The following is a 72089-nucleotide window of genomic DNA, read 5'->3' as shown; positions in this document are numbered from 1 at the left end:
TGTACCTAAAAAAGACGGGAAAGTCAGAATGTGCGTGGACTACAGAGATCTGAACCGGGCAAGCCCCAAAGATGATTTCCCTTTACCACACATCGATGTACTGGTTGACAATACCGCACAATGCAAGGTATTCTCCTTTATGGACGGATTCTCAGGGTACAATCAAATCAAGATGGCACCCGAAGACATGGAAAAAACAACCTTCACAACACCCTGGGGAACCTTTTGTTACAAAGTAATGCCCTTTGGTTTAAAGAACGCAGGAGCAACCTATCAACGTGCAATGGTAGCTCTGTTCCATGACATGATTCATCAGGAGATAGAGGTGTATGTCGATGATATGATTGCAAAATCCAACACCGAGGAAGAACATCTGGGTCATTTACACAAGTTGTTTGACAGACTCAAGAAATACAGGTTGCGACTGAACCCAAATAAGTGTACCTTTGGAGTAAGATTCGGCAAACTCTTAGGTTTCATCGTCAGCAGCAAAGGTATTAAGGTTGATCCCCGCCAAGGTCAAAGCCATTCAAGAAATGCCTATACCTCGTACCGAGAAGCAAGTCAGAGGATTCTTGGGACGTCTGAATTACATAGCTCGATTTATTGCCCACATGACTACTACTTGTGTGTCGATCTTCAAACTGTTGAAGAAAGATCAAGTGGAAAGGTGGAATGACAAATGCCAGATATATGCTGACAGAGTACATGTACCTCCAGCTCCATTAAGCGTCCTGACGGCTCCTTGGCCTTTTGCAATGTGGGGTATTGATATGATTGGAGAAATCAAACCTACTGCCTCCAACGGACATCGCTTTATCCTGGTCGCTATTGACTACTTCACAAAGTGGGTAGAAGCAGCTTCATTTGCTTCTGTCACCAAGAATGTGGTGGCCCGGTTCATCAAATACAATCTCATTTGTCGGTATGGCATCCCTGAACGGATTATCACGGACAATGGCACAAATTTAAACAACAGAATGATTACTGAACTTTGCACACAGTTCAAGATCAAGCATCATAATTCCTCTCCATATCGACCAAAGATGAACGGCGCGGTGGAAGCTGCCAACAAGAACATCAAGAAAATCATACAAAAAAAGACAGTAACCTACAAAGACTGGCATGAGATGTTACCTTTTTCTCTTCATGGTTATCGCACATCTGCGCGTACTTCAACAGGGGCAACTCCATTCTCCTTAGTCTATGGTATGGAGGCAGTTCTTCCAATTGAAATTCAGATTCCTTCCCTAAGGATTATGAAAGAAGCCAATCTAGACGAAGACGATTGGATTCAAACACGGTTGGACCAGATAAACTTGATTGATGAGAAAAGGCTCGCAGCTATTTGTCACGGTCAGCTATACCAAAAGCGTATGATCAAAGCCTTCAACAAAAAAGTCAAAAGTCAAGCATACCAAACTGGTGGCTTGGTTGTCAAACGCATCATCTTACCACAAGGTGATCCTAGAGGCAAATGGACTCCCACCTACGAGGGACCATTCATAATCAAGAAAATATTCTCCGGCGGCGCCATGTTGCTTACCACCATGGATGGCAAGGATTTCCCACACCCTGTGAATGCTGACATAGTCAAAAAGTACTTCGTTTAAAAAAAAAAACAGCTCGCTAAGTTGAAAACCTGAAAGGGCAACTTAGGCAAAAAAATGAGCATCTCGGTGGATTGAAAACCCGAAAGGGCGATCCAGGCAAAAATTAGAGACTAAACAAATACTATCCCGGTAGGCTGAAAACCTGAAAAGGCAGCCTAGGCAAAAGTTAGGGAGTAAAGCGTACTACTATGTTCCGTTCAGTTGCCTACTCACCGTCAAGATTCAACACATCAAAGACACCGATCAGTCCAATCACTTTCTTCCAACAAGTGAGGGATGAGATGCTCGAAGACAGATTGGCCATAGCAGAATTGAAACTTGACTGGATTGTTTTCACATAGCTATTTATCTTTATAAATATTTTCCAAAGCTTTATGACAATTTCCTACTTCTAGGATTGTTGTCTCCCTGTGCTAATCAGCCTATCATGGCTCTTTTTCAAAAAAAAACAATGCAGTTTAGGCTCAAAATCACTATTTTCACGTTTTCGGTTTTGAATACGTAAACGTCCCAATCATAATTCTGAATGAACATGTGCATTTGAATATGATTGATGTTTACCAGGAAAAACAGGAATAGCATTCAGGTAATGTCCCAATTATCTGAACATCATCCCATCAGAAGAAAAATCCCCAAGAGAAACACATTTCTCGGCAAATTCCTCAATAAGATTTTCTCTCCAAAAGAAGTCTTATCCCCCAGCAGGGTTGTTCCAGATTACTGTCCTCAGAAGGTGTGATCTCCACACCCGGACTTGGTCAGATAGTGCATCGGAGGATTATGCATCTTCCTCATTCCTACTTAAAAGGGCATCAAAATCAGAACTTCCAACTACCTTTCATTCCCAAGCGGTAGTCAAAGATCCTTCAACAGAGTACCATGGTTCTCAAAGAAGTTCCCCAGCCGAGGGTACTCAAACAAGACAAAAGATCATCAACAATCACAATATAGTCATATCCAGATGACTGGCGGAAATTTATTTTCCCAACTAGAAGCTCGATATACTCATCATACATCATATTCATACATCGTATTCATACATCATACATCATGCATCATGCGCATATTCATACACATATTCATGCACAACATAACATGCATATTCCTCCTTTAGCTCACATTACATGCATCATAAACATTGCATATCACTAACTTGATTTTTTCAGGCAGACGGATATCTTCAACAAAGATGTTCTCAATCACATACAGTGTTCACCTGAATTCCATGAACGGTTCTCTCAGATATAATCAAGCCGAAGATTCATTTTGAAGAGATTTCTCCTTTCAAATCACTTATCAACTCAAAAACAAGCATGACAGATCTAAAGTCGATACCTCAGACAGTTCCAGAACGATCTAACATCGAAGATCTAAAGCTGATACCTCAGACGGTTCCAGAACGATCTAACATCGAAGATCTAAAGCTGATACCTCAGACGGTTCCAGAACGATCTAACATCGAAGATCTAAAGCTGATACCTCAGACGGTTCCAGAACGATCTACCATCGAAGATCTAAAGCTGATACCTCAGACGGTTCCAGAACGATCTAACATCGAAGATCTAAAGCTGATACCTCAGACGGTTCCATAATGATCAACTTTCAAAATCTAAAGCGGAAAAACTTTGGACAAGTTCCGTAACGATCATCCTCCTAGACTTAAAGCGGTAACCTTGGACGGTTCCGAAACAGTCAACACAAAGACTTTCAAATCCTTTATCAAGACATAATCAATGGATTCATTCTGATGAACGAACCATCAAATACAATTGCCGGGTGGCATCTGAAAGCCCATCTCAGGTAATGTTTCAATCTGCCAACAACATTTCACAGACGACATTCAAATGCAACTTCCAACATCTCTTCTGATCAAGGTAAGTGCAAATTTTAAAGGCATCTAAATATTCAATCATCTTCTACCTTCAGATTTCAGACAATCTCTTCAGGTTTAAGAAGATTGAATAGGGGCAACTGTTATACCCCAAGATTTGCCCGCATCTTTTTTCAAGAAAACTCCAATCTAAAAATTAAGAGTCTCATATAATCATGGATTTTTATTTCAATAAATATCCTGACATGTGAAATACTTAGTTTTTAGAATTTTTCTTATACAGTATTTTGGCTTGCAGTTGAATTTATGCTTACGCAAACGCCAAATACTGTTTATTACTTCACACATGCTATTTATTTATTTACAGATAAATAGTACTGACACAATTGGTACAGAGTTAAATCTTTTGCAGGCGCAGAATCAGGAAACTCAGACTGTACTGGTAACAAGTAGATTATTATTATCTTTTCTTTCCCATTAATTTTTGTACTATATTCCATTATTTTCAAAATCTTTTCAAAATCTCTTTTTCAAAAAATCAAATCCTCAACTTTATTCTATACATCTCTTTTTTTCCCAACACTATCATACACTTTCTTTCAAATCTTACTTTCACCCAAATTTTCCTTTTGTACGGAATCACTTCATTCCCCAACGTCTCTATCCTTCTTTCCATTCTATAAATACCTCTCATTTTTCCATAAAAATCTCACATCAAATTCTAACTCATCTCTCAAATTTCTACTTCATATCCATCCTTTCTTCTTCCCCGACAAAATGGCAAAGTGGGGGGAAACGTGTTTTCTTATGGTCATCACCATTGCTACGGTGATCATGTCTTTTTTCTGTCTACATAGCCCGGAACACTGTGGACCTGGGATGCTTGCACTCCCAATAATCTACATGTTATTATTTGTAGCATGGGTTATTAATCGTCATTCTTAAAATTTGCCGTATTTCTTATTTCTTAAATGTACCGTTTATTCGTCGTACTGTTCAATATAGTATGTAATATTTGTACTGTCAGTATTAAATGTTGTACTATTTGTCATAGTGTTGCTTAATTATTCAGATAATATTTTGTGTGTTTTCTGCCAGTCAAATATTCATTTTTCTGTGCATTAAATGATTTTCAGGGTTATTATCGGTAATTTTGCTCGCGTACAGTAAATATTAGTTATTTATTATGTCTATGTTTTTAACAATTCATGTAAATAAACTTTAATTTTTTACATAAAACAAAAAACAACAAAAAGAAAATTAACTTTGACTGTTGATTTTTCACTCTAACTGCTACATTAATACCAGAACAGTCAGTTGACAGTTAAACTGCTGGCAGTACAATTCTCAGTGTTTTGTACCATCAATCAAATCAATCTTTTACAATTCAAAATTCCAAGATTTTTGTCCTAGAAGTCTTCTGAATATCACATGATTAGCAGAGACTCAACACTGCACAAAAATCAGGTACGCTTAACTGTCTCCTACACAAACAGTCCCTGACTAGGGTTTTCTTGTTTTTACAGGAGAAACAAGTTTTTGAGACCTCAAATGGATTTCATGGACATCCATATATCTCAAAGTACCATCACACAAATTTTCAGACTTCAATTCACTCAGACGCACCGTCAGCAGCTCAAACAGTCAACAGACGACCCGTTTGACCAAAAAAGTCAACAGACAGTCAAAAATGAAATTTTTTGTCAACATCCATATTTTGTCAAAAGATTCATCATTTGATCATTGGATGATCATAATTCATCAAGGAAAGATCAAAAATCAACAAAACCCTAAGATTCAAAATTAGGGTTTTCTCCTAAAAAGTCAACTGAACTTTGACTGGCCATAACTCTCTCATCCTTCATCCAAAAAATTCAAACCAAAGCTCATTTTGAAGGAAATTCAATTATCTTTCAAATGCAATTGATCCCATGGTCATTACATTCACCATTTGAAAAATATGAACAAAGACATTACAGGTCATTTTCAAAGTCAACAAAAAGACACTTTTTTCAAAAGGACACACAAGGAGCATCAAAAATCATTTTGACATGAGACCAAAGACATTGGTTAGAGGACTCTTTGAGGTTTCCAAAAAGTGCAAGATCTCCTTCATATGACAAAAATTGAGGGATTTACACCTTGTTGAAGTTGGCTAAATTTTGGGAAAATGCATAAAACCAACATTGCTCAAAAATGTATTTTTTCCAAATGGGGCCAAGTTTTCATGGTTCAAACATGTTTGCCATAATATTATGGGCCTCCCACGACCAAGACAAAGCCCACACCATTTTTATCCATTTTTGGCTTAATTTTATCTTATTTTAAGATTAAAAGAAAAAAGGAAATGGAAGGATAATGGATAGCTTAAATCTTAAGCATGACTCATCCAAGAATCTTCAATTTTCTGCAGAAGATTGAGGTACAAGGCAAGAGCATTGAAGAGAAGCAAGACTTGGTCAACAATTCAAAGGTTTTAATATAAAAAAATCAAGAATTCAACAAAGGCAACTAAAAGCTTCTTGGCTTCAATTCTAAGCACAACATAGCCTATATAAAGGCTATAACACTTCACAAACAAAAGAGCACGAAATCAGAGCCAAAGTCTTGCTTGTAACACACTTGTAACATCTTGAAATATTCAAAGAAATTTAAAATTCGAATTTTAAGTTCAAGCTAGTTTCAATACAAATTAAACACTCAAACACGTTCCTTGAACTTCACTGAACCTATCCAGATCAGTTGCAAGCATTGAAACCTCAAGAACACGAGCCTAGAACTCACGGTTTGTTCAAATCAAAACTCACCAAAATCTCATAACACATGCATATTTAACAAGATGTAGACTCATATTTAAGTTTGGTTTGAGGTCCTAATCATTTCTGGAAACTTAATTGAGGTTTGGACACCTATACGAGGAACCACCATTTTAGGGTTCTTACTTTCAAATTTAGGGCTTTACAGTTAGTGCAAAATCACGAGCTCTAAATAATATCATTAAACTCGCATGAACAAGACGAACTAAATGGTGGCATCGCGCCAAATTTATGTTGTTGTTTGCTTGTATTCGCTATTTCCAACAGGTGTAAAAGGTCAGAGTTTCTACACCACCTGCAAAAGAAAGGTGTAAAAACTCTATCCTGAGGAAGAAGATGATGCGTGGCGTCCTCTGATTGGCTGGAGGGCGCGCGCGTGTTTTTTTAAATTCACTTTGGATTCAGTGTTTTGCAGGTACGTCACGTGTCATGGTCCCTCATGATGGTAACCATCAGATCTGTCCACTCAGCAATCCAGCGCACCAGAATGAAGCACCATATCATGGACTCCATTTAAATATCACATCTGATCATTCATCTTTTTATTTTCTATTTTATTTTAATTTCTTTGTTAAATTAATTAAAAATAGTTTTAAAAATCCAAAAAAATACACAAAAAATATTTTTAAGTTTCTAAAATAATATATTATTTTCTGATATAAAAATATTTTATTTTTCTTCATAATTTAAATATTTTGCATAATTAATTAGTATATATTTATATATTTGCTTTTTAATTACTTCAACCAATCAAAAAATCATAAAAAAAATTGTTCTTTATATTAAATATTGTTTATATATTATAAGCTAATTTTGTACATATTTTGAATAATTTTCTCTTCAAGTTTTAATTATTTGTGTAATTATTTGTATAATTATGTATTAATTAACTTAATAAATTTCAAATCAATTTCAAAAATTCAAAAAAAATTAGTTTTGTTTTAAAATTAATTAGCAAACATTTTGAACATATTTTGAACTTAATTTTTAGGTTTAAAATTTTATTTCCATCTTTTCCTCATTTTAATTAAATTAATCATGCATTAATCATAATTAAAATAAATCATAAAAAATCCAAAAAACATGTCTTTATTTTCTTGCAATTTAAATTCCTAGATCAATGTATAGGTTGTCAAAATTCATGTAAATAGCGTAGTTTACATTTCCCGCACAATCGATGTAATAGCGTAGATTTACTTTCCGCATTTTACATTTCCGCATTTTAAATTCCAGCATATATAAACTGCGTGTATGCCAAAGATAAAATTGAACCGTTAGATCACTAACTCCAAAAGATAAAATACCTGAATCCAAACACAATCACACTTGCACCTCCTAAGGTAATCCCTTATCATTCTTTTCAAAATCAAAGTCAAATTCTACTGTTTCGAGTACAAAATCGAACCTTTTGTTTGTATCCGGTGAAAGGATAGATTTTTAAAGGAAATAGGATAAAGACCTTACAACTCAGGGTAGACCTCCTAATTTGCTTGCTCAAATCAAAACAAACAAAATTCTCATACACTGTTGTTTTTCAAAATAAAACTTTCCAAAAAGACAATACTTTGTATACATCCAAACAAGGATCATTACGAAGTTAACGTTCTTTTTCCAAAACATCTTTTGAAAGATAAAAACACTTTGTATACATCCGCACAAGGATCATTACAAATTCAACTTACAAAGGTATTTCAAACCACATATGAGCATTTTAAAGCAATTGAAAAGTGATCGAAAACAAGTGAGCTAAGCAAACTAAAGAGCCCATGGATAACCATGGATACAAAGGGTGCTAACACCTTCCCTTTGTATAACCTACCCCCTTACCCAGAATTTCTTAAAGGTCTTTTTTCTGTTTCTTTTATAAACCTTTCCTTAATTGGATAAAATAAAAGGTCGGTGGCGACTCTCTGAATTTTCAAAAATGCGAAAGCAGAAACAATAAAAAGAGTCAGTTCACGTATCTCTCCGCGAGAGGTATGGCCGAAAACGGAGGTCCACAGAACTGGCGACTCTGCTGGGGAATTACTTTCAAAAAACAAAATGTTTTCAAAAGGGGTTACCTTAAGAGAATAGATCACTTCGATGTTTTCAATTGTTTGACTTGATTGCTCTATTTTTCAAAGGTTTGTTTGGGTATTTTGCTTGTGTGAAAGATTCTAACCCGAATCTCGAGATACCTTAAGTATATGACAATAGACCAAGGAAACTGTACGGCATGTACCGATACGGTTGATCTGGTAGTCATCGTTAGTGCGATACTTTGGTTTATACTGATGTCCCTTGAAAACGATCAAGGAGTATATTAGGCTTCCGAAATGTCATTAAACACTAATTTGTCTTAGAACCTTTTTAGTTGAACTTGACTTATGGCCTATTAAGTGGCTAGCTTTGAAATTGATCGAAGTTAGTTATCCTCGAGGAATATTTTGATCGGCCGCTCGAGCGCCGTATTGAGATGTTACCTCCAAGGATCATAGAACCCGAATACTATTCTAGGACAGGTTTTAACCAACTCAACTTCAGTGGGGAGGGTATCACCTATCAGCTCCATGCAGGCCTTTAAGCCTAAGGCTATTGTTTGATTTGTTTTTGTGTGCCACATGTTTGACATCATAAGCATCATAAGCATATCATTTTCTCACTAAGCACTTCAAGGATCAAAGAGTTTACCTTTGTTTATTTACAGGTAATGGCTCCCGCCACCAGAGATTACATCCGAATCAACATCTCAACGGTACCATCTGAACTAAAAGACTTAGTATCAGAATTCCCCAGGAATGTTCAATTCACCGAAAGGCATGGTCACCTACTCCATTTGGTTACCTCAAAATTTGAAGAAGACATGATACGGGTCCTGTTCCAGTTCTTTGACCCTGAACATCATTGCTTTACCTTTCCTGATTACCAGTTGGTACCCACTTTGGAAGAATTCTCTGAACTAATTGGATTACCTGTTCGAAATCAATTACCTTTCACTGGTTTGGAAAGGATTCCAAAACCTGAAGTCATTGCTGCTGCTTTACATTTGCGAAAATCAGAAATCGAGTCCAATTGGGAAACAAAGAGTGGAGTTAAGGGTTTGCTTGCTAAGTTCTTAATGGAAAAGGCTCGATTACTACTAGAAAACAAAAGTTATCCAGCTTTTGAGGAGGTTGTGGCCCTTTTGATCTATGGGTTGGTTTTATTCCCTAATCCCGACCAGTTCATAAGTGTACACATCATCAACCTTTTCCTAACCCGTAACCCGGTACCAACATTGCTGGGAGACATTCTACATTCTCTACACACTCGTACCATGAAGAAACGAGGAACTCTTATGTGCTGTATACCACTACTGGCTAGGTGGTTTACATTTCATCTTCCCCGATCAGTGTTGAGAAATGAACAAAGAATGCAATGGTCTCGCAGGATTATGTCTTTGTCTCATTCAGATATCCGGTGGAACAACTTCTTTCAAAGAGACATTACTATCATTGATCATTGTGGAGAGTACCCTAATGTGCCACTCCTTGGCATCAAAGGGGGCATCACTTACAATCCCTCTTTGGCTCTACGCCAATTCGGATATGCAAGGAGCAACGGTCCTCATGACATGATTATCCGTGGCATTGTGTTTGATTACGAGAATGATTCTCATAGACACCGACGAAGGTTCATACATGCATGGGGCAGTGTCTATAGAATAGAAAGCAAAACTTTGGGGCAATGGAATTCTATCCCTATGGAACCTTACCTCAGATGGGTCCGTACTCATGCTCAGAAACTCATCATGCCATATCCCGCCATTCTACCTGTGACTATTGAGCCAGAAGTCGAAGGAGACGAACCCCACGTTATTCTACACCCGGATATGCCAACTGACCTAGAAGAGTTGCAAAAATCTTGGGTTCAACTAAAAGAGGAAAGAGACACCTTCAAAGCACACTGTCAAGACTATGAGAGAAGGATATTGGAGCTCACCGGACAGCTTCAAGAAGAACAGCAGATCAACACATTCCTGGGGGCAAAGAGAAAGCGTCCATGGGAGACCTGAGGGATCATTCATTTCCTTTATTTCTGTTTTGTAAGCCCAAATGAGGCAAAGAAAAAAAAAGCAAAAAAAAAGAAATAAATTGTTTAACTAATGTTTGTTTCTTCTTTGTTTTAACAAATCTAAACTCTAAGATCCTTGAAAACATTGCACACACATTTCATTCATATACATTGCATATACATTTCATTCATATACATTGCATCCATTCATACACATTGCATAACAGGTTCACATGATGGATTTCTCATCTTCTCGCTGTTTATTTCAGTCAGAAGAGATGGAATCTGAAATGAGCATCAAGAATCTCGAAGCACAGAATGCCCAAGTTCAAGTGGCAATTCTAGAACTGGCAAAGGGGCAACAAGAACTAAAAGCCCTGATGATCAAGAAGAAAAAGAAGCCCAAAGGATCTGTAGGCGTGAGTCACCTGAAAAGGAAGATCAAAATCCCAGTCAAAAAGTTCAAAAAGCCACCGATCCCTGAAACAGTCGGTGATGATGAACAAGGAGACAATCACAGCAACCAGGGTTCTGCTAAACCCTCTCTCTCTTCCAATGAAGAAGATGATCATTCTGGGGACGAACCGGATGATGACAAGTACCAACAGCTGGAAGAACGTATGAAAGCTATGGAGATACAAAAAATACCTGGCTTGGATTTCAATGATCTGGGACTCATCTCGGATGTTGTTATCCCTCCAAAATTCAAAGCTCCTGTCTTTGCAAAATATGATGGTGTTTCTTGCCCAAAACTACATATGAGGTCCTATATAAGGAAGATACAACCTCATACAACAGATAACAAATTGTGGATTCACTTCTTCCAAGAAAGTATGTCGGGTACACAACTCGAGTGGTACTACCAGCTGGAAAATACCAAGGTTCATACTTGGGAAGAATTAGCTGCTGCTTTTTACAAACAGTACCAATACAATGCTGATCTTACACCAACCCGTACTCAACTAAGGGGCATGTCCATGGCACCAAAAGAAAGTTTCAAAGGATATGCACAAAAGTGGAGAGATATGGCTGGAAGGGTTCAACCACCCTTATCTGATCGCGAGCTAGTCGACATGTTCATGGGCACTTTAACTGGCCCTTTCTATAGTCATTTGCTGGGAAGCTCATCATCAGGTTTCACTGACCTGATATTGACTGGAGAACGTGTCGAAAGTGGCATTCAAAATGGAAAAATTCAAATAGGCTCCTCCTCTGGTACTACAAAAAGGCCCATCAGCGGGAGAAATGAGGTCAATACAATGCAAATTCAGAAAGGTCGCAAAAATTAGCAGCATCAATCTGTAGGGGCAGTTCTGATCTCCGCATCTGCGCCTCAAAAAGATCAACAACCAAAATATACGCGTCAACCAGATGCGCCAAGAAGAAATTTCACCAGAATCAACATGCCAATCTCTCAGGCATTGCAGCATTTGCTAAAAGCAGATCTGATCACATTAAAAGGTCCTCCAAAGAATGTCAACACTTCCTCTCCGAGTTATCGCCCTGATGCAACATGTGCCTATCATTCAAACTGTCCAGGACATGACGCAGATCACTGCTGGGCCCTGAAAAATAAAATACAAGATATGATAGATGCTGGGGAAATTGAGTTCGATCCTCCAGAAACTCCAAATGTCATCACTGCACCTATGCCAAAGCATGACAAAACTGTTAACGCTATCCTGGACACTGTTTACATCTATGATGTGAACAAATTATCAACTCCACTCTGTGAAGTCAAGGGTAAGCTAATCCAAGCTGGTTACTTTCCAGGATGTGACCCCGATTGCTTTTATTGCTCATACATGCCCAATGGTTGTGAAAATCTGAGAATGGGAATTCAAAAGTGGATGGATCGCCGTATCATTATGTTTAAGAGGCTCCCTTCTATGGACGTGTTATGCGAAGTCTTTGCAAACGGGATAAGAATAGAGGATGTCTCAGTGATCTCCAGTTTACCATTCAAAATCTCTGCCAAGGCTCCGTTCAAAATTTCTGCTACACTCAAAGTGGCATCAGTAGTCATTGCTAGCCCAACTCCATTTCCATACTTCTCAGACAAAGCTGTCCCATGGGGTTACGACACTAATGTTTATGTTCATGGAGTTAAGCAGGGTACCTCGACTGAAGAGGCCGCAAAGTTAACTACTCCAACTGTGGATAATATTGTGGGTACCAGCAAGATCACGAGAAGTGGAAGAATCTTTTCACCAGAAATTTCTCCAAATGTTGCTGCTGGTCCAGTCCGAGTCCCAGTTCCTAATCAAGATGACAGCGCTCGAGGCAAAGAGCCACAAGTTGAACAAGTTCAAACCCCGGTGGAGATCACTGCTGAGGATCCATCAAAGCAAGAAATGGAGGAAATATTGAAAATCATCTGCAAGAGTGATTACAATATTGTTGAGCAACTAGGGCACACCGCTTCAAAAATCTCAATGCTATCTCTGCTAAAATATTCAGAAGCTCATGCCAAAGCTCTGATGAAGTTCCTGAAAGCTGCGCATGTGCCTCAAGAGATCTCAGTCGACCAATTTGAGAATTGTATTGCCAATTTAACCGTGAACAATGGCCTCAGTTTCTCTGATGTGGATCTAACCCCTGCTGGAAAAAATCACAACAAAGCCCTACATATCTCCATTGAATGTAATGGCACCACTCTATCTCATGTGCTAGTAGATAACGGTTCTTCTTTGAACGTGTTACCGAAAACAGTACTAGAAAAGCTTGACTTCGAAGGAATTGTGTTACAACCAAGTGATGTTGTGGTAAGAGCCTTTGACGGGTCAACAAGAACGGTATACGGAAAAGTGAATCTCCCAATCAGAGTGGGTTCTCAGATCTTTGATTCTATCTTTTACGTAATGGAAATTCACCCAGCCTATTCCTGTTTACTTGGACGCCCTTGGATACATGGGGCAAACGCTGTAACTTCTACCCTGCATCAGAAGTTAAAATATCCAGTAAAAGGAAAGATTGTCACAGTCTATGGCGAAGAGGAATATGTGGTTAGTCACCTAAGCAATTCCAAATATGTTGAGTTGGAGGACGAATTCATCGAAACTCCCTGCCAATCTTTTGAGGTGGTCTCTCCAGATGTCTCTACCACCAAGCATATTCCTGCTACTCCAACTACAACTATGACTTCTCTCAAAGATGCCAAAGCTGTGATTGAACAAGGTGATTGCACAGTATGGGGACAGCTTCCCGATATACCCTACAAGTCCGACAAGCTAGGCCTGGGCTATGATAGTGGAAATCAAAAGAATGATCAAAGTCCTCGTTCTGGAGGATTAATGTCACACTTCGTCAGCCAAGAAGTAAACGCCATTGAAGATGAAGGAGTGTTCTTGAACCATATCATTCAGCCATATCCAGATGAAATTCCACCCATTTCCATGGGAATGTGGGATGCTGTGGGAGAACCAAGTGGCGGGTATAATTATCAGTACACCGCACCTCAGAATTCTTATATTGCTATGGAAGACATTACCCCGACTGGATGGGGCGATCAATTTGGAAATGACAAAAGTTTCACAAGTCCCGTCGCTGAGCAATATCAAAATCCACCCAAAGAAGTATGGGATACGCTAGGAGAACCCAGTGGCAAATATGACTATATGGTGAAATATTCCGCTCCTCCGAGCTCACAAATTGCTATGAAGGACATTGTCCCAACTGGATGGGATGAACATTACGATGACAATTTCACTCTTGAAGAAGCCAGGGAAATACCAAATAACGAGGGTTGCTTTCTGTCACAATACACTCCTCACCAGGATGCACAAGTCTCTATTCAAAACATCATCCCGACTGCATGGGACGACCTTATCGAGCATCTTGCTCAGCCAACAGAGATATCTCAGCCTGGGCTCTCGTATCCAGCAGAGTATATCGCTTATTCCGAAAGATCACCAGCTCATTTTCCCACTAATGAAATCAATGCTGTGGAAGATGAAGAAGACAACTGCAAATGGAACAGCTGGATACTCCCTGCTCACAACAATGGATTGAACAACTGGAAAGCTGAGAATGTGATCTCCTTTGACCAGGAGTAAATGTCATTTCCTGTTTTCTTTGTGTATATTGTGCAAAGATAAAAATGGTTCCTGAACCATCGAACCATGAGCTTGAAAGCCGTGTGCCTTACCCGAAGCGCACTGGTCCCTTTATAAGGGCTTATCATATCATGATCATGTGCATTCAATAAAATCATGGGACGCTTGCATATTTAAATTTTGTGATCCTTTTTCTTTCTTTCTTTGCTTTCAAATAGCTATGTCTTTTACACACACTCACATAAATAAAATGCAGATTCACATACACTTTGGATCCAGTCAATAACGATTTTGCTATTGCCCGTCATGACTTTGAAAATCCGATCTACCAAACTGAGGACGAAAGTGAGGAAGATTGTGAAGTACCAAGAGAACTTGCAAGGCTGCTAGAACAAGAAGACAAGGCCATACAGCCTCACGAGGAGCCAATTGAGGTCATCAACTTGGGCAGCAACGAGGAAAAGAAAGAAGTCAAAATAGGGGCTGATTTAGAACACAGCATCAAGCAAAGACTGATTCAAATGCTGCGAGATTACGTCGAGATATTCGCCTGGTCCTATGAAGATATGCCAGGCCTTGACACGGACATTGTAGTTCATCGTCTGCCAATCAAAGAAGGTAGCACTCTAGTCAAACAGAAACTACGAAGGAGTAGGCCTGATATGTCAAAAAAGATCAAAGACGAGGTTGAAAAACAGCTCAATGCCGGATTCCTAAAAGTTGTAAGTTATCCTCCTTGGATAGCTAACATCGTGCCTGTACCTAAAAAAGACGGGAAAGTCAGAATGTGCGTGGACTACAGAGATCTGAACCGGGCAAGCCCCAAAGATGATTTCCCTTTACCACACATCGATGTACTGGTTGACAATACCGCACAATGCAAGGTATTCTCCTTTATGGACGGATTCTCAGGGTACAATCAAATCAAGATGGCACCCGAAGACATGGAAAAAACAACCTTCACAACACCCTGGGGAACCTTTTGTTACAAAGTAATGCCCTTTGGTTTAAAGAACGCAGGAGCAACTTATCAACGTGCAATGGTAGCTCTGTTCCATGACATGATTCATCAGGAGATAGAGGTGTATGTCGATGATATGATTGCAAAATCCAACACCGAGGAAGAACATGTGGGTCATTTACACAAGTTGTTTGACAGGCTCAAGAAATACAGGTTGCGACTGAACCCAAATAAGTGTACCTTTGGAGTAAGATCCGGCAAACTCTTAGGTTTCATCGTCAACAGCAAAGGTATTGAGGTTGATCCCGTCAAGGTCAAAGCCATTCAAGAAATGCCTATACCTCGTACCGAGAAACAAGTCAGAGGATTCTTGGGACGTCTGAATTACATCGCCCGATTTATTGCCCACATGACTACTACTTGTGTGCCGATCTTCAAACTGTTGAAGAAAGATCAAGTGGAAAGGTGGAATGACAAATGCCAGTTAGCCTTTGACAAAATCAAAGAGTATCTCCAAAAACCGCCAATCTTGTTGCCACCTGTGGAAGGAAGACCTCTGATAATGTATCTAACTGTGTTAGAAGACTCAATGGGGTGTGTACTAGGACAACATGACGAGTCCGGCCGAAAGGAGCACGCAATCTACTATCTTAGCAAAAAGTTTACCGATTGTGAAACAAGATACTCACTACTCGAAAAAACTTGCTGTGCCTTAGCTTGGGCGGCTCGCCGACTAAGACAGTACATGCTAAATCACACCACTTTCCTAATCTCCAAGATGGATCCTATCAAATACGTGTTCGAAAAACCTGCTCTCTCTGGAAGAATAGCAAGATGGCAAATGATCTTAACAGAATATGACATTCAATACACTTCACAAAAAGCAATCAAAGGAAGTGTGGTAGCTGATCATCTGGCTCATCAAGCAGTGGATGATTATCAAGCATTGAACTTTGACTTCCCAGACGAGGACATTATGCTAGTCAATGACTACAAACAACCAGGACCGGAAGAAGGACCCGAGCCAGGATCCCGGTGGACTATGGTTTTTGACGGAGCTTCTAATACACTTGGCAATGGCATCGGAGCTGTGATCATTTCCCCTGCAGGAGGTTATACACCATTCACTGCCAGATTATGCTTCAACTGCACTAACAATATAGCCGAATACGAAGCATGTATTCTGGGTCTTAAAGCTGCAATTGATCTAAGAATCAAATTCCTGGAAGTCTACGGAGACTCGGCCTTGGTAATCTACCAAGTCAAAGGGGAATGGGACACGAAGCACCCGAATCTAATTCCTTACAAAGAATATGTGCTGAGTTTGATTCCTTACTTCGAAGAAATCACTTTTGAACATATCCCACGCGAGGAAAATCAACTAGCTGATGCCTTAGCTACCATGTCGTCCATGTTCAAAGTCAGGTGGGAGAACGAGGCGCCGATGATCACCATTTACAAACAAGATGAACCATCCTATTGCAATGAGATCGATACCGAAGGAACAAAAGAAAAACCATGGTTCCATGAAGTAAAAAGATATCTCGAAGCTCAGGAGTACCCTGAAGGGGCATCCATTAACGACAGAAAATTTCTAAGGAGATTTGCAGCCAAATTCTTTCTAAGTAATGGAACCCTATACAAACGCAACCATGACTCGACTTTACTTCGTTGTGTAAACAAGAAGGAAGCGGAACAGATCATGGGAGACATACACGATGGTGCCTTCGGTACTCATTCAAGTGGACATACAATGGCTAAAAAGATCCTAAGAGCAGGTTATTATTGGTCTACCATGGAAACAGACTGCCATCATCACTCCCGAACCTGTCACAAATGCCAGATATATGCTGACAAAGTACATATACCTCCAGTTCCATTAAGCGTCTTGACGGCTCCTTGGCCTTTTGCAATGTGGGGTATTGATATGATTGGAGAAATCAAACCTACTGCCTCCAACGGACATCGCTTTATCCTGGTCGCTATTGACTACTTCACAAAGTGGGTAGAAGCAGCTTCATTTGCTTCTGTCACCAAGAATGTGGTGGCCCGGTTCATCAAATACAATCTCATTTGTCGGTATGGCATCCCTGAACGGATTATCACGGACAATGGCACAAATTTAAACAACAGAATGATTACTGAACTTTGCACACAGTTCAAGATCAAGCATCATACTTCCTCTCCATATCGACCAAAGATGAACGGCGCGGTGGAAGCTGCCAATAAGAACATCAAGAAAATCATACAAAAAATGACAGTAACCTACAAAGACTGGCATGAGATGTTACCTTTTGCTCTTCATGGTTATCGCACATCTGCGCGTACTTCAACAGGGGCAACTCCATTCTCCTTAGTCTATGGTATGGAGGCAGTTCTTCCAATTGAAATTCAGATTCCTTCCCTAAGGATTATGAAAGAAGCCAATCTAGACGAAGACGATTGGATTCAAACACAGTTGGACCAGATAAACTTGATTGATGAGAAGAGGCTCGCAGCTATTTGTCATGGTCAGCTATACCAAAAGCGTATGATCAAAGCCTTCAACAAAAAAGTCAAAAGTCAAGCATACCAAACTGGTGGCTTGGTTGTCAAACGCATCATCTTACCACAAGGTGATCCCAGAGGCAAATGGACTCCCACCTACGAGGGACCATTCATAATCAAGAAAATATTCTCCGGCGGCGCCACGTTGCTTACCACCATGGATGGCAAGGATTTCCCACACCCTGTGAATGCTGACATAGTAAAAAAATACTTCGCTTAAAAAACAGCTCGCTAAGTTGAAAACCTGAAAGGGCAACTTAGGCAAAAAAAAAATGAGCGTCTCGGTGGATTGAAAACCCGAAAGGGCGATCCAGGCAAAAATTAGAGACTAAACAAATACTATCCCGGTAGGCTGAAAACCTGAAAAGGCAGCCTAGGCAAAAGTTAGGGAATAAAGCATACAACTATGTTCCATTCAGCTGCCTACTCACCGTCAAGATTCAACACATCAAAGACACCGATCAGTCCAATCACTTTCTTCCAACAAGTGAGGGATGAGATGCTCGAAGACAGATTGGCAATAGCAGAATTGAAACTTGACTGGATTGTTTTCACATAGCTATTTATCTTTATAAATATTTTCCAAAGCTTTATGACAATTTCGTACTTCTAGGATTGTTGTCTCCCTGTGCTAATCAGCCTATCGTGGCTCTTTTTCAAAAAAATCAATGCAGTTTAGGCTCAAAATCACTATTTTCACTTTTTCTGTTTTGAATACGTAAACGTCCCAATGATAATTCTGAATGAACATGTGCATTTGAATATGATTGATGTTTACCAGGAAAAACAGGAATAGCATTCAGGTAATGTCCCAATTATCTGGACATCATCCCATCAGAAGAAAAATCCCCAAGAGAAACATTTCTCAGCAAATTCCTCAATAAGATTTTCTCTCCAAAAGAAGTCTTATCCCCCAGCAGGGTTGTTCCAGATTACTATCCTCAGAAGGTGTGATCTCCACACCCGGACTTGGTCAGATAGTGCATCGGAGGATTATACATCTTCCTCATTCCCACTTAAAAAGGCATCAAAATCAGAACTTCCAACTACCTTTCATTCCCAAGCGGTAGTCAAAGATCCTTCAACAAAGTACCATGGTTCTCAAAGAAGTTCCCCAGCCGAGGGTACTCAAACAAGACAAAAGATCATCAACAATCACAATATAGTCATATCCAGATGACTGGCGGAAATTTATTTTCCCAAATAGAAGCTTGACATCATACATCATACATCATACATCATACATCATACATCATACATCATACATCATACTTCATATATCATACATCATACATCATATATCATACTTCATATATCATACATCATACATCATGCATCATGCGCATATTCATACACATATTCATACACAACATAACATGCATATTCCTCCTTTAGCTCACATTACATGCATCATAAACATTGCATATCACTAACTTGATTTTTTCAGGCAGACGGATATCTTCAACAAAGATGTTCTCAATCACATGCAGTGTTCACCTGAATTCTATGAACGGTTCTCTCAGATATAATCAAGCCGAAGATTCATTCTGATCACTTATCAACTCAAAAACAAACATCACAGATCTAAAGTCGATACCTCAGACGGTTCCAGAACGATCTAACATCGAAGATCTAAAGCTGATACCTCAGACGGTTCCAGAACGATCTAACATCGAAGATCTAAAGCTGATACCTCAGACGGTTCCAGAACGATCTAACATCGAAGATCTAAAGTCGATACCTCAGACGGTTCCAGAACGATCTACCATCGAAGATCTAAAGCTGATACCTCAGACGGTTCCACAATGATCAACTTTCAAAATCTAAAGCGGAAAAACTTTGGACAAGTTCCGTAACGATCATCCTCCTAGACTTAAAGCGGTAACCTTGGACGGTTCCGAAACAGTCAACACAAAGACTTTCAAATCCTTCATCAAGATATAATCAATGGATTCATTCTGATGAACGAACCATCAAATACAATTGCCGGGTGGCATCTGAAAGCCCATCTCAGGTAATGTTTCAATCTGCCAACAACATTTCGCAGACGACATTCAAATGCAACTTCCAACATCTCTTCTGATCAAGGTAAGTGCAAATTTTCAGGGCATCTAAATATTCAATCATCTTCTACCTTCAGATTTCAGACAATCTCTTCAGGTTTAAGAAGATTGAATAGGGGCAACTGTTATACCCCAAAATTTGCCCACATATTTTTTCAAGAAAACTCCAATCTAAAAATTAAGAGTCTCATATAATCATGGATTTTTATTTCAATAAATATCCTGACATGTGAAATACTTAGTTTTTAGAATTTTTCTTATACAGTATTTTGGCTTACAGTTGAATTTATTCTTACGCAAACGCCAAATACTGTTTATTACTTCACACATGCTATTTATTTATTTACAGATAAATAGTACTGACACAATTGGTACAGAGTTAAATCTTTTGCAGGCGCAGAATCAGGAAACTCAGACTGTACTGGTAACAAGTAGATTATTATTATCTTTTGTTTCCCATTAATTTTTGTACTATATTCCATTATTTTCAAAATCTTTTCAAATCTCTTTTTCAAAAAATCAAATCCTAACTTTATTCTATACATCTCTCTTTTTCCCAACACTATCATACACTTTCTTTCAAATCTTACTTCCACTCAAATTTTCCTTTTGTACGGAATCACTTCATTCCCCAACGTCTCTATCCTTCTTTCCATTCTATAAATACCTCTCATTTTTCCATAAAAATCTCACATCAAATTCTAACTCATCTCTCAAATTTCTACTTCATATCCATCCTTTCTTCTTCCCCGACAAAATGGCGAAGTGGTGGGAAACGTGTTTTCTTATGGTCATCACCATTGCTACGGTGATCATGTCTTTTTTCTGTCTACATAGCCCGGAACACTGTGGACCTGGGATGCTTGCACTCCCAATCATCTACATGTTATTATTTGTAGCATGGGTTATTAATCGTCATTCTTAAAATTTGCCGTATTTCTTATTTCTTAAATGTACCGTTTATTCGTCGTACTGTTCAATATAGTATGTAATATTTGTACTATCAGTATTAAATGTTGTACTATTTGTCATAATGTTGCTTAATTATTCAGATAATATTTTGTGTGTTTTCTGCCAGTCAAATATTCATTTTTCTGTGCATTAAATGATTTTCAGGGTTATTATCTGTAATTTTGCTCGCGTACAGTAAAAATTAGTTATTTATTATGTCTGTGTTTTTAACAAGTCATGTAAATAAACTTTAATTTTTCACATAAAACAAAAAACAACAAAAAGAAAATTAACTTTGACTGTTGATTTTTCACTCTAACTGCTACATTAATACCCGAACAGTCAGTTGACAGTCAAACTGCTGGCAGTACAATTCTCAGTGTTTTGTACCATCAATCAAATCAATCTTTTACAATTCAAAATTCCAAGATTTTTGTCCTAGAAGTCTTCTGAATATCACATGATTAGCAGAGACTCAACACTGCACAAAAACCAGGTACGCTTAACTGTCTCCTACACAAACAGTCCCTGACTAGGGTTTTCTTGTTTTTACAGGAGAAACAAGTTTTCGAGACCTCAAATGGATTTCATGGACATCCATATATCTCAAAGTACCATCACACAAATTTTTCAGACTTCAATTCACTCAGACGCACCGTCAGCAACTCAAACAGTCAACAGACGACCCGTTTGACCAAAAAAGTCAACAGACAGTCAAAAATGAAATTTTTCGTCAACATCCATATTTTGTCAAAAGATTCATCATTTGATCATTGGATGATCATAATTCATCAAGGAAAGATCAAAAATCAACAAAACCCTAAGATTCAAAATTAGGGTTTTCTCCTAAAAAGTCAACTGAACTTTGACTGGCCATAACTCTCTCATCCTTCATCCAAAAAATTCAAACCAAAGCTCATTTTGAAGGAAATTCAATTATCTTTCAAATGCAATTGATCCCATGGTCATTACATTCACCATTTGAAAAATATGAACAAAGACATTACAGGTCATTTTCAAAGTCAACAAAAAGACACTTTTTTCAAAAGGACACACAAGGAGCATCAAAAATCATTTTGACATGAGACCAAAGACATTGGTTAGAGGACTCTTTGAGGTTTCCAAAAAGTGCAATATCTCCTTCCTATGACAAAAATTGAGGGATTTACACCTTGTTGAAGTTGGCTAAATTTTGGGAAAATGCATAAAACCAACATTGCTCAAAAATGTATTTTTTCCAAATGGGGCCAAGTTTTCATGGTTCAAACATGTTTGCCATAATATTATGGGCCTCCCACGACCAAGAAAAATCCCACACCATTTTTATCCATTTTTGGCTTAGTTTTATCTTATTTTAAGATTAAAAGAAAAAAGAAAATGGAAGGATAATGGATAGCTTAAATCTTAAGCATGACTCATCCAAGAATCTTCAATTTTCTGCAGAAGATTGAGGTACAAGGAAAGAGCATTGAAGAGAAGCAAGACTTGGTCAACAATTCAAAGGTTTTTAATATAAAAAAATCAAGAATTCAACAAAGGCAACTAAAGGCTTCTTGGCTTCAATTCTAAGCACAACATAGCCTATATAAAGGCTATAACACTTCACAAATGAGAGCACGAAATCAGAGCCAAAGTCTTGCTTGTAACACACTTGTAACATCTTGAAATATTCAAATAAATTTAAAATTCGAATTTTAAGTTCAAGCTAGTTTCAATACAAATTAAACACTCAAACACGTTCCTTGAACTTCACTGAACCTATCCAGATCAGTTGCAAGCATTGAAACCTCAAGAACACGAGCCTAGAACTCACGGTTTGTTCAAATCAAAACTCACCAAAATCTCATAACACATGCATATTTAACAAGATGTAGACTCATATTTAAGTTTGGTTTGAGGTCCTGATCATTTCTGGAAACTTAATTGAGGTTTGGACACCTATACGAGGAACCACCATTTTAGGGTTCTTACTTTCAAATTTAGGGCTTTACAGTTAGTGCAAAATCACGAGCTCTAAATAATATCATTAAACTCGCATGAACAAGACGAACAAAATGGTGGCATCGCGCCAAATTTATGTTGTTGTTTGCTTGTATTCGCTATTTCCAGCAGGTGTAAAAGGTCAGAGTTTCTACACCACCTGCAAAAGAAAGGTGTAAAAACTCTATCCTGAGGAAGAAGATGATGCGTGGCGTCCTCTGATTGGCTGGAGGGCGCGCGCGTGTTTTTTTAAATTCACTTTGGATTCAGTGTTTTGCAGGTACGTCACGTGTCATGGTCCCTCATGATGGTAACCATCAGATCTGTCCACTCAGCAATCCAGCGCACCAGAATGAAGCACCATATCATGGACTCCATTTAAATATCACATCTGATCATTCATCTTTTTATTTTCTATTTTATTTTAATTTCTTGTTAAATTAATTAAAAATAGTTTTAAAAATCCAAAAAAATACACAAAAAATATTTTTAAGTTTCTAAAATAATATATTATTTTCTGATATAAAAATATTTTATTTTTCTTCATAATTTAAATATTTTGCATAATTAATTAGTATATATTTATATATTTGCTTTTTAATTACTTCAACCAATCAAAAAATCATAAAAAAAATTGTTCTTTATATTAAATATTGTTTATATATTATAAGCTAATTTTGTACATATTTTGAATAATTTTCTCTTCAAGTTTTAATTATTTGTGTAATTATTTGTATAATTATGTATTAATTAACTTAATAAATTTCAAATCAATTTCAAAAATCCAAAAAAAATTAGTTTTGTTTTAAAATTAATTAGCAAACATTTTGAACATATTTTGAACTTAATTTTTAGGTTTAAAATTTTATTTCCATCTTTTCCTCATTTTAATTAAATTAATCATGCATTAATCATAATTAAAATAAATCATAAAAAAGATCCAAGAAACATGTCTTTATTTTCTTGCAATTTAAATTCCTAGATCAATGTATAGGCTATCAAAATTCATGTAAATAGCGTAGTTTACATTTCCCGCACAATCGATGTAATAGCGTAGATTTACTTTCCGCATTTTAAATTCCAGCATATATAAACTGCGTGTATGCCAAAGATAAAATTGAATCGTTAGATCACTAACTCCAAAAGATAAAATACCTGAATCCAAACACAATCACACTTGCACCTCCTAAGGTAATCCCTTATCATTTTTTTCAAAATCAAAGTCAAATTCTACTGTTTCGAGTACAAAATCGAACCTTTTGTTTGTATCCGGTGAAAGGATAGATTTTTAAAGGAAATAGGATAAAGACCTTACAACTCAGGGTAGACCTCCTAATTTGCTTGCTCAAATCAAAACAAACAAAATTCTCATACACTGTTGTTTTTCAAAAATAAAACTTTCCAAAAAGACAATACTTTGTATACATCCAAACAAGGATCATTACGAAGTTAACGTTCTTTTTCCAAAACATCTTTTGAAAGATAAAAACACTTTGTATACATCCGCACAAGGATTATTACAAATTCAACTTACAAAGGTATTTCAAACCACATATGAGCATTTTAAAGCAATTGAAAAGTGATCGAAAGCAAGTGAGCTAAGCAAACTAAAGAGCCCATGGATAACCATGGATACAAAGGGTGCTAACACCTTCCCTTTGTTTAACCTACCCCCTTACCCAGAATTTCTTAAAGGTCTTTTTTCTGTTTCTTTTATAAACCTTTCCTTAATTGGATAAAATAAAAGGTCGGTGGCGACTCTCTGAATTTTCAAAAATGCGAAAGCAGAAACAATAAAAAGAGTCAGTTCACGTATCTCTCCGCGAGAGGTATGGCCGAAAACGGAGGTCCACACATACGGACCCCAATTACAAGTACTTCTACTATAAAAACCAGTTCCCACCAGAAGAATACCCCAGAAACAGAAACCAATTAAGTTAAATAAAAAGATACTAATTTTTAAGGATAATGTTAAAAACTTTACCAATTCAAATTACTATAGTTACATGGAAGAACAATTAATTTTTTATCATCATATAGCTTTTCTTTTCCCTCTATGTATTATCATTTGTCAACTCTGCAACATTAGACAACTATAATCTCATGTCATCTTAAAATACAAATGCCACATATAGATAAACAAATTAGAAATTTTTGCCATTAGCTCTACACAATATTTTGCCATTAGAATAGTTTCGCTTCAGCGAACTTTCAATCTTTGGAATCAATATTAAAAACGCATTATTAGCTCTACACGCTACTTTGCCATTAGAATAGTTTAGCGTCACAGAATTCTCAATCTTTGGAACCATTTCTAAAAAAGAATTATTAGCACTACACACTATTTTTATAGTTTAGCGTCACCAAATTCTCAATCTTTGGAATCAATGCTAAAAATACATTATTAGCTCTACACACCATTTTCCCATTAGAATAGTTTAGCGTCACCAAATTCTCAATCTTTGGAATCAATGCTAAAAAAGCATTATTTGCTCTACACACTATTTTACCGGTAGAATAGTTTAGCGTCACAGAATTCTCAATATTTGGAACCATTGCTAAAAAAGAATTATTAACACTACACACTATTTTTCCATTAGAATAGTTTAGCGTCACCAAATTCTCAATCTTTGGAATCAATGCTAAAAACGCATTATTAGCTCTACACACTATTTTCCCGTTAGAATATTTTAGCGTCACCGGATTCTCAATCTTTGGAATCAATGCTAAAAAAGCATTATTTGCTCTACACACAATTTTGCCATTAGAATAGTTTAGCGTCACCGAATTCTCAATCTTTGGAATCAATGCTAAAAAAGCATTATTAGCTCTACACACTATTTTGCCAGTAGAATAGCTTAGCGTCACAGAATTCTCAATCTTTGGAATCAATGCTAAAAACGCATTCTTAGCTCTACACACTATTTTCCCATTAGAATAGTTATGCGTCACTGTATTCTCAATCTTTGGAATCAATGCTTAAAAAGCATTATTAGCTCAACACACTATTTTGCCATTAGAATGAAATTCAGCAATGAATATGTGAAAGTAGGCTATCCCAAAACAACTTAATAAACTTGAAATTTGTGTTATTCGGTTAAGGATTCTTCGATCTCTCTCAATCACAACCAACATTTCTTCGATCTCTCGCAATCACAACCAACATTTCTATTACAATAGTAATATAATTCAATCACAAATCAAGTGATCCATCCATGTAGCAATGACCAATTCGTTGTAGTACTATGATAATTTTAATGCTAAAGTCATTTTAGATTAGATTGATCCCAAAAAACAGAGAACAAAACACAGAAACAAACTAACAAGCATAAAAATCCATAGAATTTAGGGAATCAGTTCTCCAAGGTGATATTAACATCAACCATATTCAGATGCAAATTACCCATTTACACAATTTCAGATTCATCATTTGCCCAATTCTGATAACAATTCAAAAACCATAAATAATTGGTTCAATAAATCGGGAAACTTAAGACATCAAGCAAGAGAGAGAAATATGAAAGCGATCATGTCATGCACTCGGTTTCGTGAGACGGAAACTGACTCTTCTTTTGCTTTTTGAGTTGTGAAAATCAGAGAGTCGCCACCGACTTTTATTTTATCCAATTAAGAAAAGGTTTATAAAAGAAACAGAAAAAGACCTTTATGAGATTTTGGGTAAGGGGATAGGTTATACAAAGGGAAGGTGTTAGCACCCTTTGTATCCATGGTTATCCATGGGCTCTTAGTTGCTTGGCTCACTTCTTTGAATCGTTTGTCTTGCCTTTAAATGCTTGTATGTGGTTTTAAAATACCTTTGCAAATTAACTTTGTAATAATCCTTGTGCGGATGTATACAAAGTGTTTTGTTTTTCGAAAGATGTTTTGAAAAAAGATCTTTAACTTCGTAATGATCCTTGTTTGGATATATACCAAGTATTGTCTTTTTTGAAAGTTTTGTTTTGAAAAACGGTGAATATGTGAGACATTTGTTGTTTTGATTTGAGCAAGCAATTAGGAGGTCTATCCTACATTTATAAGGTGTTTTCCTAACTCTTTTAGAAAATTCTCCTTTTACCAGATGTAAACAAAAGTTTGAATTCGTATTTGAAACAGTAGAATTTGATTTTTTGAAAAGAGTAACAAAGGGATTACCCTAAGAGGTGCAAGTGTGATTGTGTTCTGATTCAGATATTTTGTCTTTGAAGTTAGTGATCTAACGCTTCAGTTTTTTTTTCTTTGACATACACGCAGTTTTATATGTACAGAAATTAAAGTGCGGGAATGTAAAATGCGGAAAGTAAATCTACGCTATTACATCGATTGTGCAGGAAATGTAAACTACGCTATTTACATGATTTTGACAACCTATACACTTATCTAGGAATTTTAAATTGCAATAAGATAAAAGAAATATTTTTGGATTTTTTGTATGATTGATTTTAATTAGAATTAATGCATGATTAATTTAATTAAAATGAGAAAAAGGTAGAAATAAAATTTAAACCTAAAAATTAAGTCTAAAATATGTTCAAAATACTTGTCAATTAATTTTAAAACAAAACTAATTTTTTTTTTGGAATTTTTGAAATTTGTTTTTGAAATTATAAAGTTAATTAACATATAATTATACAAATAATTAAAACTTAAAGAGAAAAATATTCTAATTATGTACAAAATTAGTTCATGATATATAAACTTAATTTAATAAAAAGAAATTTTTTTTATGATTTTTGAGAGGTTGAAAATAATTAAAAGATAAATATACACATATTATCTAATTAATTATGAAAAATATTTAAATTATGAAGAAAAATAAAATATTTTTTATGTCAAAAATAATATATTATTTTATCAACCTGGAAATATTTTTATCATATTTTTTGGATTTTTAAAACTATTTTAAAATAATTTTGCAAAGAAAATTAAATAAAATGAAAATATATTAAATAATGATCAAGTGTGGTTGGATATAGAGTTCATGGTATGGACTGGTACATCATGAGCGTTGGATGAGCTGGCAAGTGGATCTGAGGGTGATTAGAGTGTGGCACATGGTGCACATGGATAGAGAGATTGCATGTGATCATTCAGAATTCAAACATTCCAGGTGGGGTCCACGCTGGTTGACCAGCGAATGAGGAACGCACGCGTGGTCATCTTCTTCCTTCGTCCATGCAGCTTTTTTGAATGCAAATTATGGCGGTTAAAACCGTCGTTATTTGCGTCGCAGAAACGCCATAATTTGCGTGAACCTATAACCTGCAAAAATGTTAGTTTCAAATAACAAAAGCAACCCAGATCCCCTAATTAGGATGCTCTGAGTTCAAATATGATATTAGTTTTGCTGTTTGGAGCTTGCATCATAGAGAACGAAAGCTTCACATATTTGAAGCTCAAAAATGGCGGAGCTTCAAAACCACGTTAAAGCTTGCATGAGCTACATTGGATCTACTCTAAATGATGTCAGAAACTTAAATAAAAGATTAGATTAAGTTATTTCACGTAAGAATTTGGAAAACGAAAGCTATGAAACTATGGACATGAAGATGATGATACACGTATTTGGAGTATAGTGAGACTTGTTTAGTGCATCAATCTTACTTTATATGATCCCAAAGGATGATTTGAATGATTATTTTTTATTGATGTAAGCTAGAAATTGCAAAACGAAAATTACAAAGTGTTTGATATTTTGTGAGAATTTTGTGTGTTTCTTGGATATGCTCTTGTATATTTTCGTGTCTCCTTGATTGATGTAGTGTGCTACTTCATTTATAGGCAAAGATGTGCTTAAAATTGAAGCTAAGAAGCATTGATGAGCTTTGTTGAATTTTTGACTTGTTTAATATATTAGGGTTAAATAAGTTTTTGGTCCCTATAAATATTGCAGTTTCATTTTTAGTCCCTCCCTGCCTTTAGGCAACGGTTTTAGCTGGTTTTGGCAACGGTTTTCTTGTAAAAACCGTTGCCTAAAGGCAGGGAGGGACTAAAAATGAAAATTGGAATATTTATAGGGACCAAAAACTTATTTAACCCAATATATTAAGCTTTGAATTCAAGCTACCATAGCTTGATTTTTCCACACCTCTTGCCCTAGGCCTGCCTTGTACCTTTCTTGCTGCAGAATTGGATCAATTTTGGAGGCTTTAGCTTAAGAATCAAGCATTGCATCATTATTCTTTACCATTTCTTTTTCAATTTAATCTTAAATGTAATAAAATTAAACCAAAAAAGAAATAAAAATGTTATGGGCCTTAGGTTGGTCGTGGGAGGCCCTTAACATTGTTAGAATCATGTTTGGATCATGAAAACTTGGCCCCTTTTGGAAAAAAAAAACATTTTTGATCAATGTTGGTTTCATGCATTTTCCCAAAATTTAGCCAACTTCAACAAGGCATAAATCCCTCAATTTTTATCATATGAAGGAGTTCTTGTACTTTTTAGAAACCTCAAGATGTCCTCTACAAGCTACTTTGGAAGCAATTTTGCATTTGGAGAAGTTATCTTGATGTCATGGTCTTTGACAAAAAACCACTTTTTGTTGACTTTGAAAATGACCTATAATGTCTTAGCTCATATTTTTCAAATGGTGAATCCAATGACCATAGGACCAATTGCATTTGAAAGATAATTGAATTTATTTCAAAATGAGCCTTGGTTGGAATTTTTTTGATGAATGATGAGAGAGTTATGGCCAGTCAAAGTTCAGTTGACTTTTTAGGAGAAAACCCTAATTTTGAAACTTAGGGTTTTGCTGATTTCTGAGCTTTTCTTGATGAATTTTGATCAACCACTAGTCAAATGATGAATCCTTTGACAAAATATGGATGTTGACAAAAAATTTCATTTTTGACTGTCTGTTGACTTTTTGATCGTACGAGTTGTCTGTTGACTGTTTGAGCTGTCGATTGCGCGTCCGAGCGAATCGAAGTTTGAAAATTTGTCTGGTGGTACTTTGAGACATATGGAGGTACATGAAATCCATTTGAAGTCTCAAAAAACTTGTTCTCCTGAAAAAAACAAAAACCCTAGTTAGGGACTGTTTGTGTAGGAGACAGTCGGGCGTACCTGATTTTTGTGCAGTGCTGAGTCTTTGCTGATCTTGTGATTGTCAGAAGACTTCTAGGACAAAAATCTTGGAATTTTGAAATGTGAAAGATGGATTTGATTGATGGTACAAAACACGGAGAAACGTGCTGTCACCGGGTTTGACTGTTAACTGGCTGTTCGGGTATTAACGTAACAGTTAAAGTGAAAATTCAACAGTTAAAGTTTATTTTTCTTTTTGTTTTTGTTGTGTTAATGGTGAGAAATTATTTACATGATTTGTTAGAAAAACACAAACATAATAAATAATTAAAGTACACTGTACGAGAACAAAATTACCGTCAATAATAAGACTGAAAGGATTTAATGCACAGAAAAAATAAATATTTTAACTAGCAATAAACACATATAATATTATCTTACTAGTTAAATGACGATATAATAGATAGTGTAATACTTAATACTGACAGTACAAATATTACCTAAACAAAACGTAGTAAACAGCACGGTAAATATAAAGAACGGTACATTCTAAAAACAGAAGATACGACAAACTTTACATATGACGATTAATAATCCATGCTATGACCAACAGAAAATAGATGATCAGAAGTGTAACCATCGCAGGTCCGCATTTTTCAGGACTATGCAGACAGAAGAAGGACATGATCACCGTAGCAATGGTGATGACTATAAGAAAAAGTGTCTCCATCCACTTTGCCATTTTTTGCCGGGGAAGAAGAGAAAATAGATATGAGGTAGAAATTTGAGAGATTGAATGAAATTTGATGTGAGATTTTATGGAAAAAATGAGAGGTATTTATAGAATGAAAAGAAGGATAGAGACGTTGGGGAATGAAGTGATTCCGTACGAAAAAGGAAAATTTGAGTGGTAGTAGGATTTGAAAGAAAGTGTATGGTAGGGTTTGAAAAGAGAAATGTGTAGAATAAAGTTAGGATTTGATTTGAAAGAAAGAGATTTGAAAAGAAAGAAAGAGATTTTGAAAATAATAGAATATAGTACAAAAATTAGTGGGAAACAATAATAATTTAATTGTTACCAGTACAGTCTGAATCCCCAGACCCTGCGCCTGCAAAATAAATTCTGTACCAATTGCGTCAGTACTATTTATCTGTAAATAAATCTCAAATAAATAGCGTGTGTGAAGTGATAAACAGTACTTGGCGTTTGCGTAAAAATAAATTCAACAGCGAACCAAAATACCGTATAAGAAAAAAAATTCTAAAAACCAAGTATTCATGAAATCAGGATATTTATGAAATAAAATCCAAGATTATATGAAACTCCCAATTTTTAGACAGAAGTCTGTTGCCTTCTTTTTGAAAAAGATGTGGGCAAATTTTGGGGTATAACAGATCAGAACCTGTCGGGATTCATGAATTACATCAAAGAATATCAGCGGATTGACATTGACAGACAAATGAATTTCTATCATCACTTCGCTTTCCTTTCCCTCTATGATTTTACAAGAAAACCAGTCAAATGAAATGAGTAAATCTATATTCTCAGTCAAATGAATCACCAATGCCTTAAATGAAGCCTTTTTGTTCTTAATTATAAATCAAACAGTACCACTAACCTATTTTTCCCATCACGCAACATCTAGCACCGGACATGTTTTTGATTTGATCAACTCCATCAATTTACTCCATAGCAGCCTTTTTCCAACAGCAATTAATCCAAACCAATTAACCAAAACCATGATCGCACTGATTAGTCTTATAAATCTCATTTTACTTTGGCCAGGCACTTACTATTTTAACAAATTAACGGAGCCCCTTGGAATAACCAAAAAGATTTTTAAAATTAGAACACAATATCTTGCACAACCAACGGATTTAATACCAATGAAGGGACAATAATAATACTATATAATATAGTTCTATCGCAAATCAAATAATCCATGTAGCAATGACAAATTCATTCTAGTACGATGATAAGTTAATGATACAGTCAATTTAGATTAGATGGATTAATAAAAATAAAACAAACAAATATCATAGAGTTTTAGAACTATTTCAAGTCGACAAATCATATGCTTTTTCAAAATCTACTTTAAACATCTTTTTTTCCTCCTATTTGGCCTTCGGAGAATTGCGAATCAGGGGTCATACTTGTTTTTTCCTCCTATTTGGCCTTCGGAGAATTGCGAATCAGGGGTCATACTTGTTTTTTCCTCCTATTTGGCATTTGTTGAATTGCAAATTAGCTTTTGTATCAGCCACCTTCAATCTATATGCATATAACATTACTAAGACTTTCTAGATGCTGCCAATTAAAGATATTGGCCTAGCTTCACTTTCTAGATGCTGCCAATTAAAGAAATTGGCTTAGCTTCACTAGATTCTTTATCTTTGGATTCAATACTAAAAAGCATTAATAGCTCCACGCACTCTTACGCCATTCGAATTAAATTCAACAATGAATATGAAAGTCAGCTTTAATTACATCCTAAAGCTCATTAATAAAACTGAAATTTATGCTATGAATCAAAGAACTTCAAACTCCCAGAATCCCAAACATTTCTTATTTCCTTCTCTCTAAGTTCAACTATGAGAACATCATTTTCTTCATCTCTAATGCATTTAAATTCAAAATTCTGGTCTTTCCCTCTTTTTGTCTCTAGATCGACCTAAGAAATAATTGAAGACTTCATAATACATAATTAGATTAGATGGATCCAAAAAAACAGAAAACAAAACAATAAACAAACTAACAAAAAAATTGAAGACTTCATAATGCATAATTAGATTAGATGGATCCAAAAAAACAGAAAACAAAACAATAAACAAACTAACAAAAATATATACCCATAGACTTAGGGGCATCAGTTCTCTAAGGTGATATTAACATCAATGAAACTCAGATGCAAATTACCCATTTACACAATTTCATCACCATCTGCAGAATTCTGAAAACAATTCAAAAGCCATAAATAATTGATAAAGTTACATCACCGAATTAAGAAACACAAGAAATTAAGAAAACAAATCAAGCAAGAAAGGGAAATATGAAATTGATCAGAACCTGTCGGGATTCATGAATTACATCAAAGCATACCAGTGGATTGACAGACAACTAAATTTCTATCACCATATCGCTTTTCTTTTCCCTCTATGTGCCTATCACTTGTCAACTCTGCAACATTAGACAACTATAATCTCATGTCACTTTAAAATACAATTGCCACATAATTTTACAAGAAAACCAGTCAAACGAAATGAATAATTCTACATTCTCAGTCAATTCTTTGGAAAAATCCGGGTAAACTTGAAATCATTCTAACATAAGCTTTACCAAAAATAGAACCAAATTTAAATTTTAGAAAGAGGAGGGAAATAATTCCGATAACAATTTCGAGATAAAGTTGTAAATAATGTGATCCAATTCCGTGTAACACAATACATTGCATCAGACTTCCCAGTCTGTATGATTTTTCGATATCCCTAAGACTAGTAATCTTGCTTTCATATGATCTTTTTAGCTTAGTAGTCACCCAAAACAGTACCATAATCACCGAAGCCATCAAGGTCCATGTTTCTTGAATATACCAGCTTCAGGTGTCATCGTGGGTGAACTTTCCTGCTCGGTTACAACTCCTAGAAATCTATTACTATTTACAAGAGCAACTGATCTGAAGCTATTGTAATTGGAACACATGATTCACCTTAACCACCTTAACTTCCACGTCCGGTTTGGAACATAGGATGACACATTTCCATTCATATTCGAGAAGCAGAAGCAAAAGAAACACTAACCGGTTGTTGTTATTTTCAATCCAACTCTTTTACGATGACATTAGAGCTTGTCTTGTCATCTCCGATAATTTCAATCTTCATTTCTTCTCCCATGAGACTCGATATGTAGTCGTTGTCATTACGGGTGCTTACTGCAAACATTTAAAAGTAGTAATCAAACATCATAACCACGTCATACAAATAGTGTATCGGTTCACACACTATCCTGGTAGAAACAACCTACAACATATAATAACGTATTCATGTTACACCAACTGTTCTTTCACCAGCAGGATCAATTTGTTAGGAATTTTGATAGCATTAGATGTCACTACCTTCTGGTTGTCCCTCTACTGCAACCTTTTCTAAAAAAGGCGGATCTACCGGCATCAAATTGACAACACTTGGCAAGTAGATGCCGAGATGAATAGAGACAGGAGATATTTGATTTGATTTCCCAGCCATCCTGTTAGTGTCATCTTCAATTTCTTTTTGAATCATAGCAGTGGTAATTTGTCCCAACAATTTTCACAATCTTCCAAATGTAACTCTAAAATCAAAATGCATTGCAAGACATACAGAAATCGACACCACAACATATAGATAACACATACACATTGTAAGTAGAGTTATGTGACATTAGATCACCAAACAAAGCGTTGTAAACAAACAATAGTTAATCATACTCGATCAATAAAATGTGTGAGAAATACTTATCTTCCAAATGGTGGTATCAGCAGTATTAACATGGTGATTCATGTCTCACCGAACAAACTCTATTATCGACATCGGCATCACATTGGCACTATGATTTTCATTGTGAGCCGATTTCATCCCGATCTGGGAGCTTCGAGTGAGACATTCACAGCAGCTCTATGCAACTGCACATTACTCGATCCAATTCGCAAACCGACTAAATTATACGATGCAAAACTTACGCCAGATAAATGAAACTGTGACGGAGATTTCTCCCAAAAGCTGTTTGAACATACTCAATAAGTGAACCAAATTCATTTAATATCCATCTTCTCTACCATTAATCACATGTGCAGGTAACCATGGAAATATCAAAATCCATTACAAACAACAAAAATAATCACATTTTGCATCCATCCTACCAATATCTCAGGTCAAACAGTACATGAATATTTATTATATGTTCTGTAATAATTAGCTCGCAAATGTTTAACCGGAAAAAACCATACTGCATCGACACATAGTATATGTAAAAATGCTTGTCTGTGGGATCGGTCAATGTTGCCAGGTATTGGAGATTGTCAGTAACGCTCAATGTTGCCGAGTATTGGAGATTGTGAGTCCTTACAATTTATAGTCACACCCTATGTCAAGCTTCTGAGTTGCATCATCTTGTTTGAACCAGTCGCGACATATATCTCATTTCTCGAGCTATACTGCACTTGCGAGTTTCATCGAACTGGTGGCAAAGTTCTCGAATCTCTATCTGGATCTGGAAGAGGACTGCAAAATACAATGACAATAGAATGAAAGATTCAATATAGTCCCTACTTTTCTTCAAGCATATGGGGAGACGACCCTGTTGGCATTAGCTGTCAACAAGATTTTAGGAACTATAATAGGAATATAGTTATTATTTGTTAATTATCATGATATGGTCATAATTAAAAATAAGGTTTTTTCATGTATATATATGAACCTATTCTCCTATAACAGAATACAATTACAGAAATAAAAATGATAGCAATATACCAGTTTAACATGGTATCAGCCGCCAGGTCTTAATCCAGACCTACGGTAACCCCTTTCATCCGTCTTCCATGGCCGACTCAGATTCAAACTCCGATGAGGCTACCTCGTCGGCTATTCTTGCTGAGCTGACGACGAAAATGACGGAAGCTCTGAACCGTGCTTCAGCCCCGTCACAAAATAGTTCTGACCATGCGGTGGCACCGATTGGCATCAAGTTAGATGGCAACAACTATCCCCTTTGGTCCCAGGTGGTCGAGATGCATATCTCGGGCAAAGACAAACTGGGATATATCAATGGAGATCTGCCGCAACCTCCGCAAACAGACCCTACCTTTCGACGTTGGCGGACTGACAACGCGATTGTTAAGGGATGGATAATCAACTCGATGGACCCTTCTCTAATCAGCAACTTTATTCGATTCTCCACTGCCAAGCTGGTGTGGGATGCTATTGCAACCACATACTTTGACGGTAGCGATACCTCCCAGGTGTATGAGCTTCGGCGACGGGTGACACGTCTTAAACAAGCCGGTGGTTCTCTTGAAAAATATTACAACGATCTCCAAGGACTTTGGCGTGAGATAGATTTTCGTCGACCAAACCCGATGACTTGTCAAGTTGATATCCAACACTACAATACACTTGTCCAAGAAGAACGAGTGTATGTGTTTTTGGATGGACTTGATGACCGCTTGGATAATATCAGAAGCGATGTGTTACAAATGAAACCATTTCCAACAGTGGAGCAAGCATATGCACAAGTTAGAAGGGAAGCTCTTCGACAGGCAGTGATGACAGACAACTCAAATGAATTATCGGGAGCAGTTCTCGCATCTAAGGGTCTCAAGTTACAGAGCAGCAAGATATTCTCTCAACCCAAGCATAAAGAAGCATCGGATGGCACTAAATGTTCTCATTGTGGAGGTAACAAACATACTCGTGATACCTGTTTTAAGCTTAATGGCTATCCAGATTGGTGGACAGACTTTCAGGCTCGAAAGCGTCGCGATACAACTGATAGCAACCCGGGAAAAGCAGCAGTAGCTACTGCTGCTGCTGAGCCACATCTTTCCCTCATTCCAAAATCAAGCTCTCACTCCACTGAAGGTAATGCCCTAATTTGCTGTAATCATGATGATGACTCTAATGCTTGGATACTTGATTCCGGAGCTACGGATCATATGACATTTGACGCTGCTGATTTTTCTGAACGTTCAACCCCTCTGCGCTCAAGTATTGCCAACGCAAATGGTGGTCTATCGTCGGTAACAGGGGCTGGAACTGTTGTGTTATCACCAGCCCTTTTGCTTTCAAATACACTACTTGTTCCCTCTCTATCTCATAAGTTGCTGTCAGTAAGTCAAGTTACAAAAGACTTGAATTGTGTTGTGCTAATTTATCCATCTTTCTGTTTCCTTCAGGATATTCTCACGAAGGAGATCATTGGGCGTGGTACTAAGAGGGGGGGACTTTACTATATGGAGGATTTTAGTGTAGGTCGAGCGCATCACATGCATTATCCAAGAAACAACAAAATGGAGCAAGTTTTACTCTGGCATCGTCGATTAGGCCATCCTTCATTTGGCTACCTGAAGCATGTGTTCCCAAATTTATTTTCAGATACATCCTTGTTGAACTTCAAATGTGAAGCTTGTATTTTAGCTAAGAGTCATCGAGTCACGTTTCCAATAAGTATGAATAAAAGTAATGTTCCTTTTGCATTAATCCATTCTGATGTATGGGGTCCATCCCCAAAATCTTCTATCTCTGGTTATCGGTGGTTTGTGATATTTGTTGACGATTGCACTCGAATGACTTGGATTTATTTGTTGAAACAAAAAAATGAAGTGCTGCACATATTTCAACAATTCCATAAAATGATTCAAACTCAATATTCAAAGAAGATTAGGATCCTTCGCTCTGATAATGGCGGGGAGTTTGTTAATCACCAATTCCATGAGTATTTCAAAAACCACGGACTTATTCATGAAACCACGTGTCTGCAAACTCCACAACAAAATGGTATTGCAGAACGGAAAAATCGCCACATCCTTGAAACTGCTCGTGCTCTTTTACATGGAGCTCATGTGCCTCACCACCATTGGACTGATGCTGTTACTACAGCAGTATATCTCATTAATCGGATGCCATCGAAGGTTCTTGAATTTAAAACTCCGCTGCAGACCTTGTCTACATTTGTACCGCTGCCTACAATACATATGCTGCCACCTCGAGTCTTTGGATGTGTTGCGTTTGTTCACCTACATAAAAACCAGCGTACAAAGCTTGACCCTTGTGCCATTCGCTGTCTGTTTTTGGGATATGGTGTACACCAGAAAGGGTATCGTTGCTATGATCCTATTAATCGACGCATTTATGTAACTATGGATGTTACATTCTTGGAATTCGACGAGTTCTACTCCACGGCATCATCCAATTCTTCTCTTCAGGGGGAGACATCAGAAGAAGAGTCGAATTGGTCAACATTTGACTGGTTCAAGGATAGTGATATACCGTCAACTAAAGATTTTGATGATTCTTGTCAAACTCAAATAGATCCTCCTGAAGTTGAAATAGGCCCTCCTGAAGTTGAAGTATCTGAATCCCCCCCTCTCTGGTAGCCAGCGATCCATCTCCTGAGAATATCATCGAGGTAAGCTCTCCTATATCTCCTAGTAATAATAATGCTGATATTTCTGTTAGCTATGAATTACCTCACAGGCATAATCGGGGAAAACCACCGAAGCGATACTCTCCTGAAGAAGAGGATCATAGATCAAGGTATCCCATTGCTAATTATGTCTCTATGAAGGACTTATCTGAACCCCTTAAGAAGTTTGCAAATGAGCTATTTTCACACAGTATACCTAGCAAGGTTGAAGAGGCCATTGAAGACCCTAGATGGGTTCAAGCTATGAATGAAGAAATGAAGGCATTAAACAAGAATGCAACATGGACTCTTGTTCCTTTGCCAAAAGGAAAGAAACCAGTAGGGTGTAAGTGGGTTTTCTCGATTAAGTACAAAGCTGATGGGTCTATTGAAAGGTACAAAGCAAGACTAGTAGCTAAAGGCTTTACACAAACATATGGCGTAGACTATCAAGAAACTTTTTCACCTGTTGCCAAGTTGAGCACTGTCAGAGTTCTTTTATCTCTTGCAGTAAATCTGGATTGGCCATTGCATCAGTTAGACGTAAAAAATGCATTTCTCCATGGGCACTTGGAAGAAGAAATATATATGGATATCCCTCCGGGATACATGACAAATTATGAGACTAAGGTGGTGTGTAAATTGCAACGCAGTTTGTACGGCCTGAAGCAATCTCCTAGAGCGTGGTTTGGGAGATTGAACCTGGCAATGAAAAAATACGGCTTTCAACAAAGCAACGCAGATCATACTTTGTTCTTGAAACATCGTCAAGGTAAGGTCACAGCTTTGATTGTGTATGTAGATGATATGATTATTACAGGAGATGACTATGAGGAAATAGCAAAACTTCAAAAACAACTGGCAACCGAATTTGAGATGAAAAATCTAGGTGGACTCAAATATTTTCTAGGTATTGAAGTTGCTAGGTCGAAGAAAGGCATCTTTTTATCTCAACGAAAATATATCTTGGATCTTCTATCCGAGGTTGGGCTACTAGATTGTAAACCTGTAGATACGCCAATTGTCCAGAATCACAAGCTTGGAGAATATCCAGACCAAATGTCTACAGACAAAGGAAGGTACCAGAGATTAGTTGGCAAACTTATTTACTTATCTCATACACGACCTGATATAGCGTATGCGGTAAGTGTAGTAAGTCAATTTATGCACAACCCGAGCAAAGATCACATGGAAGCGGTAATTCGAATCATGCGGTACTTGAAGTCCTCACCTGGAAAAGGCTTGATGTTCACAAACAATAATCACGTACAAATTCAAGGATATACAGATGCTGACTGGGCAGGAGATATCACCAACAGGAAATCCACCTCAGGCTATTTTACCTTCGTTGGAGGAAATTTGGTTACATGGAAAAGTAAGAAACAAAAGGTTGTAGCATTATCAAGTGCTGAAGCAGAGTTTCGAGGGATGGCTAAAGGTCTTTGTGAGCTTCTCTGGCTTCGAAGACTGTTAAGTGAAATTGGCTTTGCTCCGAATAATGCGATGAACCTTTTTTGTGACAACAAGTCTGCAATTGAAATTGCTCAGAATCCGGTTCAACATGATCGGACAAAACACGTGGAAGTAGATCGACATTTTATTAAACAAAATTTGGAGACCAAGATAATTCAATTTCCGTTTGTTAAATCTGAAGATCAATTAGCAGATATACTCACAAAAGCTGTATGTAGCAGAGACTTCTACAATGCACTTGACAAGTTGGGCATTCGAGATCTCTATGCACCAACTTGAGGGGGAGTGTTGGCATTAGCTGTCAACAAGATTTTAGGAACTATAATAGGAATATAGTTATTATTTGTTAATTATCATGATATGGTCATAATTAAAAATAAGGTTTTTTCATGTATATATATGAACCTATTCTCCTGTAACAGAATACAATTACAGAAATAAAAATGATAGCAATATACCAGTTTAACAGACCCTGAATGGATCTCGACTTAACGGTCAAAACACGAAATTTATCGTTAACTAAACCAAATGAAATAGGAGGGTTGTATAAGTACATTTAAGTAAACAAATTTCTTACAATATAGGCAATTGCCAAAATAAACATCAAGAAACAGTTATTTAGCGTCGCCGAATTCTCAATCTTTGGAATCAATGCTAAAAATGCATTATTAACTCTACACACTATTTTGCCATTAGAATAGTTTAGCGTCACCGAATTCTCAATCTTTGGAATCAATGCTAAAAAAGCATTATTAGCTCTACACACTGTTTTGCCACTAGAATAGTTTAGCGTCACCGAATTCTCAATCTTTGGAATCAATGCTAAAAAAGCATTATTATGTCTATACACTATTTTGCCATTAGGATAGTTTAGCGTCACCGAATTCTTGATCTTTGGAATCAATGCTAAAAAAGCATTATTAGCTTCTACACACTATTTTGCCATTAGAATAGTTTAGCGTCACAGAATTATCAATTCTTGGGAATGAATGCTAAAAAAGCATTATTAGCTCTACACACTATTTTGCCATTAGAATAGTTTAGCGTCACCGAATTCTCAATCTTTGGAATCAATGCTAAAAAAGCATTATTAGCTCTTCACACTATTTTGCCATTAGAATAGTTTAGCGTCACCGAGTTCTCAATCTTTGGAATAAATGCTAAAAAAGCATTATTAGCTCGACACACTATTTTGCTATTAGAATAGTTTGGCGTCACCGAATTCTCAATCTTTGGAATCAATGCTAAAAAAGCATTATTAGCTCTACACACGATTTTGCCATTAGAATAGTTTAGCATCACCGAATTCTCAATCTTTGGAATCAATGCTTAAAAAGCATTATTAGCTCTACACACTACTTTGACATTAAATTGAAATTCAGCAATGAATATGTGAAAATACGCTTTCCCATAACTACTTACTAAACATGAAATTTATGTTATTTGGGTCAGGATTCTTAGATCTCTTGCAATCACAACCAACATTTCTATTACCTCATTTCTAAACTTAACTATGACAGTATCATTAGTGCCAATGAAGGGACAATAATAATATAATTCAATCACAAATCAAGTGATCCAACCATGTAACAATGAACAATTCATTCTAGTACAGTGATAATTTTAATGCTAAGATCATTATAGATTAGATGGGTCCAAAAAAAGAGAACAAAACACAGAAACAAACTAACAAACATAAAAATCCATAGAATTTAGGGCATCAGTTATCCAAGGTGATTTTAACATCAACGATATTTAGATGCGAATTACCCATTTACACCATTTCAGATTCATCATTTGCCTAATTCTGATAACTATTCAAAAACCATAAATAATTAATCCAACAAATCGAGAAACTCAAGAAATCAAGCAAGAGAGGGAAATGTGAAAGCGATTGGAACTTGTCGGGATTCATGAATTACATCAAAGAATATCAGTGGATTGACAGACAAATAAATTTATATCATCATATAGCTTTTCTTTTCCCTCAATGTATTATCACTTGTAAACTCTGCAACATAAGACAACTATAATCTTATGTCACCTTACAATACAATTGCCACATATACATAAACAAATTAGAAATTTTTTCCGTTAGCTCTACACACTATTTTGCCATTAGAATAGTTTAGCTTCACCGAACTCTCAATCTTTGGAATCAATATTAATAACGCATTATTAGCTCTACACGCTATTTTGCCATTAGGTCACATAATTCTCAATCTTTGGAATCATTGCTAAAAAAGAATTATTAGCACTACACATAATTTTTCCATTAGAATAGTTTAGCGTCACCAAATTCTCAATCTTTGGAATCAATGCAAAAAATGCATTATTAGCTCTACACACTATTTTGCCATAAGAATAGTTTAGCTTCACTGAACTCTCAATCTTTGGAATCAATATTAATAACGCATTATTAGCTCTACACGCTATTTTCCTACTAGAATAGTTTAACGTCACAGAATTCTCAATCTTTGGAATCATCGCTAAAAAAGAATTATTAGCACTACACACTATTTTTCCATTAGAATAGTTTAGCGTCACCAAATTCTCAATCTTTGGAATCAATGCTAAAAATGCATTATTAGCTCTACACACTATTTTCCCATTAGAATAGTTTAGCGTCACCGAATTCTCAATCTTTGGAATCAATGCTAAAAAAGCATTATTAGCTCAACACACAATTTTGCCATTAGAATAGTTTAGCGTCACCGAATTCTCAATCTTTGGAATCAATGCTAAAAAAGCATTATTAGCTCCACACACTATTTTGACATTAAATTGAAATTCAGCAATGAATATGTGAAAATACGCTTTCCCAAAACTACTTACTAAACATGAAATTTATGTTATTCGGGTCAGGATTCTTAGATCTCTTGCAATCACAACCAACATTTCTATTACCTCCTTTCTAAATTCAACTATGTCAGGGTCATTAGTGCCAATGAAGGGGCAATAATAATATAATTCAATCACAAATCAAGTGATCCAACCATGTAGCAATGAACAATTCATTCTAGTACGATGATAATTTTAATGCTAAGATCATTATAGATTAGATGGATCCAAAAAAACAGAGAACAAAACAGAGAAACAAACTAACAAACATAAAAATCAATAGAATTTAGGGCATCAGTTATCCAAGGAGATTTTAACATCAACGATATTTAGATGCGAATTACCCATTTACACCATTTCAGATTCATCATTTGCCTAATTCTGATAACTATTTAAAAACCATAAATAATTTAATCAACAAATCGAGAAACTCAAGAAATCAAGCAAGAGGGAAATGTGAAAGCGATTAGAACTTGGCGATTAGTGCTTGCACGCCAATGTGCGTGTGAACCCATGCTTATTCTCTTTTTCTCACTCTATAGGCAACTCCAAATATACATAATGCAGCTACCAAGTCTCAACGAATCACATCCTCCAAAAGTTCAAAACTCAATGTTCATATTCCACTTTTGCATAATTATGACTATGAACTGTCAATTTAGAGTCATACCAATGAAAACCTATGTCCCTTGATGGAAAATAAATGTATTTTCAGACAATTTCTTACTCATTGAAAAATTGAAATTGCTCAAACCTCAAACTGCAATCTACTAACTAAACATGTCAAAATCAATTCTACATATGTAGAATCAATTTTGAGTGCTCGAAACATGAAACCGAACATACACTTGAACTGTAATGAATGGTTCCTAGGCCAAAATGTTCATACATCTATCTAGAAACAAAATTGTTTAATATATATAACTTTGCTCACTAAGAATAATAGATAACCATATGCTGTTACATAATAACTATGTAAGAAATTCAACATTCAAGGGTCAAAGATGTTTTCACCCAACCTGCAATTTGGGTCAGATTGGGTCAGTTGCAACATCAGAAGCAACAAAAATAAGTAGGTCTTTATCTATAGATAACCTTGCATTAAATAAAAACACAAGTACCCTTTTAACTATCAAAGATAACAACCTTATAATAGAGACATATGGACCCCAATTACAAGTACTTCTACCATAAAAACCAGCTCCCACCAGAAGAATACCCCAGAAACAGAAACCAATTAAGTTAAATAAAAAGATACTAAACTTTAAGGATAAAGTTAAAAACTTTACCAATTCAAATTACTATAGTTACATGGAAGAACAATTAATTTTTTATCATCATATAGCTTTTCTTTTCCTTCTATGTATTATCACTTGTCAACTCTGCAACATTAGACAACTATAATCTCATGTCATCTTAAAATACAAATGCCACATATAGATAAACAAATTAGAAATTTTTGCCATTAGCTCTACACAGTATTTTCCCATTAGAATAGTTTCGCTTCACCGAACTCTCAATCTTTGGAATCAATATTAAAAACACATTATTAGCTCTACACGCTACTTTGCCATTAGAATAGTTTAGCGTCACAGAATTCTCAATCTTTGGAACCATTTCTAAAAAAGAATTATTAGCACTACACACTATTTTTATAGTTTAGCGTCACCAAATTCTCAATCTTTGGAATCAATGCTAAAAATGCATTATTAGCTCTACACACTATTTTCCCATTAGAATAGTTTAGCGTCACCGAATTCTCAATCTTTGGAATCAATGCTAAAAAAGCATTATTAGCTTAACACACAATTTTGCCATTAGAATAGTTTAGCGTCACCGAATTCTCAATCTTTGGAATCAATGCTAAAAAAGCATTATTAGCACTACACACAATTTTTCCATTAGAATAGTTTAGCGTCACCAAATTCTCAATCTTTGGAATCAATGCTAAAAACGCATTATTAGCTCTACACACTATTTTCCCATTAGAATAGTTTAGCGTCACCGAATTCTCAATCTTTGGAATCAAAGCTAAAAAAGCATTATTTGCTCTACACACAATTTTGCCATTAGAATAGTTTAGCGTCACCGAATTCTTAATCTTTGGAATCAATGCTAAAAAAGCATTATTAGCTCTACACACTATTTTCCCATTAGAATAGTTTAGCGCCACAGAATTCTCAACCTTTGGAATCAATGCTAAAAAAAGAATTATTAGCTTTACATACTATTTTGCCATTAGAATAGTTTAGCGTCACCGAATTCTCAATCTTTGGAATCAATGCTTAAAAAGCATTATCAACTAATTTGTACCACTTACCTATTTTTCAAGATTATTCCTTTTATCCAAGGAGTCCGAAAATGTGATTCAACTCCTCTTCCTAATTTCATGCACAGCCTTTCAAAGAACCAATGTAATTTAAAGTCCCACGACCCACTTTCTAACATTTTTTGTCCTGCCACCAAGCTGACCCCATTCTCTCAATTTTACTCAATTTACCAAAGATTTCACCATATTTACTTTTTAAAATCTTAACCCACACACTTTCCTAATAGAGTTTGGTTGAACAACTTTGAATTTTATATACCTAGATCCCCCCTTCCTCTCTTTCCTAGCATACCTTTTTCCAATGAACCCGGCTTATTTATATGCTTTCCAATCTTCCAACCCACAAGAAATTTTTAAAGAGAGAGAATCAAATTAAAAATAATACCTAACAGAGCTTTAAAGAAAGAAATGAAATTTACCGGTAATGCGTATAACAATGTTTAGAAGGATGATTCGGCCACACGTAGATAAGCACTAATTATTCCACTTGGACAATCTTCCTGACACTATATTAATCACCAATTTCAATAACTTCTTTCTTATATGATTACAACCATCAGAAACATCCAAGTATTTCCAACCTTAAAATTTGATTTGCTGATTCATCTGACTCAAACCAAAAGACTTTTATGAAAGTTTATTTAAAGACCGGATATTAACTCAAATAACAGTAAATTTGCCATCATGGCCCTCATGTGTTGCCAACTTTTTTCCACAATTAAGGTATCATTTGCATACTGCATATGCGAGAAATGAAACATCACCTCTATGGAACTAAACACTCAAAACTATAAAAAGGCGATAGAACTTTACCATCTTCGGATTTTTTTGTGAGACTTCCACTGACCAACGCTAAAATAGTTGATGATCAAGGACACTCTGAAATCCAGCATCTCCATTTAACGTTAAATCCTGTCAAAATTCAAATATTTCCAGTCCACAAAGTCATATACTTTATTTAAATCCACTTTGAACCTCATTTACTAACTCATTTGCAATGAGTATTCCATCTACCATATGTCGGCCCTTTAAGACTGCAAATTGTAAATCAAAGATAACTTTTTTAGCCACATGCTGTCAATTAAAGATATCGACCTAAAATAGTTTAGCTTCATCAAATTCTCAATCTTTGGAATCAATGCTAAAAACGCATTACTAGCTCTACACACTATTTTGCCATTAGAATAGTTTAGCGCCACAGAATTCTCAATCATTGGAATCAATGCTTAAAAAGCATTATTAACTCTACACACTATTTTGCCAATAGAATAGTTTGGCATCACCGAATTCTCAATCTTTGGAATCAATGCTAAAAAAGCATTATTAGCTCTACACACTAATTTGCCAATAGAATAGTTTTGCGTCACCGAATTCTCAATCTTTGGAATCAATGCTAAAAAGCATTATTAGCCCTACACACTATTTTTCTATTAGAATAGTTTAGCTTCACCAAATTCTCAATCTTTGGAATCAATGCTAAAAACACATTATAAGCTCTACACACTATTTTCCCATTAGAATAGTTTAGCGCCACCGAATTCTCAATCTTTGGAATAAATGCTAAATAATCATATTTAAGCTCTACACACTATTTTTCCATTAGAATAGTTTAGCGTCACCGAATTCTCAATCTTTGGAATCAATGCTAAAAAAAGCATTATTAGCTCTACACAATGTTTTTCCATTAATATAGTTTAGCGTCACCGAATTCTCAATCTTTGGAATCAACGCTAAAAATGCATTATTAGCTCTACACACTATTTTGCCAAAAGAATAGTTTAGCGTCACCGAATTCTCAATCTTTGGAATCAATGCTAAAAAAGCATTATTAGCTCTACACACAATTTTGCCATTAGAATAGTTTAGCGTCATCGAATTCTCAATCTTTGGAATAAATGCTAAAAACAGATTATTAGCTCTACACACTATTTTGCCATTAGAATAATTTAGCGTCACTGAATTCTCAATCTTTGGAATCAATGCTAAAAAAGCATTATTAGCTCTACACGCTATTTTGCCATTAGAATACTTTAGCGTCACCGAATTCTCAATCTTTGGAATCAATGCTAAAAAAGCATTATTAGCTCTACACACTATTTTGCCATTAGAATAGTTTAGCGTCACCGAATTCTCAATCTTTGGAATCAATGCTAAAAAAGCATTATTAGCTCTACACACTATTTTGCCAATAGAATAGGTTAGCGTCACCGAATTCTCAATCTTTGGAATCAATGCTTAAAAAGTATTATTAGCTCTACAAACTATTTTGCCATTCGAATAGTTTGGCGTCACCGAATTCTCAATCTTTGGAATCTATGCTAAAAACGCATTATTATCTCAACACACTATTTTGACATTGGAATTTTTTAACGCCACAGAATTCTCAATCTTTGGAATCAATGCTAAAAAAGCATTATTAACTCAACACACTATTTTGCCATTAAAATGAAATTCAGCAATGAATATGTGAAAGTACGCTTTCCCAAAACTACTTAATAAACTTGAAATTTCTATTATTCGGGTCAGGATTCTTCAATCTCTCGCAATCACAACCAACATTTCTATTACCTCCTTTCTAAATTCAGCTATGACAGTGTCATTAGTGCCAATGAAGGGACAATATAATATAATTCAATCACAAATCAAGTGATCCATCCATGTAGCAATAACCAATTCATTCTAGTACTATGATAATTTTAATGCTAAGGTCATTTTAGATTAGATGGATCCAAAAAAACAGAGAACAAAACACAGAAACAAACTAGCAAACAAAAAAATCCATAAAACTTAGGGCATCCGTTTTCTAAGGTGATATTAACATCAAGATATTCAGATGCAAATTACCCATTTACACCATTTCAGATTCATCATTTGCCCAATTCTGATAACTATTTCAGACATTCTAGTTGTTGTTTTCACAATTTGGTTTTACATAAAACCATTTTAGCTTTTTGGGTGGATATTGATTGAATATCAATTATTTTTTTAAAAGGCCGTAATATTAAATTCAAGAAAAAGTTGTAAGGCATAATATATGCCATTAGAATACAAATCCCATGCATGAGATACTACTCCAGAAAGCAACACAAAATATGAGTTACAGCTTGTCCACTTCCACACGCCTCATATTCCCCAAACAAAAAACCAGAATATGAGCCAAATAAAAAAAAAGCTATTATGCACTACAGAAAAAATAAAAATGCTCAGCAGGTCATGTCCCCAATAAGCTCCACCAACCAAGATTGATGGAAAAACAAACACTAACTAGCATCCTAACTAACCACAAGAATAATGAGAATTGCTTAATAATTCAAACACTTACTCCGACCAAACAGACCTATTGACGATCAGTAATTTTTTAGAATTGATCTCGATACTTTATCAACATTACAGCAACCAAATGGATTTGATATCCAATTAACAATAGGATAATTAAATCTAAGAGCTTTATACTTTAGCCAATTTTAAGACATCATTTGAATTGTTTCCAATCGATCTTCGGTGGTGGTGTCTTTGTTTCTAAATATCTTATCACTATGACCTTTCCAAACACACAAAATACAAGCAAACCAGATAATGTTGAACTTCTTTTCCCCCCTTCCGTTATCCAACAAATCCCTAAACTGCCAAAAATTTCCCAAAGTTGAATTATGCATTGATTGCATTCTAAAATTTCCCAAAGTAGATACTATCAGCCACCTGAAGAAAATGTGAGAAACAATAACTTTTTTTCGCATCCAAACAAATACGTAACTTGAGACTCATCCAAAACCCCCCTCTTAACCTGGTTGTCTTAAGTAGGGACTCTATTTTGCCATATTCTACAAACTAGTATCAATACTTTAAGCAGGATCAGATTACTCCACGCGGCTGTAAACTTCCTCATACCATCTCTTGTGCTTTCCATCAAAATTGAGGAATAGGCTTCCTTTACCAAATAAGTTATTTCACACCAATTCAACTTATCTTTGGAATCTTACTTCAGCGCATTTCTTTGAACTTTCTCTTTAATTTCTTCAAATTTTCTTTCCATTTCACTAGAGTTTAGCCTAGTTTAGTCTAAAACAAACAAGGCTTGCATCCATTAGCCAATGAGAAAACCTTGGGATTTAACTATAAACAATTTTTAACACATAGTCAATTTTAATCATTTACAACTCATGAGAACTCTTTAAACAAATGTCTTAATCTAAGAGATATCTCCTCTTGATTTATAGATCATACCTAAAATATGATAAGTGATTACAAGAAATTATGCCACAAGTGTAGAAAAATAAATCAGAGTTCAGGAAGTTACAAAATTGTGTATAAGGAAGTAATGTGTATAAGACAGATTTCAAGAAGGACAATTCTACCACCAATAGATAAGCGGCATTTATTCCACTTGGACAGTCTTCTCGATATTGCATCAATCACCAGTTTTCATAACTCCTTTCATCTATGATTACCACCCTAACCACCCATAGGAATGTCCAAATATTTGAATGTTGTAGTTCAAACCTTACAATCTAACACATTTACTACTTCGTCTTATGTATAGGAAGTTACTCCTTTTGACATTAGCAAGTTAAAACCTTCAGCTGCTTTCAAAAATAGGAAAGGCAGTAGAGGATCAACTTGCCTTAGTTCTCTACTAACTTCAAATTCTTTTGCGAGGCTTCTGATGACCAACACTGAAATAGTTAAAGTTTGACGACACTCTAAAATCTGGCCTTTCCATTTATCATTGAATCCCTTTTTCTTTTCCATCATTAAGTTCTTAAATATTTCCAATCCACAAAATCATACACTTTTTTAAAATCCACTTTACACATCAACACTTCTTTTTTCCTCCTATTTGCATCATCTACTAACTCATTTGCTACGAGTATTCCACCTACCATCTATTAGAATTGCAAATCAAAGATAATTTTGCAAATCAAAGAAAACTTTAGCCACCACCTCCAATCTATTTGCCAATAGCTTTATTAAAACTTTCTACATGCTACCAATTAAAGATGTCGGCCTAAAATGGTCCAGCTTCACCAGATTTTTTATCTTTGGAATCAATGCTAAAAAAAATGATTAGCTTCATGCACTATTTTGCCATTCAAATGAAAGTCTACTTTAATTCCTCCACGAAATTCATCTATGAGAAAATGATTATCTTCATCTCAAATGTGTTTAAATTCAAAATTCTGCATAACCAATCTTTTCCTCTTTTGCTATCTAAATAGACCTGAGAAATAATAAAAAACTTCATCCTTTATCTCATGAACCCCTATCTATTTTGTTCCATCTACTTCTATACAATTAATCTCATCAATTTTTCTTCTATACAATTAATCTCATAATTTTTCTTCTATTTAAGAGGCACGTGTGAAAGAACTGTTAAAATCTCCTATCACGCAACATCTAGCACCTGACCTGTTTTTTATTTGATCAACTCCATCAATTTACTCCATAGCAACATTTTTCCAACAATGATTAATCCAAACCAATTAATCAAAACCATGATCGCCTTGATTAGTCTTATAAGTCTCATTTTACTTTGGCCAGCCACTTAATATTTTAACAAAATCAACAGAGCCCCTTAAAATAACCAAAAAGATTTTAAAAAACCAATCCTAGAACTAGATCCAACGTTGTCTGTGACTTCAAGTAATAAGCAAATGATTAAAACTAGAACACAATATCTTGCACAACCAACGAATTTAATCCCAATAAAGGAACAATAATATTAATATAATATAATTCTATCGCAAATCAAGTGATCCAGCTATGACAAATTCATTCTGGTACAATGATAAATTTAATGATACGGCCAATTTGGATTAGATTAGATGGATAAAAAACAGAAAACAAAACACAAATAAATATCATAGACTTTTGGGACTATTTTTAGTCGACAAATTCATATGCTTTTTCAAATTCTACTTTTAACATCTTTTTTTCCTCCTATTTGGCCTACGGCGAATTGCGAATCAGGGTTCACAGTTCTTTTTTCCTCCTATTTGGCATTTGGTGATTTACGAATCAGAGATAGCTTTTATATCCTTCACCTTCAATCTATTTGCATATAACATTACTAAGATTTTCTAGATGCTGCCAATTAAAGATATTGGCCTAGCTTCACTTTCTAGATGCTGTCAATTAAAGATATTGGCTTAGCTTCACTAGATTCTTTATCTTTGGATTCAAGAATAAAAAGAATTAATAGCTCAACGCACTATTACGCCATTTGAATTAAATTCAACAATGAATATGAAAGTCTGTTTTAATTACATCCTAAAGCTCAATAATAAAACTGAAATCTATGCTATGAATCAAGGAACTTCAAACTCTCAGAATCCCAAACATTTCTTATTTCCTCGTCTCTAAGTTCAGCTTTGAGAACATCATTTTCTTCATCTCTAATGCCTTTAAATTCAAAATTCTGGTCTTTCCCTCTTTTTGTCTCTAGATAGACTCAAGAAAAAATTGAAAACTTCATAATGCATAATGCGTTTCACACCAATATTTTGGGTGGATATTGATTGGATATCAATATTTTTTTAGAAAAGGCGGTAACATTAAATTAAAGAAAAGGTGTAAGGCATAAGATATGCCAGAATACAAATCTCATGCATGAGATACTGCTCCCAAAAGAAAAACAAAATATGAGTTACAACTTGTCCACCCCTACACGCCTCCTATTCCCCAAACAGAAAAACAGAACATGAGCCAAAGAAAAATAGGCTATTGTGCACTACAGCAAAGATAAAAATGCTCCTTCCAAAGATTATCCAAAAAAATAGTTAGTAGGTCATGTCCCGAATAAGCTCCACCAACCAAGGTTGATAGAAAACCAACACCAAGTAGCATTCTAACAAACCACGCGAATAAATATTAGAATTACTTAATAATTCAAACACTAACTACGACCAAACAGACGTATTGACGATCAGTAATTTTTTAGAATTGATCTCTATACTCCATCAACATTGTAAGTTTGTAAGCAACCAAATGGATTTAATATCTAATTAACAATAGGGTAATTAAATCTAAGAGCTTTATACTTTAGCCAATTCCAAGACACCTCGATACTCCATCATCTGAAGCTATTGTAATTGGAACATAGGATGACACACTTCTATTCATATTCGAGAAGCAGAAGCAAAAGAAACGCTGACCTGTCATTGTTATTTTCAATCCGACTCTTTTATGATGACATTAGAGCTTGACTTGTCATTTCCGATCATTGCAATCTTTATTTCTCCTCCTATGAGACTCGATATGTAGTCGTTGTCATCACGGATGCTTACTACAAACATTTAAAAGTAGTAATCAAACTTATAACCACGTCATACAAATAGCGTATAAGTTCACCCACTATCCTAGTATAAACAACCTGCAACATATAATAGCGTATTCATGTTACGCAAACTGTTCACCAGCAGGATTAATTTGTTTAGGAATTTTGATAGCATTAGATGTCACTACCTTCTGGTTGTCCCTCTACTGCGACCTTTGCTAAAATAGGCAGATCTACCGGCATCAAATTGACAACACTTGGCAGGTAGATGCTGAGATGAATAGAGACAGGAGATATTTGATTTGATTTCCCAGCCATCCTGTTAGTCCCAATAATTTTCACAATCTTCCAAATGTAACTCTAAAATCAAAATGCATTGCAAGACATACAGAAATCGACACCACAACATATAGATAACACATAGACATTGTAAGTTGAGTTATATGACATTGGATCATCAAACAAAGCATTGTAAACAAATAATAGTTAATCATACTATGTGAATAGAATGTGTGAGAAATACTTATCTTCCAAATGGCGGTATCAGCAGTATTAACATGGGGATTCATGTCTCACCTCCACTCACAGATCTGCCCTAACAAACTTTATCGTCGACATCGGCATCACATTGCCACTATGGTTTTCATTGTGAGTCGATTTCATCCCGATCTGGGAGCTTTGAGTGACGCAAGACATTCACAGCAGCTCTATGCAACTGCACATTCTACAAACACAGAACATTGTCCATCCAATTCACCTATAATAATCAGACCCCCTCTGCTCAAGAACATTACTCGATAAGAATTCGTAAACCGACTAAATTATACGATGTAAATTTACGCCAGATAAGTAAAACTTTGACGGAGATTTCTCCCAAAAGCTGTTTCAATATACTCAATAAGTGAACCAAATTCATTTAATATCCATTTTCTCTACCATTACTCATATGTGCAGGTAAACATGGCAAAATCAAAATCCATTACAAACAACAAAATAATCAAATAACTCAGGTCAGACAGCACATGAATATTTATTATATGTTCTGTAATTATTAGCTCGCAAATGTTTAACCAGCAAAAACATTACTGCATCAATACATAGTATATGTAAAAAAGCTTATTTGTGGGATCAGTCAATGTTACCGGGTATTGGAGATTGTGAGTCCTTCCAATTTATAGTCACATCCTGTGTCGAGCTTCTGAGTTGCATCATCTTGTTTGAACCAGTCGCGACATGTATCTCATTTCTCGAGCTATACTGCACTTGCGAGTTTCATCGGACTAGTCGCAATGTTCTCGAATCTCTATCTGAATTTGGAAGAGGACTGACGAAATACAATGACAATAGATTCAATATAGCCCCTGCTTTTCTTCAAGAAATAAACAAATCAAGCACAAGAGGAAAATATGAATGCGATCAGAACCTGTCGGGATTCATGAAATACATCAAAGAATATCAGTGGATTGACAGACAATGAATTTCTATCATATCGCTTTTCTTTTCCCTCTATGTATTATCACTTGCCAACTCTGCAACATTAGACAACTATAATCACATGTCCCCTTAAAATACTATTGCCACATGATTTTACAAGAAAACCAGTCAAATGAAATGAATAATTCTACATTCTCAGTCAAATGAATCACCAATGCCTTAAATGAAGCCTTTTTGTTCTCGATTATAAATCAAACAGTACCACTAACCTCTTTTTCAAGATTATTCCTTTTATTCAAGGAGTCCAAAAATGTGATTCAACTCCACTTCCTAATTTCATGCACAACGTTTCAAAGAACCACCTTAATTTAAAGTCCCACGACCCACTTTCTACCATTTTTATGTCCTACCACCAAGCTGACCTCATTCTCTCAATTTTACTCACTTTACCAAATATTTCACCATATTTACTTTTTAAAACCTTAACCCACACACTTTCCTAATAGAGTTTGGTTGAACACCCTTGAATTATTTTTATGTTTTCCAATCTTCCAACCCACGAGAAATTTTTAAAGAGAGAGTCAAATTAGAAATAATATCTAACAGAGCTTTAAAGAAAGAAATGAAATAGACACGTAATGCGTATAACAAAGTTTAGAAGCATGATTCGGCCACATGTAGATAAGCACTAATTATTCCACTTGAACAATCTTCCTGACACTATATTAATCACCAATTTCAATAACTTCTTTCTTATATGATTATAACCATCAGAAACATCCAAGTATTTCCAACCTTAAATTTATTTGTCAATAGCTTTGCTAAGACTTTCTACATTCTGCCAATTAAAGATATCGACGTAAAACCGTCTAGCTTAACCAAATTCTTAATCTTGGTAATTAATGCTAAAAACCTTTATTTAGCTCCATGCACAATTTTACCAATCGAATGAGATTCAACAATGAGACTATGAAAGTCCGCTTTAGTTACATCTTAAAACTCCTTAATAAACCCAAAATGTATGCTATCTGAGTCGGGGCTGTTCGAACTCTCCCAATTCCAAACAACATTTCTTATTTCCTCCTCTCTAAGCTTATCATCTCTAATGTGTTTAAATTCAAAATTATGCATAACCAGTCTTTCCCTCTTTTGTTTTCTGAATAAACTTGGGAAATAATTGAAAACTTCACCCTTTATCTCTTGAAACCCAATCTATTTAATCGAATTAATCTTATTAACTTTTCTTCTATTTACCCGGCACCCGAGAAAGAACTTTGAATTTGCATCCCCTTTTCTAAGCTATTTTGAGCGTGATTTTTGTCACAATATGCCACAATTCAGATTCAATATTTCAAGTAAATGTGTTGATGCTACTCTTTTGTCTTTGATCTCCTCTTCAGAAAATGATGTACTTTCACCTTTTTTCCAAGTCACTTGAGTTTTTCTTTCAATATGAATATCGCCATCCCTGAACTTCAACTCACTCCAACATTTGAGTACACAGAAAGGTTTTGGTGCACAATTCCTCCTTTTCTCGAGAATTAGAATTGGACATTGACTAGTTTTATCCAAACACTATTGAAAACATTCTAGGCATTTGACTAACCATCCCTTTGAAAATATAAATCTGCCAATACAACTCATTATTGAGCCACATCTAATTTGGACCATGTGAATCTTTTGCAAATTAACATGAAATCTATCAGTTCTGCCGAATTTTGATAACAATTCAAAAACTAAAAATAATTGGTAAAGTTACATCGCAAAATTGAGAAACTCAAGAAATAAACAAATCAAGCACAAGAGAGAAATATGAAAGCTATCAGAACCTGTCGGGATTCATGAATTACATCAAAGAATATCAGTGGATTGACAAACAAATGAATTTCTATCATCATATCGCTTTTCTTTTTCCCTCTATGTATTATCACTTGTCAACTCTGCAACATTAGACAACTATAATCTCATGTCACTTTAAAATACAATTGCCACATGATTTTACAAGAAAATCAGTCAAATGAAATGAATAATTCTTCATTCTCAGTCAAATGAATCAGCAATTACTTAAATGAAACCTTTTATTCTCAATTAAATCAAACAGACCCACTAACCAGTTTTTCAAGATTATTCCTTTTAACCAAGGAGTCCAAAAATGTGATTAAACTCCCCTTCCTAATTTCATGCACAACCTTTCAAAGAACCAATGTAATATAAAGTCCCACGACCCACTTTCTACCATTTTTTGGTCCTGCCACCAAGAGAGTTAGGTTGAACACCCTTTTTCCAATGAACCCAACTTATTTTTATGCTTTCCAATCTTCCAACCCACAAGAAATTTTTAAAGAGAGAATCAAATTAGAAATAATATCTAACAAATCTTTAAAGAAAGAAATGAAATAGAAGGATGATTCGGCCACATGTAGATAAGCACGAATTATTCCACTTGGACAATCTTCCTGACACTATATTAATCACCAGTTTCAATAACTTCTTTCTTCTATGATTACAACCATCAGAAACATCCAAGTATTTCCAACCTTAAAGTTTGATTTGCTCAAAAATACTGCTTATGCCAGAAGTGAATATCCCCTCTATGGAACTAAACACTCAAAAATATAAAAAGGCGATAGACGTTTCCCATCATCGGATTTTTTTTGTGAGACTTCCATCGACCAACGCTAAAATAGTTGATGATCAAAGACACTCTAAAACCCAGCATCTCGAGTTAACGTTAAATCCTATCAAAGTCCAAATATTTCCAATCCACAAAAACATATATTTTTATAAATCCACTTTGAACATCATTTACTAACTCATTTGCTGAGTATTCCATCTACCATATGTCGGCCCTTTAAGTCCGCAAATTGTAAATCAAAGATAAGTTTTTTAGCCACATGCGGCCAATTAAAGATATCGACCTAAAATAGTTTAGTTTCATCAAATTCCTAATCTTTGGAATCATTGTTAAAAACACATTATTAGCTCTACATACTATTTTCCCATTAGAATAGCTTAGCGCCACAAAATTCTAAATCTTTGGAATCAATGCTAAAAAAAGCATTATTAGCTCTACACACTATTTTGCCATTAGAATAGTTTAGCTTCACCAAATTCTCAAACTTTGGAATCAATGCTAAAAACGCATTATTAGCTATACACACTATTTTCCCATTAGAATAGTTTAGCGCCACAGAATTCTCAATCTTTGGAATCAATGCTAACAAAAGAATTATTAGCTTTACATACTACTTTGCCATTAGAATAGTTTAGCGTCACCGAATTCTCAATCTTTGGAATCAATGCTAAAAAAGCATTATCAACTAATTTGTACCACTTACCTATTTTTCAAGATTATTCCTTTTATCCAAGGAGTCCAAAAATGTGATTCAACTCCTCTTCCTAATTTCATGCACAACCTTTCAAAGAACCAATGTAATTTAAAGTCCCACGACCCACTTTCTAATATTTTTATGTCCTGCCACCAAGCTGACCCCATTCTCTCAATTTTACTCAATTTACCAAAGATTTCACCATATTTACTTTTTAAAATCTTAACCCACACACTTTCCTTATAGAGTTAGGTTGAACACCCTTGAATTTTATATACCTAGATCCCCCCTTCCTCTCTTTCCTAGCATACCTTTTTCCAATGAACCCGACTTATTTTTATGCTTTCCAATCTTCCAACCCACAAGAATTTTTTAAAGAGAATCAAATTAAAAATAATACCTAACAGAGCTTTAAAGAAAGAAATGAAATTTACCGGTAATGCGTATAACAATGTTTAGAAGGATGATTCGGCCACATGTAGATAAGCACTAATTATTCCACTTGGACAATCTTCCCGACACTATATTAATCACCAATTTCAATAACTTCTTTCTTATATGATTACAACCATCAGAAACATCCAAGTATTTCCAACCTTAAAATTTGATTTGCTGATTCCTCTGACTCAAACCAAAAGACTTTAATGAAAGTTTATTTAAAGACCGGATATTAACTCAAATAACAGTAAATTTGCCATCATGGCCCTCATGTGTTGCCAACTTTTTCCGACAATTAAGGTATCATTTGCATATTGCATATGCGAGAAATGAAACATCACCTCTATGGAACTAAACAATCAAAAATATAAAAAGGCTATAGAACTTTACCATCTTCAGATTTTTTTGTGAGACTTCCACTGACCAACACTAAAATAGTTGATAATCAAGGACACTCTGAAATCCAGCATCTCCATTTAACGTTAAATCCTGTCAAAATTCAATTATTTCCAGTCCACAAAGTCATATACTTTATTTAAATCCACATTGAACCTCATTTACTAACTCATTTGCTATGAGTATTCCATCTACCATATGTCGGCCCTTTAAGACTGCAAATTGTAAACCAAAGATAACTTTTTTAGCCACATGCTGTCAATTAAAGATATCGACCTAAAATAGTTTAGCTTCATCAAATTCTCAATCTTTGGAATCAATGCTAAAATCGCATTATTAACTCTACACACTATTTTTGCCATTAGAATAGTTTAGCGCCACAGAATTCTCAATCATTGGAATCAATGCTAAAAAAGCATTATTAACTCTACACACTATTTCCAATAGAATAGTTTGGCGTCACCGAATTCTCAATCTTTGGAATCAATGCTAAAAAAGCATTATTAGCTCTACACACTAATTTGCCAATAAAATAGTTTAGCGTCACCGAATTCTCAATCTTTGGAATCAATGCTAAAAAGCATTATTAGCCCTACACACTATTTTGCCATTAGAATAGTTTAGATTCACCAAATTCTCAATCTTTGGAATCAATGCTAAAAACGCATTATTAGCTCTACACACTATTTTCCCATTAGAATAGTTTAGCGCCACCGAATTCTCAGTCTTTGGAATAATAATCATATTTTAGCTCTACACACTATTTTTCCATTAGAATAGTTTAGCGTCACCGAATTCTCAATCTTTGGAATCAATGCTAAAAAAAGCATTATTAGCTCTACACACTGTTTTTCCATTAGAATAGTTTAGCGTCACCGAATTCACAATCTTTGGTATCAATGCTAAAAAAGCTTTATTAGCTCTACACACTATTTTGCCATTAGAATAGTTTAGCGTCACCAAATTCTCAATCTTTGGAATCAATGCTAAAAATGCATTATTAGCTCTACACACTATTTTGCCAATAGAATAGTTTAGCGTCAACGAATTCTCTATCTTTGGAATCAATGCTAAAAAAGCATTATTAGCTCTACACGCTATTTTGCCATTAGAATAGTTTAACATCAACGAATTCTCAATCTTTGGAATAAATGCTAAAAACGCATTATTAGCTCTACACACTATTTTCCCATTAGAATAGTTTAGCGCTGCCGAATTCTCAATCTTTGGAATCAATGCTAAAAAAGCATTATTAGCTCTACACACTATTTTGCCATTAGAATAGTTTAGCGTCACTGAATTCTCAATCTTTGGAATCAATGCTAAAAAAAGCATTATTATCTCTACACACTATTTTGCCATTAGAATACTTTAGCGTCACCGAATACTCAATCTTTGGAATCAATGCTAGAAAAGCATTATTAGCTCTACATACTATTTTGCCATTAGAATAGTTTAGCGTCGCCGAATTCTCAATCTTTAGAATCAATGCTAAAAAAGCATTATTAGCTCTACACACTATTTTGCCAATAGAATAGGTTAGCGTCACCGAATTCTCAATCTTTGGAATCAATGCTTAAAAAGCATTATTAGCTCTACACACTATTTTGCCATTAGAATAGTTTAGCGTTACCGAATTCTCAATCTTTGGAATCTATGCTAAAAACGCATTGGTAGCTCAACACACTATTTTGACATTGGAATTTTTTAACGCCACAGAATTCTCAGTCTTTGGAATCAATGCTAAAAAGGCATTATTAACTCAACACACTATTTTGCCATTAAAATGAAATTCAGCAATGAATATGTGAAAGTACGCTTTCCCAAAACTACTTAATAAACTTTAAATTTCTGTTATTCGGGTCAGGATTCTTCAATCTCTCGCAATCACAACCAACATTTCTATTACCTCCTTTCTAAATTCAGCTATGGCAGTGTCATTAGTGCCAATGAAGGGACAATATAATATAATTCAATCACAAATCAAGTGATCCATCCATGTAGCAATAACCAGTTCATTCTAGTACTATGATAATTTTAATGCTAAGGCCATTTTAGATTACATGGATCCAAAAAAACAGAGAACAAAACACAGAAACAAACTAGCAAACAAAAAAATCCATAGAACTTAGGGCATCAATTTTCCAAGGTGATATTAACATTAAGATATTTAGATGCAAATTACCCATTTACACCATGTCAGATTCATCATTTGCCCAACTAGATTCATCAAGATGTTCAGACATTATAGTTGTTGTTTTGACAATTTGGTTTTACATAAAACCATTTTAGCTTTTTGGGTGGATATTGATTGAATATCAATTATTTTTTTTAAAAGGTCGTAACATTAAATTCAAGAAAAAGTTGCAAGGCATAATATATGCCATTAGAATACGAATCCCATGCATGAGATACTACTCCCGAAAGCAACACAAAATATAACTTACAGCTTGTCTACTACACACTATTTTGCAAACAGAAAACCAGAATATGAACCAAAGAAAAAAAAAGTTATTATGACTACACACTATTTTGCCATCAGAATTCTTAATCTTTGGAATTAATGGTAAAAAAAACATTATTAGCTCTACACACTATTTTGCCATTAGAATAGTTTAGCGTCACCGAATTCTCAATCTTTGGAATCAATGCTACAAAAGCATTATTAGCTCTACACACTATTTTGCAATTAGAATAGTTTGGCGTCACCGAATTCTCAATCTTTGGAATCAATGCTACAAAAGTATTATTAGCTCTACACATTATTTTGCCATTAGAATAGTTTAGCGTCACCGAATTCTCACTCTTTGGAATCAATGCTAAAAATGCATTATTAGCTCTACACACTATTTTTCCATTAGAATAGTTTAGTGTCACCGAATTCTCAATCTTTGGAATCAATGCTAAAAACGCATTATTAGCTCAACACACTATTTTGACATTGGAATGTTTTAACGCCACAGAATTCTCAATCTTTGTAATCAATTCTAAAAAATCATTATTAACTAAACACACTATTTTGCCATTAAAATGAAATTCAGCCATAAATATGTGAAAATACGCTTTCCCAAAACTACTTAATAAACTTGAAATTTATGTTATTCGGGTCAGGATTCTTTCGATCTCTCGCAATCACAACCAACATTTCTATTACCTCCCCTCAAAATTCAACTATGACAGTGTTATTAGTGCCAATTAAGGAACAATAATAATATAATTCAATCGCAAATCTAGTGATCCATTCATGTAGCAAAGACCGATTCATTATAGGGATCAAAACACAGAAACAAACTAAGAAACATAAAAATCCATAGAATTTAGGGCATCAGTTCTCCAAGGTTATATTAACATCAACCATATTCAGATGCAAATTACCCATTTACACAATTTCAGGTTCATCATTTGCCCAATTCTGATAACAATTCAAAAACCCTAAATAATTGATTCAACAAATCGAGAAACTCAAGAAATCAAGAAATCAAGCAAGAGAGGGAAATATGAAAGCGATCAGAACCTGTTGGGATCCATGAACTAACATCAAAGAATATCAGCGGATTGACAGACAAATGAATTTCTATCATCTCTTCGCTTTTCTTTTCCCTCTATATTATAATCCCAGAAACCTCTGTAAAATCAATTTCAACAATTTATAAACCGAAACAAACCAAGATCAGGCATGCATGTAAATGGTTTTCATAAATTGAGATTCAGATAGAAAAATAGATTTTACTGTGTTGAAAAATAAATTGCTTGAACAACTTGTTGAATTCTTCATCCCAAAATAGAACGCAAACACAAAGTGAATATAAAAGAACGAAACAATAGACAATTTTAACAACAAATTAGGGTTTAATAAATTTGGGTCGGGTATAAACAATGCAATGCCAATTGGATCGGGTTATATTTCATGGGCCCAACAACGCATCTATCTACACCTTATTTTTCTTCCAAAAATTTCTATCTAGAACTTTTACCTATTACTTGTATATTAAAAAGATTTAATTTATATTCATCAACGGTATACATAAAACGTTCACTCTTATGATTATTTACTTACAAGTGAATATAAATATATTATATGATATTACTACTAATTAATAGATCTGACTATGTTTTGTGTTTGGTCAAATAAACTATAATAAAATATTTTTAACAATTTTGTTTTGAAAATTCATATAAAGGTAGAATTTTTTATTATGGTGTATCTTCATTTTTTTCTATTTTACAAAATAAAATTTATCTTAAAAGTTAAAACATGTTTGATTTCACACGTTTCAATATAAAAATTTAGAAACAATTTAATTTATAAAAATTTTATATCTAAAATTTGAATACTAATCAATATTCCTATTGTTTATACTAACAAAGCAGAATAATAAAATTTAATTATTTTCTCATTTACTTACATCATTATAAACTAATTTTTATAAATAATATGAAATTTCGATAATTTTCCTCTTAAATAAAGGTTGTAAGTAAAACATTTCATTTTAAATTTAAACAATAATAAAAAAAATTGAAACAGTTGATCTCAATATTTCAGTGTATCTAAACATCCTATTGTTCTTTGCAAACATGTCATTCTATAATTTAATTTGTTATAGAATGTTTTAACTCTTCAATGCTAGTATTAGAACTTTTCAGTTAGTATTATATTTTATTATTCTCATTAATAATTTTTTACTTAATAGTTAAATTTTGTAATTTCAAATACTATTAAAATACTTAGAGAGTCGTACTTTTTACTCTAAGTTCTTACCTTTGAACTAAATATCATCATAGTTCATTATTAAAAAATCAACGATTTATTTTAAAACTATTAATTAAAATATATGGTTTTTTAAATAAACTAATTATTTTTCTATATTAATTTTTTTAAAGACAAAACTTAGCTACAATTACTTAGGTATGGTTCTTACTATTTTCCAATGAAAATGTGACAAATATACTTAAATATCATTTAGTGAGTGAAAATAAGAGAAATTTACGTACGTGTAAAGAAAATTATACATTTATAATATTTTCATTGAGAAATAGTAATAACCACACCTACAGAATTGTACATAAGTTTTGTTCTTTCTTTAATATACAATTTATTTAAATCCATGAGTCAAATTTATTTAAAATTCATCTATTACTTTTAAAAACTTTTAACTAACAATTTAAATTTATTTAATTCTCATTTAAACCATAATCAATAAAATGAATTGATTGTATTTAAAAGTAAAATGTAATATTTAAATACAGCTTCTTTTTTTTAAATAAGGTTAAAATATATAGATTAAAAAACGGTACACAAAAAAATATATAAATAAGGTTTAACCAAATGAAATACAATACATAAAAAAGTTTGAAAATTAAATGGATGATTATGTCAACATAATATTATTACTAACATTTTGTCCATTCATCAACCATGGTAAGAATTACCTACCAAGACTGTATGAAGGCCCAAGGATTTTCCTGTCTGAATATTGCGGATACTGTCATCAAAGAACAACTACAAAAGGAAAAGTTACTAAATAAATACATAATTTGATAGCACAAAGTCAGAAAAATGATAATAAGCTAATTATAAAATCGTACTGTTAATGGTCAATGTTAATGGTTAATCAAACCCAACAAAACTTAAAAGTAGTATAACAATTTAGTGCAAAATCAACAAAAGCAGAAAATATATAATGTATAGACTTATTTGGCAAGTCATGTCCATAGATTATCTTAAAATGCTTCTTGTGCTTCTAGTTGAACTTAGAGTAGTAGTAGGAACTTCAACCTCAGCAGGTGAATGTCTAGTTGGAAAATGTGTAGGTGAAATGTCAACAACTGAACTTCTTTGACTCATAGACACCATAACCACATCGATATTTTGAACTCCAACAAACAAAGTGAAATAATATGCATATATATATCAAGACCTTGAAATAAAATGCTGATATATATATATATATATATATATATATATATATATATATATATATATATATATATATATATATATATATATATATATGTTGATACACAGAAATAAACATAAACAGACAAATTATAATGACAAGTGATTAGCTTACCCGTATGAATCCCGACTCCATGCCTCCAGAAATAACAATAATAGGAGATTATTGCAAGTGATGCACATCAATTTTTTCCATATTATATGTGCATATGCGACAATCATGCCTGAAGCAAAATACATTGTTGACAAAAAGGTAAAAATTTAACATTCAACAATTTTATGAATAAAAAATTGAAGAAAATAAGTATGAAGAATAAAAAAAAATCAAATCAAACCCATGCCTAAAACTTCAACTTGGTTATATCAATACCTAAAACATCTTCAAATATATCTTCAAAGTTATTTTCTGCATAAACATTGGAAGTAAAGAATAATGAAAAAAAAATAAGAAAGTCAATCTTCAAAACTTCAACTTGGTTATTTTCTTCAAATCCCTAATACATAAATATTGATGCTTTATCCAGAGGCTAGGAAGGAGTGAAATAAGTGAGAAAAGGAGAATGGGTTTTCGAATGAGAAACGAAATGGGGCGGCGGAGGTGTTAGGGTTTGTGGGGGAAAAGAGATAGAAATGAAGTGAGTTTTGATTCACAAACACTGTAAATCTTAGGGTCAATCTACAGAAACAAATGAAGTGTTTGTTTGATTTGGAAGATGAATGGTTGCTGTAAGTTAAAAATATAAGAAACATAAAACCTGCAAACGAAAATTCCTAAGTGCGTCGGCGCAGATCGGAGCTGAGAGATGGTGTCAGAGGTGTCAGTCGGAGAAGGTGACTTAACGAATCCGATTTGATGAATCTAGGAAGATGAACGGTGAACCGATATGGCGATTTAGGGTTTTGAAAGAAAGAGAGAAGAGAGAGGGGAAAGGGTTACACGATAAAGGGGAAAGGGTTAGGCGATTTAGGATTTAGGATTTGAATTTGAAATTGGGCCAATGAAATATGAACAGGTGTAACATTCTTTGAGGATAGTTGAAAAAAGTAGTGCTTAATTTGTTAATTACTTTTATGTCCAAGTTGCAGTGCAAATTTATTTTGATGAAAGGATATTTTAGTCTCTTTGGTCAATTGCTTAGTATATGCTTGATAGTAGATAGTAGAATAGTAGATAGTAGATAGTAGATAGATAGTAGATATTTTAGTCTCTTTGGTCAATTGCTTAGTATATGCTTGATAGTAGATGTTTCAAAATAATCGATTAGTTGATTGAAACATTTTTTTAAGGTCTTTTGAATTATGTTTTGGCCTCTCAACTTATGAAAACCGCTAAGCTCAATTGTAATTAAGTTTAAACAACAAAGATCTGTTTTAGAATACCAAGTTAATTTAAAAAATTCGACAATATGGTATTAGGAGTACTACTAGATGAGGTTCTTAATTATTTCATATTAAGTTTAAACCCATAAATCAAAATAAAAATTTTATTCAATGCCCTTACTCTATTTCACAAGATGTGAGACTAGATAAACTAATTGAAGCCAAGTTAAATGATTCAAAACCTAAATTTACTAGACCCTTAAATTAGTACCCTCGCCCCAAACCCCCAAAACTTATCAAAAAAACCATTTTATCCTTTCCCAAACACCACACTACCAACTAGACCCACTACGACCACTACAAATACAAGAAAAACCCCAAATTATTTCCCTGCCCATAAACATGCATCATAAAAACTCATTTTACTCATAATAGAGGATGCTAATCCCATTGAAACCAAAAAGACAAATTAAATTTCTGACTTAGTGGAAGTTGAGACGAAAACAAAATAAACAAACTAATTTTGAACCACTTATAGGGTGGTCGCTTGTAAAACACCACATGTAAGTTTATAAACTTTTGCTTACTACTTAAGTTTGCTCATGAGTCTTATTGAAATTCTGGTGCAGCATTTAACATTCCGATTTTTATTAATATTTTTATTAATTATATTAGTAATTATATTATTTGGTATTTTTAATAATTATTTGCATAATTTAGTCACTTCTGATGTTTATTGAAATTTTCGCATTTTGGTACGATTTAGTCGGTACTAGTTTGGGATAGCGGATCAATATTTCATCGAAAATTTTAATATTTTTAGTATTAGAAATATTAATGAGTTAATATTTAGCGTTTTGGGAATTTTCCGAGTAATTAAAATTTGACCGGAAATATGAGACATTGAGTTATTAGAGGGTTTTATCAGTATTTATTTTACTATTTTATTTGACTTTATTTGGTGTGTTAATTAATTAATTGATTGTTAGATAGTATAATAATTGATTATATTAATTAACTTGATGTGTATATTTGTATCTATTTAATTATTGGTGTTATTTAATTTAGTAGATAAAATAGAAATAATAAATAGATTATATTATATTGGGCTTATTTGTGGGAGTTAGAAGTAAATAGGGAGTGTTATAATTATGCCCATATTGTGTAATTGGTAAGGGTTAGGAAGTGAGGTACAACATTCCTCTTCATTCCTTTTCATTTTCCACGAGTAGAGAAGAAAAGAGGCAGAGAAGATAAAAAGAGAAAAGGGGAAGAACAAAGGGGAGCTAGGGTTTGGAGGAGACATTGAAGAGGTAAGGGGGGAAATCCTTATTATTATGGGTTAGTACGATTGGGTCAATGGGTAGAAACATGTTTAGGTTGAAATCCGTAATTTGTATGGTTTTGACATTGTTAGGTTTTGATGAGTAACTCTTGAATATGTGATGGTTAATTTTGTTTGGAATTAATCAGTTAGATCCATTTAGTGTTAAATTAAAATAGATTAATTTGTGAGAACTTGAAAACCTATTTAAGCTATTAGGTGATATTTAGTTGGAATTAAATGGAAATGTGATAGTTTCTGCAAGTGTTATACAAACTCCTTCCCTAAGTGCCATATACTCCTTTCCATATTGTAGCCAAAGAAATAGAATAAGTGTATATATAATGGTACTGTAGCGATGCTGTTAGTGAAGTGGAGTATAGCATTTTATACTGTAGCGTGATAAACCAATTTCAATTTATTGACATATACATACATTATTTTACTACCTTACTGAGTTTATATATATATATATATATATATATATATATATATATATATATATATATATATATATATATATATATATATATATATATATATATATATATATATATATATATATATATATATATATATATATATATATATATATATATATATATATATATATATATATATATATATATATATATATATATATATATATATATATATATATATATATATATATATATATATATATATATATATATATATACTCAAGTTTTCTAATATATTGAAGTTTTCTAATATATATTATTTCATTAGTTTATAATAATAATAATGATTTAGTATTATTAAGTATAATTAATTTTAGAGGTTTTGAGTTAGATATAATTATTTGGGTTTTCATTCAAAGTGTTAGGAAGCATAATTATGAGATGATTTATATAATTGAAACAATAGGATAATGAAATTGTGAAACAGTAGCAATTATAGAACAAATGTAATTCAAAACAGTCCTGTTTGACCAAAATAGCTGAATTAAGCGGTATAATTAGTTGTCTGGAATTTGATGAAAATTTACGTGGTAGCTAAGTTTAATTAGGAGATTAACGTGGTAGTGTTATTTTATTGAAATTGTGCTATTTACAAACCGACCGAAATAGTGTCGATTTGAATATCTTTTATATTAAAATGTTGGTTTTGTAATAGAAAATGAAATAGTAAATTGGAACTAATGAAGTGTATTTATCAATTAGTTGATTTACTTAATAGTTAAATTAATTTTAATAAGTATAATTGATTGGAATATAATAGATATTGAATTGATTATTTGTTTGTCGGTAACTTACGGTATTTTGGAAAGTTTGACCGTAATTGTATTTTGGCCAATACTAATGAATTGATACTTGGTTTGGAAGTATATTATTATATTTTGTTGGCAATATGAATTAACATGAGATAGTATGATTTACTAGTGTTAATTGTATTTTGTGAATCATAATCGAATATTGCTTCTATTATGTGGATTGATATCAATGTGTTGTGAATGTTGTGTACAATTTGATATATAATTCATAGAGTTGAATTATTATGGGTATGCGGTAAGTTAAGATTGATGAGATGATCTTAATTGCATAGTTGGTTTGTAATTGTACATTCATTCATGGCATAGTCGGCTTTATTGTGGAAGCGGTGAAACTATGGGTTCACATGGTAATAGACGGTGATCCTTGAATGGAAATAGACGTAGAATACGTTGATCCTTAATTAGAAACATACGTGGTGGCTTAGGTCTTGTCCGGATCGGAAGCGTGGCTTGGATTCTAGATATTGAATCGGAAAGCGGTGAAACGTTGGGTTCACATTGCGGTACCACATGCATAGCGTCACATATCTTGCATTGAGTCACATTAGAATTATGCGATAATTGAATATGTGAAGTTGATGTAGTTGTGATATGTGTATGAGCTTGATAATCGAAATGAGTGATGTTTGAATACATATTTGATTAAATGTGTGAATAGGTGATAATTATGGTTGCGTGCATAATTGAGAATATAATATTGGAATTGAAATATTATACTCTTTATACTTGTTGTATAGTTGATAACATGTGAAATATAGATTGATTATTATTATCTACATGGTTATACATAGTGTGATTAATTACTTGAATTGTTGATTTAACCATTGTATCTTATTATACTTTCTTCATAATGATTCATATTCGCACCCTTCTGTTTTAATGTTACCCTCGTTTGGTGACATGCAGGTTCTGGAGTTTAGTAGCTCGTGCGTGATCTAGTCGGAGATTCTTCCGTGTTTGTTGGAGATTAGGTAGTGAGTCCATGCTCTGGTCATGTAACACTGGGTAGACTAGTCATGTTGAACTCATGTTTCTATTTGGTTATGTATTATGCTATGACTTGAGAATCTGTTTATTTGGCTACTTGTTGTTGAGAGGCTTTTAAGCCAAATATTCTGATTATGGTTTATTTTATGTTAAGATGATTATTGAGATATGATTTATGGTATGGGACATGAATCATTTTATGAAATGCATGAATATTTTAGTATTTTCCGCTGTGATTGCATATTCTGTGTAAATTGTAATTAAATGTTTAGGTGTTATTTAAAATGACCAGGTGTATTGTATATTGTAGATAAATGCTGTCAGTTTTTTAAAAGCTTTTAGTTTTTGAAAACATCGATGTGACGCCCTTTTGAATTATATGCATGCTTATTCTCTGATTATATGCTTATTTATTTTGGGGTATAAAAGGGGTGTTACACAACAGACCCATATGTCCTATAAGATGTCGAGACATCTGGTCTGTCATGAAGTACACATGCAACATATAAACAATTTCACGCAGTACTAAAAGGTAAAGAACACAAGTGATTGTTAATCCAGTTCGGAGCAACTCTCCTACTCTGGGGGCATACCAAACCAGGACTGAAGTTCACTATCAGCAGTACCAATTCGAAGCTAAACACCCTCCAGTTTACAACTTCTCACTTAATCACTACCCAATGCAATACTTCTACCTAAGACTCACTTAGGTATGATGCCCTCCTCAAATCCCTTCAATCACAATTAGTGATACCCTACAATATCAAACAATCGCAGAAGACTCACTTCCATGACAATACCTAGCCAAGACTCTTGACTAAGAACAATAACTTAGAGTTGCTTCATAGCTTCCTATAAAAACAACACACCTCTTCCCTATACAGACCTTTTATTCTTCATCCAGTGAAAACATTTCATTGTGATCAGTGCATTATCCGTTATCAATCTTCCTTTAACAAAAGCGCTCTTTTCTTCGCAAATGACAGATGGCATAATACTTTTCAACCTATTAGCAATAGATTTCTTAACTGCTTTCATTACTACATTGCACCGACTTATGGGACGAAATTCATGTGGGAAGCGAGGGTTTTTAATCTTCGAGATTAAGGTTATAAAAGTGGAATTAAGTTCAGCGGGGTCACGATGGTTATTGAGAACATCCAGCACTACCTTTACAACATCGTTTCCAACCGTATTCCAATATTTCTGAAAAAACAAAGCAGGCAGACCGTCGGGGCCAAAAGAGGAAATATCACAATAGAAGGATTGGTACTAAAATCTGTTGCAAATATCTGAACCCAAATCACAGAGAAGATATCACGATCTTGCCAAATCATCATTGAAAACCACACTCAATTAAAATCAAATCTAAACTTTTAATAAGTTGCATAGAATCATTCCAAAATTAAAACTCAATCAAAGAGTTAAGGATAACAAAAAAGGGACGGAAAAAATTACAAAACGGAAGGAGTAGAAGAAGAATCGGTTAAAACTTTAGCCGAAATCTCAGCAACAGAATTTCTCGCAAAAGACTTAGGTTTCGGAACCGAAACCCTAAGCCCCCTCTCTTGCTCTACCGCCCGCTGTCCTCAAAGCTGGTACATAGAAAAAAGCAAAAAGGAACGAGATTAGAAGAAGTAGATCGGAAAACTCGGAGCTTCAAAACGGCAAGGCGAGGTATTTCAGAAACTCAAATTTATGTGAAATTGTTGAGATTGAATGTTTGAGTATTATGGAACTTGAGCTTGATTAGATTTTTGTGGTATTTAAATGTTGATTTGGGACTGAATTATTGGGGTTTAGGGTTTGTTTCTGATTTGGGTTTTTTCTGGGTTTTTGGTGAAGATAGAAAACGAGAGGATAAGAGAGTGAAAGTTAATGAAGAATGAAATGGAAATGGAAATAGAAGGAGATGAGAAAAACAGCCCTGAGTTAACATACATTCTCCGTCGCTTTACATCCCGGCTGCCCATTTTGGACATACAGATAAACGGCCCGAGGCGAGACCTTGGGAGCAGTTTGATTAGATCAAACATACCATAGTTACGCAAGCGCACCATAACATATGTTCCTTCCCACACCTGAACCGAACGGATCAAAGGTGTCATCCATTGGGCCCAAAGCCCATACTACTCACACCCCTCCCGTTTTACTCGTTTTTACAAAAGCCATGTAAAACAAACCCCCCCTTTGCCTTATTGGGTCCAAATTCACATCTAGGCCTAATTATTTTGCTAAAACACCTTTAAAATCATTAATATATCCCCCTGAGCCTAAATTAGAGAATGAATTGTTTTATTTTATTAAAAAAAATTACTATTCAATTTTATACTTAATATTTTGTATTTCTATATTTTTAGGATATTAAAACCTTTTTTTTCTAACTTTTAAAAGCATCTATTTTATATATTTTAATAAAGTCTAATATTTTAATATAATCATATTCATTTTAAAAGCCTCAAAATACCAACCAACTCAAACTTATTTTTTTCATTAATATAACAAAATTCAAGAATCACTTTCAAAAGGAGATTTGTACACTTTCTTTCTAATGTTACTTCGAACTACGCCCATGACTACGCTATTTTTCAAACAGGACGAATTTCAAAGGATCGTTCAAAACCACTTGTACAGTCCTATAAAAAATACCAACCAAACCCCGAACTACGAATTGAGACTTTGATTCTCCATAAGGAGATACGTAGGCATTCAATCAAAAATTGAAGCGAGTCCCCTAATAAAATAAATAAATCTCGTTTATTTTATAAACATGAAAATAATTCTTCTGAAACCCTAGAAAACCTAAACCTAAAAGGGGTCTCCTTGAGTACAAAGGGAAATAAAGGGTGCCTAACACCTTCCCTTTATTTAATAAACTCGCGAATTCTGAATCTCTACAAATATAGGGTTATCCATTTAATCCCCTTCATTTAGAATAAAAATAACGATGGAGACTCGAAAATTTTAAGTCAGTTGCTATAGGGTCCATAGCAAAGAATTGTGCTCATAAGCCCACTATGAATAAAGACTGCAGAGAGAAATCACCCGAAAGGTATGAAGGATTGTTGATGGTTTCTGGAGATAGAAATTAACCTTTCTATATATTTGAAGATGGTCTAAGGAAGATTGATTTTAACATTATTCATGAGAAAGTAAATGAGAACTCTGTCATCAAATTCTAGAGTGCCCACATGAAACTTTCTTTGCCTTAAGTTATTCAGAATAAACTTAAACCATACACCAGCAACGGGAAGAAGAGTTTTAGAATTAGTTGGTGTATAATCTTTGGAGGTGTCATTGGTACTGAGCCTTTCTTCTTGAGAATACCTGGTATGAAACTTTTCAACAATAGTGCCAGATAAGGGATAACAAATGGGTGCAGAGATACACAAAGGATTTATCACGAAGGGAGTCCAAAAGATAGTTGAGGAGATAGTGTCACCACTTTTAACAACAGTGACATACTTCCAAAACTCTTTGACCAAAATGGGATAAATAGGCCCATGCATCGTATCCAGGTATTTTGACAATCCTTGAAATAAGATGCTCTGTTCGAAAATGAAATCAAAAGGAGCTAGCCTAGAGAATACATGCCTTTGTTCATAAAGAAATTCAAGACGTTCTTCATCTCTATGGAAGGTTTTCACAGGCTTGAT

General features: G+C 34.5%; 1 long non-coding RNA gene, 12 other non-coding genes and 1 pseudogene across 29 annotated transcripts; all 14 read right to left on the bottom strand.

The window, feature by feature from the left end:
- Nucleotides 1-26197: 26197 nt before the first annotated feature.
- Nucleotides 26198-26291, bottom strand: LOC131593846 (small nucleolar RNA Z101). Its single transcript, XR_009281223.1, has one exon. It is a non-coding gene; the product is annotated as a small nucleolar RNA Z101 (small nucleolar RNA).
- A 4984-nt stretch (nt 26292-31275) lies between these two features.
- LOC131593867 (small nucleolar RNA snoR14) lies at nt 31276-31367 on the bottom strand (annotated as a pseudogene).
- Nucleotides 31368-32743: 1376 nt separating this feature from the next.
- Nucleotides 32744-32834, bottom strand: LOC131593854 (small nucleolar RNA Z101). The gene has a single exon (XR_009281231.1). It is a non-coding gene; the product is annotated as a small nucleolar RNA Z101 (small nucleolar RNA).
- Nucleotides 32835-32940: 106 nt separating this feature from the next.
- LOC131593868 (small nucleolar RNA snoR14) lies at nt 32941-33025 on the bottom strand. The gene has a single exon (XR_009281244.1). It is a non-coding gene; the product is annotated as a small nucleolar RNA snoR14 (small nucleolar RNA).
- An 8199-nt stretch (nt 33026-41224) lies between these two features.
- On the bottom strand, nt 41225-41318 carry LOC131593850 (small nucleolar RNA Z101). Its single transcript, XR_009281227.1, has one exon. It is a non-coding gene; the product is annotated as a small nucleolar RNA Z101 (small nucleolar RNA).
- Nucleotides 41319-41402: 84 nt separating this feature from the next.
- Nucleotides 41403-41487, bottom strand: LOC131593866 (small nucleolar RNA snoR14). Its single transcript, XR_009281243.1, has one exon. It is a non-coding gene; the product is annotated as a small nucleolar RNA snoR14 (small nucleolar RNA).
- Nucleotides 41488-42639: 1152 nt separating this feature from the next.
- Nucleotides 42640-42733, bottom strand: LOC131593853 (small nucleolar RNA Z101). Its single transcript, XR_009281230.1, has one exon. It is a non-coding gene; the product is annotated as a small nucleolar RNA Z101 (small nucleolar RNA).
- A 645-nt stretch (nt 42734-43378) lies between these two features.
- On the bottom strand, nt 43379-61374 carry LOC131662573 (uncharacterized). Of its 17 annotated transcripts, none has more exons than XR_009301684.1 (6): nt 61283-61374; nt 55219-61177; nt 53379-53484; nt 53098-53279; nt 52144-52679; nt 43379-51964 (listed from the first exon to the last, which is right to left on the bottom strand). It is a non-coding gene; the product is annotated as an uncharacterized LOC131662573 (long non-coding RNA). The 17 variants fall into 17 exon arrangements; XR_009301690.1 differs by having other exon boundaries at nt 57547-61177; XR_009301691.1 differs by having other exon boundaries at nt 53098-57645; nt 57722-57767; nt 61067-61177.
- On the bottom strand, nt 47470-47562 carry LOC131593848 (small nucleolar RNA Z101). The gene has a single exon (XR_009281225.1). It is a non-coding gene; the product is annotated as a small nucleolar RNA Z101 (small nucleolar RNA).
- Nucleotides 53368-53448, bottom strand: LOC131593865 (small nucleolar RNA snoR14). The gene has a single exon (XR_009281242.1). It is a non-coding gene; the product is annotated as a small nucleolar RNA snoR14 (small nucleolar RNA).
- On the bottom strand, nt 55208-55292 carry LOC131593863 (small nucleolar RNA snoR14). Its single transcript, XR_009281240.1, has one exon. It is a non-coding gene; the product is annotated as a small nucleolar RNA snoR14 (small nucleolar RNA).
- LOC131593849 (small nucleolar RNA Z101) lies at nt 59681-59773 on the bottom strand. Its single transcript, XR_009281226.1, has one exon. It is a non-coding gene; the product is annotated as a small nucleolar RNA Z101 (small nucleolar RNA).
- LOC131593845 (small nucleolar RNA Z101) lies at nt 60870-60963 on the bottom strand. The gene has a single exon (XR_009281222.1). It is a non-coding gene; the product is annotated as a small nucleolar RNA Z101 (small nucleolar RNA).
- On the bottom strand, nt 61056-61141 carry LOC131593862 (small nucleolar RNA snoR14). The gene has a single exon (XR_009281239.1). It is a non-coding gene; the product is annotated as a small nucleolar RNA snoR14 (small nucleolar RNA).
- Nucleotides 61375-72089: the final 10715 nt, after the last annotated feature.

The sequence above is a fragment of the Vicia villosa genome, linkage group LG3, assembly GCF_029867415.1.
Source record: "Vicia villosa cultivar HV-30 ecotype Madison, WI linkage group LG3, Vvil1.0, whole genome shotgun sequence".
Classification (NCBI taxonomy): domain Eukaryota; kingdom Viridiplantae; phylum Streptophyta; class Magnoliopsida; order Fabales; family Fabaceae; genus Vicia; species Vicia villosa.
Note: the sequence above shows the minus strand (reverse complement) of the source record. Positions and strands in the feature narration are given on the sequence as shown.